This window comes from Castor canadensis, chromosome 1 (genome assembly GCF_047511655.1).
Source record: "Castor canadensis chromosome 1, mCasCan1.hap1v2, whole genome shotgun sequence".
Classification (NCBI taxonomy): Eukaryota; Metazoa; Chordata; class Mammalia; order Rodentia; family Castoridae; genus Castor; species Castor canadensis.
The window spans coordinates 142288866-142343168 of NC_133386.1; the positions used below are offsets into that span (position 1 = coordinate 142288866).

Sequence of the window (54303 nt, forward strand, 5' to 3'; positions counted from 1 at the left end):
TTAAGTCTTAGAATCTGGTATCGCCACAGAATCATTTCTACTTCTGATGTTCTCAGAATCCATACAAAGAGGCTGAGTCACAGAAAGGGTCAACAAGTAGGATCTCCTCTCCCTAGAATAGGAGAGATGATCAGTGTTCTGTTATGAAAGCCAGGAGAAAGGACTGATTCCACCTTCTCACATAGCAGGCCAGGCCTCTTCCCGGATAATGTCCCACTGGCATTATGTGATAAGCCCTCTGTTCTCCATAGAATTGTACATCTCCCGACCAATTGTCTGGTACAGTCAGCCTTCCCTTCTCTCATCAACAAAACACTCATCCATTCATCCAACATATACATTAAGTGCTTTTTATGTGACATCCCAGTGAACACAAGTAGGCAACACCCTACCTCCAATCTGCTTACATTAATGCAGACAAACTCTTGTAACTTTCCTAATATCCAGGATATGACATCTTCCTCCAGAGAGGGAAAGCCATGTTTGTCCTGTGTAGAGGTGTTCTTTGTGGTTGACAAATCAGGAATCCAGTATAGGCTCCTACGCTCAGGCATTTTTCCATTTGCTTGTCTCCTTCACAAGGAACATAGCCTCCACTAATACTCTATTTTTAAAATATTAAGTATTAAATTGTATAAAAGGAATATTTATAACAAAGATAAAGCTAATTACTCATTTCGTACTGAAAAAAAAAACTCTCCTTTCAGGAATTTCTTCAAGTTTCACAGTATCTCCTCTACTGTGAGTATAGTCATTATATTATGAGATGACTAAGTGTTGACAAGTGAGCTCCTCCATTTCTAAGTAAAGTGGGAAAGTGCCTGTTGCTCTCCCATCCTGGACAATTGTCTCCCATTGCTAACAGAAACTCCTTATGACTTTCTTTCTAAGAGAAATAATCAGAAACTGTCATTGTCTCTGTAGAATTACTGCTTTCACCAGCTCCCTCCCTCTCCCTGTTCATCTGTTACATTGAAGCCAGTGAAGAGAGCTGAGCACAGACCTCCAGGCATAGCTTTCAGAACAAGAGGTGAGCACTTTGTTCATTATCTAGTCACTTAGTTTTTCATGCAAAGAATATGTATAGCTGCCCAAGATGTGATAGACACTGTTCTGGGTTCCAGGGATCTATAAGAAGCCCAGTTTAGATGGTTAAAAAAAAAAAGTGGGTGAAAAATCCTGCCTTACATACTAGTAAATGAAGAATATCTATAAATATCAATGTAAATACTATAATATTAAAATAGCATATGTTGTACAAAGCATGTAAAAGTATAAATGTACATATGAATATATGATTTTATACATTTATGCACATAATATGTACTTATGCTTTTGTTATATTATCATACTTATTTATAAATAATATTTATAACATATAAATAATACATAATGATTATCTAAATAGTATATACATTGTAAAATATATGAATAAATTTATAAATATATATTTTATATTTATACACATTTATAGCTATATTAATATATATAAGTATACTCTAAAGAGAAATGTTCTCTTTATAATTATAAAAACTTAATATGAGATATGTACATGTATTTATACTTTAATAGTGTTACATAGAATGCATTACATGAGTTTTGAGAAGAGTTTATCTCAGCGGTTTGTGTGCATAGGTTTACCATGTCCACATTTAAGTTATGATTAAGTAGTAGATTATGCATTAGCTACACAGGTATATAAATTTGCCTTGACACTGCTTACTTGTAGTATAGTAATGTGAAAACCAGTTATATGAATAATAATTGTTAGAATAAAATGGCATCTTATAAATATAAAAAAATTTATCAAACTCTATGAAGGAATTCAAGATTAATTTATAAGAAAGAGTAGCTATACTAAGTCTTAAATGGTCAGCAAATTATTTACTATTTGCTAAGAAAATAGAAATATAAAAGAGCACAAACAAAACACTATGTATGGAAAATAAGGAATGATGGGGGTATGTTCACTGGAGCAGAAAAAAGATGGGCTTGGGAAGATGCTAAAACATCTCGGCTAGATATAGAACATTAAAGAGAACTGCATTTCATTAGGGCCACATACTGTGGAATGAGGCAGATATGAACTTAATTACTATCTCTAATATTAATTCGCTCATCATGAGGCCTCTGGAAGGTTATTTACATTTCTTACAGTTTCCACCTCCATGAAGTATGAATAAAAGGATTTATAGTTTCAACAACTATGTAAAGTTTTTTGTAGTGTCTGTATCATGTATGGCCTCAGTAAATTGGAACTATTACCATAGCTCTCTATTCTGGTGAAAGGGAAGCTCTTGAAAATAATGCAGGAGCTCATAGAGTTAGTGTTTCCCACATAACCCCATGACTGCAATAGGGGATAGACTAAGAGATAAGGGGCAGGTGTGCAAATTAAATGGCAGAAGGTTTAGTAAGGATGATGTGAAAAAAACTAAGAACAAGGACAATGACTATAACTAGAAACTAGGACAATGAATGCAAAGATGAAGATAAAGGAATAGATACAAAAATATTTAAAGGGTAGAAAGGAATTAACTCAATTAAAAATTAGATAAAGAGAAAGAGCACTGAGTAAAGCACAAGTCAGCAAAGGCTTTCACATTGCTTAGATGCTCATTCTTTCTAGGTCCTTACTAGTTAGACCTCTTACAACACTACAGATGATTTATTGATTCTCTCATGAAACACATTCTCTTGGTTTCTTTCCTATCTAAGTGGCAATCCACCCAAGTGTTTTTATACTGTACTCTCTTCTTGACTTCTAAATTTTGAATTTGTCCAGGCATCAATACTAGAAACTTCTCTTTCAGGCTTATTTCATAGGTATTCTCATCCAGTCTATCTATTGACCTTTTCAAATTTTTATCTCTTCTTAAACTTATTTCTAAACTCCACATTTCTAACTGCTTTTCCAACTTCTGCCTATTTCCTAGGCATCTATTTCAACATGTCAAGAGCACACTTTTATTTTCTCAAATTATTCACCACAGTGCACTAACCACATCACTGATCTAATTTCACAGGCACAAAAACTTTGATTTGTCTTTTATTGCTTTATTGACCAAAACATCCAAATCCAGTTGAACCTGGAATATATTCCCAGTACCCGTGAGAGTCATTCTTGTCAGATAATACAAGTTCAATATATTTACTGAGTCAATCTAGTTTACATAAAATTAATGGAAAAGTTAAATATTGATTAACTCACTGAAATAATATTTAAGGGTTGAAACGATGTTGTAGTTTTTAGAAGCCAATCTCTAGAGCTATAGTTAAAATTTATTTAAAAGCAGAGACAATTCTCTTCTTAAAGATTTCACATTTTAGAGAAAAAAAATCTGTGCAATAAGTACTATGGTGTTAAAAATATAATGACCCATAAGAACACACAGCAGGAGAATCCAATGTAAACAGTAGCAGTTCAAGAAGGCTTCTGGAAGAATATGATGTATAAGTTGAGAAGTGAGCTAGACAAAGAGTAAGTGAAAGTTATTCCAGGAAGAATTCTTTTAATTTCAGGAAGAATGAAAACACAAATGTTTGTAAATGAACAGGAATATTAGAAAAAGGAGAAGAATTAAGAGAGAGAGAAAAAACAAGAGAATTATTAGTGTCATTGACTCCATAAATATGAAGGAGAAAATCAGAATAGCTTAGGATAAAGAATATAAGCAGAGATAAAGTAAGGCAGGACCTCACATGTCATTTTAATCCTGTTGTACTCCATGTAAAATTTGGTCTAATAAATTTATTAAATCTCTTGTTATAGTACAAGAGATTAGAGAAGTGCAAACTAAGAGTGGTAGGAATAATCCCAGAAAAAGTAATAGTAGTCTGAATTAGAATATTATCAGTGAACATGATGATGGCAATTACTCAAGGTAATCAATTGATATAAATCCTAGGACTTGTTGATTGATTGGATTGGTTAGATATTGAGAGAGGTGTAACATATAGTTCAATATAAGACTTAATTTAGAACTGGGGAAGTAGCTTAGTAGTAGTAGTGCTGGTCTGGCATGACAAAAACTAAGTTCTATCCCACTACTAAAAATAATTAATCTTGACTTAAACCACTGACAGCATCAACACAAATAACAAAAAAGGTAGTTGGGGAATAGAAGAGAAGAGAACATGAGTTTTTAAAATGGTTTTGAGGTAATTAAGAAACATCAAGATATAGATGCTCAGCATGTTGTTAGATATGAATCTTAAAGTCAAAAGTGAAGAGAAGTTCTGGAGTTATAGATTTGATTTGAGAAATAATAGAATATGTTCAGAAATATGCCAAGGATAGGAACAACTATATTAAAGGGATGAACAATGATAATAACACAACAAAGAGGACTGAGAAAGAAGTCTGGTGAGAGTGACTTTCATCACAGTAACTTTCAATTAAGGTAATGAGAATGCTAGCGTTGATAATAATGGGATAGATGATAGTAAAGGTGATGCATAATGCTGCTTATGATGTGAATTACAGTGAAGCTGAAGAAAGAATAATCAGAAGTATCTATTTATTTTCAGCTCACTCCCTGAGGAATGCCAGACCAATATCTGCTCAGTTCTCAATTAATCATCCTATCCAACATTACTCATTTTAGCCCCATGTTCTACCTCACTGGATTTCCTGGTTTGGAAGCCATTGAACACTGGATTTTTATCCCCTTTTTCTGTATGTACCTGGTGGCCATCTCTGGCAATTTTCTCATTCTGATAATTATTAATATCAACCCTCATCTGCACACACCCATGTACTATTTATTATCCTTGCTTGCCCTCACTGACCTGGGGCTGTCAGTGTCCACCTTGCCTACCACAATAGGTATCTTTTGGTTCAAGTCCCATAGTATTTACTTTGGAGCCTGCCAAATCCAGATGTTCTGCATTCACTCATTTTCTTTTATGGAGTCCTCAGTGCTCCTTGTCATGTCCTTTGATAGATTTGTGGCTATCTGCTATCCCTTGAGGTATTCAGTCATCATCACTGTCCAACGAGTGATAAGGGCAGGCCTATGTGTCACCTTCCGGGGACCTGTGGCCCTTATTCCTATTGTCCTCCTCCTGAAAACCTTTCCCTACTGTGGACCTCTAGTCCTCTCTCATTCATTTTGCCTGCACCAGGAAGTGATACACCTGGCGTGCACTGACACCACCTTCAACAACTTGTATGGACTGACACTGGTGATGTTCACTGTGATGCTGGACCTGGTGCTCATTGCACTGTCCTATGGATTCATCCTACACACGGTGGCAGGACTAGCTTCACCAGAGGAACAGCTCCGAGCCTTCCAGACTTGTACTTCACATCTCTGTGCTGTGCTAGTGTTCTTTGTGCCCATGATGGGACTATCCTTGGTGCACCGCTTTGGGAAACATGCCTCACCAGCTTTCCACCTTCTTATGGCCAACATCTACCTCTTTGTTCCTCCCATGCTTAACCCAATCATATATACTATTAAGACCAAGGAGATCCGCCGTGCCATCATCAAACTCCTAGGCCTTAGAAAGGTCAGTTCTGAGCCCTGGGATGAAGGATGAAATGTGTCACTAAGCACCCATAATAAGGTTCCTAATCCACAGACCTATAGTGTTGAGTGCCTGTTTAATACCCTGCATTGCCACAAAGATTTTCTCCTGCCCTACACAAAGCATTAACGAATTTCTTTCTTGAGTTTTGACTTAAGAATACTGAGCTTCTTTTGCTTAAATTATAATACCTCCTTCTACATTTGAGATCTGGCAGTTTGGATGCCATCAAAAACTACACAGAGGGAGACTTTATTAAAGATCATGACAAATGTACACCGAAACTCAGTGAAACTAAACAAAAACTAAAATGGAACTAAGAATCACAAAGCACCCAAAATGGATCCTAGCAAATAAATGTCAGGGGCTCTAAATCCATCTCAGGAAATGCTCCTCTCTCTGTGGCTCCTTGGGACTGCTTCCATCTTCTCTACCTGCCCCAGGCCCTTTCCATCTCTATTTTGACTAAGCAGTACTTTTGAACTCTTGAGTCACATGAATGCATCGGGAATTCCTTACTCTTTCCAAGCCTGGTTTTTAAGTAGAAATCCCCTAACTTCTTTCTGCAATTGTTCCCTTCTGATCTTCATCTAGTAAAGCCCTTGACCTGATCTCGGACTCTTTTCATCTCTGATTTTTCCTTCCTGTGGATCAGTGATTCCTACAACTCAAATTTAACTTAAGCAGAAGTCAGTGTTTACCTCTAGATGCTTTTTAATTATGAGATCTTGCACAAAGACATGTAACATAACAAAGCTCAACTAAGGAAACTACCACAAACATGTTAACACAATTCCATTGCTCAAGAGGATGTCAACTTGAAATTGGCATAGCAGCTTATCATTGACTAATTGCAATCTGTATTGAGTCTCAGCTTTAAGATTGCTTTCCTTGGATAGGCCATTTTCCAAATCCAGGGCAGAGTGTGCTTTATCTGTTTGTTTCCACAGCACCTGCATTTCCCATTGTAACATTTGTAATGAAGTGTGTGTTTGTGTATGTGTATGTGTGTCCATCAGGATAGTTAGACATGAAGAATTAAATTACAAGACTTCCTGCCTGATCAGTATCCAAGAGAGAACCTGATGAATCTGTTTAATCAACTCAGCTCTTTTTTTTTTTAACCATGAATTCCATATTAAAGAGAATCCTAGCCCTTAAATAGTCATAGCCTTCCATAAAGCAGGTTTTCCTAATAAATCTTTCCTGAGGGTGAGTTCCACTGGAGGGGCATGGCCACAAGGAAAAAGGGAAGGAGGGTATATATGAAGATGTATTTTGTATTCATGTAGGAAAATAGGAGAATGAAAACAGCTGAAATTGTGCTAAGAAGGCAGGAGGGGGAAAGAGGGAGAATAATGGAAGGAATAAATTCAACTAAGACATAGTTTAAGCACATATGTAAACATTACAATATATACCCCTGTACAACTATTATATCCTAATTAAATAATTTTAAAAAGCAGGTTTTCCTGCCTGTGTTCCAGCATCATATTCTCCTCTTCTTTATCTTTTTTATTTTATTTTATTGAGGTCTGAATATTTCTTACTCTTAAATATTCTTATTTTTAACTGGACTCAGAAGTATAATCTCTCAGAGAAGACAGCTTTCATCTCTTTACAATCTGTCCCTGAAGAAAAATCTTTGGCTTCCTCATATTCTGCAGACTCTTCCTTATTTTTCTTAGCATGTTGTTCCTTTAGAGAAATAAGCTAGCATTTGTGTTTCAGGAGAAATGGAGTAACATGATGCTGAATCTTAGGTGCTTTGGTCCTAGGTTGCTTGCCTTCTTTGTTCAAGGACTTTCTGATAACATACTGGAAGATGTCATCTTCTTTAGAGGAATTTAAAAGATTTCTGATTCTTCTAGCTCATTTGGGTCCCAGATGACAAAGTACAGAAGCAGCTGTTAAACTAGGAATATCCTTCTCTCATTTTTTGCACAATAACCAAGAGTTGAGAGCATTCAAAGTAGCTTCTGAAAGTTTTGCACTGTCTCTCTTCAATTCTCCTTGGTCTGTAACAGTAATGACTCTTATTTTGTAGCAGGTAAACTTGTGCTTGTATCAAAACACCCTGCTTCATGGGAAAACTGTTTTTCACTCCCACTAACACTTTCATTCTTCACCCAGAGAGTCAGCAGCAACTTCTGTGGCCATAAAAAGTAAGAAGTTTGCTTTCATTGTCCATTTCAATGAGTTTCTGAAATCCAGTGAAAGGGAAGGAGATATTTGACTTCATCTTGATTCACCTGTCTTTCTAGGAGGTGCCATGGCAAAGAACTTTATCTTTTTTAGCCAACACATAATCTGAGAGATTTCCCTTAGGGTTATACACAGACGACTGATTTCTGTTTTCTTTCTGATTTAAGTTTTGGAAATTTTTTTCCTGATCACAGCAGGCTGTGTTATTTTGCCTCTCTTTCAAGGAGTGATTACTCACATGTGCTTTTTTCAATGCCTGTGTAAGAAATGTTGCTCTAATAAATTTCCCTGATTTAATGAAGTTGTTTAAGTTGTTTTAATCAGTTTTGTTTGTGTGTGTGTATGTGAAAATAGAGTAATTAAAACCTTAGAAACTATTTAAAAGAGGGAGAGGGAAGATTAATAAAGCATAGTAGAGGTGAATTTGATAAAAGTATAGTAGAGGTGAATTTGATAAAAGCATAGTAGAGGTGAATTTGATAAAAGTACAATATATGCACATATGGAAATATCATAATGAAACTTCTTTGTGCAATTAATTTCCACCAATCAAAATGCTTTATGAGTTGTCAAGTTCCCAGCTGGATTTCTGAGGAGGCACATTTGAAATGAAAGAAAAACAAGTAAGTAATCTGGCCTGTGTATGACCACACTTCCCTCAGTGTTGAGGGTGCTGTGGTTTGATGCCCAGGTGGTGGGCCTGGTGCCCTGTGTTCTGTAGCAGCTCTTCCTCCACTACTCCTTCATGGAGTCAGCAATGCCATTTGCCATGGCTCTGAACCACCCGGTGGCCTTTGGATTCCCACTGTGCTAGCTACCAGTGCTCAGAGGTCCTCACCTCATTTGCATTGGCTGGGGTTGTCCTGGGCATGTGGAGTGCTGCTATCACTGCTACACCCTTATTGCACCTATTGAAACACTGGGGCACTTTCCTGTGCCTACTGTCTTCACCAGGACATGACCTGCTTGGCCTGCTCTGATGTGTGTTTCAACAGACTCTCTGGGCTGGGCATCACCATGCTGGCCATGTGCTCTAATGTCCTTTTCATCCTGCTTGCCTACATTGTTATCTTTTACATTGTGCTGACCATTGCCTGTGCAGGACAGTCACTCAAGGGCCTCAAGGCCAGTGTCTCTCATATCCTAGCTGTACTCTGCTTTGCTGTGCACAGATTTGGATTTCATATCTCGCCCAGACTTCTTGTCCCAAACCGTTACCCTTCCAATCTTTGTCTCTCAAGTAGCTGAGATTACAGGCATGAGCCACCACATGCAGCCCTCATTTTCTGTATAGAATCTCTCGCTTTTCCACAGGCCAGGCTTGGACCATGATCCTCCTACCTCTGTCTCCTGAATAGCTGGTATTATAGATGTGTGTCAACACCCAACTTGGTTTTAGATAGGGTCTTGCTAACTTTTGCCTGAACTGGACTTGAACTTGAATTCTCTTATCTCTGTCTCCTCAGTGGCTGGGGATACAGGCCTGAGACACTATGCCCAGCTTCTCTTAATGCAATATATTATTAACTATCACCACCATGCCTTAACAGTAGATCTCTTGAACGTATTCCTAGCTGAAACCTTGTAACTTTGAACAATATCCCCCAGCTCCCACCCACTAACAACTCCAGTTCATGGTACTTCCATTGTATGCTAGACTTATATGAGATCAACTTTATAGATTCCACATATAAGTGAGATCATGTGGTATTTACCTTTTGCACCTGGCTTATTTCACTTAAGTGAAACAATGTCACACTAATTTACATTCTCACCAGTTGTGTGTGGGGTTATCTGTTCTCCACATCCTTGCTTACTTTTGGTATCTTTTGTTCTTTTTGTTGTTCATTAACAGCACCCATTATTGCAGGTATGGACTGATATCTTATTGTGGTTCTGATTTACATTTCTCTGGTGGTTAATAACATTGAGCTTTTTCTTCATATACTTGTTGGACATATGCTTTTTTTGTTTAGATAAATGTCTGTTCAGATCTTTTTTTCATTTTAAAATCAAATTCTTTTTTTGCTATTGAATTGTTCAAGTTCCTTATGTAATTTAGATGTTTATATGTTATTAGATGCAAACATAGTTTACAAATATGTTTTCCCATCCTGTGGCTTGTTTGTTCACTCTGTTGATTATTCCCTGGGCTGCACAGAGCTTTTTACTTTAATATAATCCAATTTGTGCATTTTTCTGCTTATTGCCTATGCTTTTTGTGTCATATCCAAAACTCATTTCCCAAACTAATGCTGTGGAGTTTTCCCTATGTTTTCTTCTACTGGTTTTATAGTTTTGAGTCTTAAAATTAAGTTTTCAATTCATTTGAGTTTTTTTTTTGTATGAAGTGGTGAGATAAGGGTCTACTTTTATTCTTCAGCATGTTGACATCCAGTTTTTCTGCCACCATTTACATTGTAAAATACTCCTATTGCTCCATCAAGGATAATTTTATTAGAGATCCAAGAATAACTTTCCATCCTAACTTTTCAGTTTTCCTTCCCCATATCATAGACTGGGTCAGAAATAAGTCCTAAGCTTCTGTCATATTTTTCTATTTTAAAAACTTTCCAATTGTACAAACATACTTACTTTTTGTTATCCATTTTACTCTTTCTTATCTTTTCTGACTCTAATTTACCCTTAAAATTAATTACTGTGAATAGATACTATCCAAGAAGCACAGTTAGGAAAAGAAAAACCTGTAGGATAATAGAAGGTGAGAAAAGTAATAACAAAAGACAGATATATCTAAGAATCCTTATATGATTATGAGAAAAGCAAACAGAGGAGGAGGAAAGAGTAGGGGAGATGGATGAGTCAAAACAGATAATATCCACAGAAGGAGCTGGGGGTGAGGAATGGTCACATGAAAGATGGTAGATAAATTTTGGGATGGTAGACCGGAAAGTTTCCCTGGAAGAAAATTTGCCATCTGATTCAGATATAAATATGTTGGACCCAAGGAGGTAGCTAAAGTTTTCATTTGGTGACATCAATTTTCTCTGTGATAGGCTATGAAATTTTGATCAAAAGTTATGGAGCTATGATAAATAAGGGTCTTGAGAGCCAAAATTTTTCTCAGTGACTATTTTTTCAGGTTTATCAGTGCTCAAAAATAATGAAATTTTAATTTATTTAAAGCAAAAATTCTTTTATTCCATACTTTGCCTAAATTATTTCTTCATCTTAACAAACACTTACACTTCCACCTTTCTTTGTATAATTACTTCTTATTCCTTGGTTTCATTCAGAGTCCAAAGAGGAAGAAATGAAAAGGATTTAAGCAAAGGAGATTAAATAGAATACATTATTCACAAAAATTTTTGAAATGTTCATAAAGGAAGAATGGGATACTATGAGAAGACCAACTAGAAATAAAGGATGTTATGTAAAAATAAAAAGGATATTCTCACCCTGGTTGACCCCGGAGCTGAACCTGCTGTTGAAATTCTCAGGTATTGCCATTGCCAGGAACCTGAAGCTACAGCCGACTCTGGTGCTGAGGCACTTAGGAATCCTGATTTTACTACCACAAACATATGTGACATACAAATCAACAACAGTCTCCACTGATGCAAAGCAAGAAACTTCTCTGCTTCTTACTTCCAATCTACCCAAAGTGCTTCCCACTGAGACAGCTATCAGGGAAGTAAAAGAAATGTAATTCCTATCCTCCTACACTCAGCAGTTCCAAGGACTATAGGACTAAATGGTCTTAAATAAAGGTCAGACACATCATCTTTTAGATCTTAAAATTTAATTGAAATGACTTCCTCATCTTTTTAGCACCTAGATGATTTTATTCCTTCTGCTATAGCTGTTTGGATGCTGCATTATTCTCCTACCAAAATTCCTAGCAAAATAAATCATAATTGGTTTCTCCATGTCTGTAGCTCTCTAAAACTATTGGCTCTGTAAGGCCAGGAACCACCATGTTCTTTTCCATTATTATTTTCTTGTGCTTAAGGCAGGATCTGGCCCACAGAGTGGATCAAAACTCAGTCCCACATGTAGTTCAGCAGATCTATAGAAAATGAGCAAAGACCCTGAACCATACATGAAAAGTGATCATTAGGACAACATGATCAATCTAACTTTTCACTGTTCCCATGGAGATGAGTAAGATGCACTGTGAAATATAATCCTTGCTATGATGATCAATAGGTCTTGTTCTTGAGGAGTTCTCTAGTGGAAATATGAAAATAGTGACAAGGATTTCCCTTTAGTCTCCCAGGAGAAAAAGTAACCATGAATATTGTTGAAAATATATATCTCTTTGGAGTAAACCAATATTTTATTCATTCATTCATTTCTTCATCAATCATTGACTGACTATCATTTTTCCAGGTATTATGCTAGATGGTCAGCAATAAAACACGGACTGCCTTGTATTTGTATGTCCATTTTCCAGACAGCAAAATTGAAAAAAAAAATGTGAACGGATAAAATGTATAAGTGAATAAAAACATGAAAATGAATAAAAGTAGAAAAAAGGTGTAATGGAGAAATACAATCCACAGAGATTTTTATACACAAAGTCTATGAGATCAGTTATTGTAGTTAAGATTTAGGATTCTTAGTCCTGCTAAGAATGAGGATGGAAAATACACCAGAAAAAGTATTGCCTTGTGTCTCAAGGCCTTGAGAGAGTAGACAGACTGCGGGGAAGATGGATAAATGCCAGCTTTAGCATAAGCAGCTATAAAACAATTCAACACCTTGTGAGCCATTGCAATTTGAGATTTCATTTACTAGTAATGGAACATAAGGTAGTAAATAGAAGAGCATCGTGGCAGCTCTGTGGAGAATTATCTGAACACAGAAAAAGGAGAAGTGAAGAGGCCACTTATGAAGTGATCAAGAAGTTCAAATGGCAGTTAGTAGCAGTGATGGTAAAAGTGAGGGATATGTTATAAAAATAAAAACAAAAAATGTATTGGTGGATTAAATAAGAATATGAGAGGAGAGAGAAAAGAGAAATCAATAACAATGTACAAACGATTGAGTGAGCAGATGGTGATAAAGTTTACTAACATGAGAAAGACATGGAACTAAGGAATTAGATTAAGAATATTGTTATAAGCATGTTAGTTTGGAAAGTATATAAATCTTAAGGGTAAGAGTTGAAATTTAAGTTCGTGAATCATCATCCCTTAGGTGTTATTTATACCCACAAAAATGGAAATATCATTCAGAGAAAATAAATAAATACAAAAGCAAGATGGACTTGCCCAGAATGTTAATGTCAGCATTATAGTTCAGCTAGAAGAATAGAATCTAGCCAAGAAGAACAGAAGGAAAATTAATAATACAAAATGAAGACTATAAGTATATAGCATAGTAAGGTGGTGAACACTTGTAATCCCAGCACTCCAGAGGCTGAAACAGGAAGGTTGGGAATTCAAGGACAGCCTGGGCTACACAACAAGACTGTCTCAAAAGAAGGAGGAGGAAAGAAGAGGAGAAGGTAAAGACACCAAACCAATGAGTGACAGCTATTTTAGAAAAAGAACTAGTTAATTCGCTGAAGCTACTAAGAAATGGCAATGACAAAACAAAAATAGGTGAAAGTCTTTTAGATTTATCAAATGGAGATCAAGATTTGACAGTGGGACTTTCCTTCATTTCAATTACTTCTAGTTGGCTTGAATTTCTAAAAGAAAACCAATTTAAAAAATTGAATGAGTGGAAAAATAGCTGGTGATGTGTATGTCAGTTTTTGCTGAATTATGTGGTAGTGACAAATGCAAATGTCAGTATCTTTAAACAATACCCTTTTTCTTTCTCAGACTTACTGGTTCACTGGGTCTGTTACACAGCTTCTGCTTTCTGGCATATGAGCTACGAAAGTATTCACAATTTATCTTTGCTGATGAAAACAGATAATAAGAAATGCATAGTAGCTCTGTAAGCTTCTGCTCAGAAATGAAACTTTTCACTTTTCCTTATCAATGGTTAGCAAAAATCAGTCAACGTCAAGCCTGATATTGCTAGAATAGGTATAATTAGGAATAGTATTATTTTGTACCTACTACTAAGAGTAGACTAATAGAAGCAATAATATGGTTTATCAACCTTCCTTTTGTCCATAAAATACTTGGTCCCCTGTCTTTTGCTTTAAAAAATTAAAAGAAGATATTTCAAATGTTCCTTTAAGTTATAATATCAGGCTCCAAATGGTCAATTATATCAGAGTCCAACAGAGTCTAAAATGTTATGAAAGCTTCTTTAGCAGGTTTGAATGCAGAGAACTTTGTACTTAAACAAGTTATTTGTCTGCTATACTTATAATATAAAACAGTTGAATAAAATAGTTTAACTATACATTCCCATTTAGAAAGGGGAAAAAAGAGACTTCTGATGGCATTTCTGAGACTTTTGAATCTGAAACTGTGAAAGAGAATTAAGTGTAAGTGTAAGTGGAGAATATTCCAAAATCAGCCCTTCATTCTGTTTTCTGGGAACAGCTGCAATTTTTTTAATAAAGGCGTACCATTCTTCAGTGTGAACTTAGAAATTATCACAAAGTAAGCATACCCATATATCTAACACCCAGATCAAGGAATAGAATACTATCAGTCTCTCAAATGCCCATTATGTCCTCTGAGACAATTTTCCCCATATTTTCTCAAAGACAAATATTATCTTCAATTTTGATTACTTTTACTTATTTTTAAATTCCCATAAATGAAGCTACATAATCTTACCTTTCCAGATAGCCTACAACGTCCCTTGAAGAGAATTCATACCCCCAACACCTATGTCTCCCATGTCCTAGCTATGTACCTTTGCTGAGGCCATCCATTGTGCACATATTCATATGTCACATCTCACCCTTGGTGCACATCCTCATAGGCACTGTCTGGGCTCTTCCCTCCTCTGATGAACACTGCTATCTATGACACCAAGATCTAGGATATCCTTGGGCTCAATAATTTCTATAATAACTGTACCTTCTTTTTTTAGTCATGTCTACAACATATTCTCTATCAGTCATCTCTCAAATTTCCTTTTGTGAATGTGGCCCACAGTCTCCTGGGGCTCTCCAAAATGGCATTGGATTGGATTAAAACTAGAAGCATGCCCTATCAAAGACTACTTTCTTTTGGACACTGAAATTTTATACTTAGGATATCGGGAAGTCCATAAAATCGACAATCCTGAATATCATCGCAGGTGCCCTGATGATTTTCAAGAATATCAATCCTTTGCCTTATTCTAAGAGATTGTATTGCTTAGAAATAAATACCTTAGAAATAAAGGTTGAGTTGTTTCTTTGGGTGTGATGTACCTTTTCCCCATTCTCTTCTAACCCATAACCACAATACCCTGGGATCTCCTGAACCTACTCCCCATTAAAATTCATCTGCAACGTGCTTGCTCTTTAATATTTCAACTTTGATAATTCTATCCATTTATGATTTCAGTGATGTTTGTAAATATTAACACTTTCAAGATATTTTAGCATATATGTAAATAGTTGTTGGAAGATTTCTGCATTTTACTTTCAAAGAAGTAAATGTCTAAGTTATGTAAAGAATGATATATATTCACTTATTTAATATCTATTAAAAAGTTTCATAAATAGTCTACTTAAAATGAAAATGTCTAGAACAATTAATTACATTTTGGCAAGCAGTTTTTTGATAGGTGAATAACTCTGCACCTTTCCCATTTTGGGGACGCAGGGACTAAAGACAGTGCAAAATAAAACAACAGAAGAGAAACTAAAAATGTCACAGTAAAGAATCCAAAGGTCTGATATGTGTTGCATATATGTAATGGTTTTTTAAACTAGTTGTCATAATTTAGGTATTTCAGGTCAAGTTGTCTGTTATAAAAAGTAATGTAGCAGATATTTGACCTGCTCCAAATCCCATGCAGTGTATAGTAAGGAGATGGGATGCATCTGTTTCCTGACCCAAGAAGCTAGCATCCTGATACAGAGGACTCACACACAAGCAAAGAATCCATTACCACCCCCTAGCCCTTATAGAAGCAGCTTGTTGTCCAACTCTGGGAGGCAGACATTTTCTGCCCTCTCCTGTTCAGTATACGGAACAACAGCCTTGAGAAAGTCTGCCCTGACTCCTGTCTACTTCCTCTGAAGTGTTCTCTCTCTCAACTAAGGAGGAAGGAGGAGCATGGCTCTGTTTACTTGGCTTAAATACTCAGTGAGTCTTCAAATAGCACAGTTTACAGATGATACTCTTTGTCAACTCCTTCGTGGTTCATATTTTTCTCTTCAGATCTTAATTTTTTTGTCCTATTTTGTAGATTTATCTTTTGCCTGAATTAAATATAAACTTCCCTTGAGTTCTCTCTATCTCTTTAACTTATAAATTAAATACAAAGGAAAGTTGAGCCTCTGTTTATTTATCTAGGCAACATATGCTCTCCAAATGTATCTATACATTTCTCTCTACTAGCTAGTCACTTATGACACAGGTCTTATTCATTATTTGAAAAAGAACCTAGTCTACAGCCATACCACCCTGAATGTGCCCGATTTCCTCTGAGAAAGAATCTAGTAGATTTCCAAAGACCCAGCAGTAGCGCTATGCCTAAACACCAAGAGTATTGTTTTTCTGAATCTTATGAGTATGTGTAGTTTCTTGGAGTTTTTAATCATTTAATATCTAGCAATTCTTTAAAAATATGACAAATGATATTTGAATGGCACAGGATATGACTCTATAAATGAATGACAAAGTGAATAAGGATCCTCCTTCCTCAAGAGCACATTGGAGAACATAGCCAGGATAAACATAAAACCCTAGATTAGAATCGCAAAGAGGAATTGAGATTATGTCAAGCATGTAGGTGGTGATATTATTGAGGTATGACCTTAAGTGGATAACCTAATAAGAAGAAACTCAAGCCCTGAGTACAAGATACAGATCCAAAGAGTTCCTTAGGTAGTACTTCAGCAGTTTCAGGTATTTTCTGTTTGTGCCCATAGGACATAGGAATGTCCCTGTCCAATAAGTTTTGTGATGTTAGAATGAGTATTAGAACATTTAGGAAGAGTTTATAAATATATTATATATATATATATATATAAAATGAATATAGAGAAATGCAAAACAAGTACATATGCACATATAAAGACACAAATGCACACATATTCAGTTGTTACATGTACATGTGGGAAGATGTACATACTCATACATTCATACAAACCTGCAAATAAAATTCTACATGAACAAAAGTGGTTATGTATATACATGCAATTTTATACATGTAAACATGTGCTCATTTATGTAAAGTTACACTTGCATATGAACATAAAGTTGTGTTCATAACACATGCACAAGCATGCACACACACACACACACACTGTCTTAAAATTTCTCATAATTTGTTTCTCAGACAGTACCCCCTGAGATCCTCTGCTATTTGGTCCAATTATTATTGCAGGTCCACCGTTTGCCTGTGCCTCCCAGGGGACTGATCAGAAAAATTGGATGGAAAGAGAAGTGATGCTGGAGTCATAGATATGAAGGCCAGCCAGCTCCTTCCTCCAGTGAATGAGACAGAAACCAGACTGAGATCAATCACATGGAAGGGTATGTTGGATCACAGACTCAGGATGGGTTACCCTGGAAGTACCACTTATGGGATAATAGGATGGGAAATCTGTTCAGGTGAGCTTATCCTGTGAATTTCTAGCACACATAGTACTTCCCCTTTCTTCATGTCATGGAAATTCCTTCTCTCTGGGACACAGACCATTTGTGTGGTAGAGTATCACACACCAATGGAGGAATACTCAAAGTGTCTCTTCTCCAACCCTCCTCTCTCAAATTATGAAAAATATCCTTCCATTTTGTTCCCAAATCCAGTTATGTTTCTGCTGTATACTTGAGTACATTTTTAAGTCTGTCCTCTCTCTCTAGGTCTATTTATCCTCCTCTTTTTGCCACCCCTACAAGCAGCCCTGTCTCCTTCATCCTGTCCAACCAACACTATGACCCCACTGGACCTGCTAACTCTCAACCCCACTTCTTCTAAGGATGTATGCTTTTCAGTCCTTCTGCACTTCTCTCTCTCTGCCTGATCCAGCCTCACCTCTAGTCCCACTTCTCATTGGAAATCACCTCTTTCTCTACTGACTTTCACTCAGACTTTGCATTCTCTCCTAACTTTAACTTCAGTTTTGTCACAAACTGACTCTGTGACTTTGCAAATCACTTGAAATGCCAATTTGGGGGGGGATTACAAGATGGCAGCTAGAAGGAGGAAGCAGAAAGCATGCCTCCTAAAGTAAAATCTTGGAGAGATGCTGGAGATACACCGTACAGGAAAAATCACCAAGAAGAGGCAAAACTTTGACTCCTCCACACCTCCAGCTTGTGCAGAGCATCTCCACTTCACATTAAACGGAGAAGCCAGGAGGGCTCCCGCGCCGCCACCAGACAGCAGTGTCCAGATGGCTTAGGAAGATGCAGACCACGGTGAGCTAAGCAGCATGCAGTACTCCCACAGACAACCTTGGGCCAGATCAGCATAGCCCTCTGGACAGACAGATCCCCACCAGGGAAAAAAGGAAAAAAACTGAATGATAAGCAATAACAACAAAAAAAGACATGTAGCAAAGAGGGTGGGGCACCCTGAGCACCAAAGAGGGGTGAAGGGAAATCCCTCACAAACAAGCCAGCTGGAGAAAGCAGGAGCAGCAGAACACACCCAGCAACCAGGAGTGGGAAAGCTTGTAAAAGTGAAGGTGGGAGGAAAACTCCACAGGAGAGGGGGGAAGACCCACTTCCCACATGAGCTATAAATAAACACGCCTGCCTGAGAAAGCTGGTGCAGTGTCACCTCCCCCTGTGGAGAACTCTAAATAAACAAAGCCTGAGGGGCCAGGTGAGTGTTAAGCTCACTACTGAGATCTGCATAAATAAAGCGTCCAGCAACAGCAGGCTGACAGCAGCGGGCAGGCAAGAGACAGCCTCCAATAGCCATTCACAGAACTGTCTCCAGACACTTTTTTTCTCTAGTCCTTTGACGAGACAACAACTGAACTACACCTGCATGCTGAAAAACCTACTGAAACTGTATTGCATTTGAACCTGGGACATTTTGTGGGGTTTTTTGTTTTGTGTTGTTTTATTTTGTTTTGTTTTGTTTCCCCTTTGATGAGACAATGACAGAACTACTTCTGAGATACCATCTCCAGGATTGGAGGCTGTGGGACTAACACCAAAAGTATTAGGACTGAAACTTTATTGCATTTGAACTTGGAGATTTTCTTTTTCTTTTTCTTTTTTAAAATTTTTTTTCAATCCTCTCTATGTCTCTCTAATGCCTGTTCTGCTTACTTTTGATTAGTACACTATCTCTCCCTGCTTAGATCTTTGAAACTTTTTTGTTTGTTTGTTTTGTTTTGTTTTAGTTGTTTGTTTATTTGTTTTTCCCTTTTTCTTTAACTTCTTTGCTTTCAATCTCCTCTCACCCTTCCATTCTAAATATCACCAGTGCTATTATTACAAGCTAGAAAATACTTAACTGCACACAGTACAGGAACAATAACAACACCAACAGCAATGATGGGAAGACAGAAAAAATAGGGAAACCACTTTCCCCCACAGCAAAAAATTAGTACAGGACCCAGAGGGAAATGAAGAAAACAGATACTCAGATCTAGACTCCAACAAAATGAAGATAAACTATGCCAAAGAACCCAATAAAGCCCACAAGAACAATCTAAAAGAAGAAATACTACAGGTACTCAATGAAAATTTTACAGAGATGATACTGGATATGGTCAACCAAAATGTACAGGAGACACTCAAGAAATTCCAAGACAACCAAAATAGAGAATTTGAAAAAGCAAAAGAAGAAATAAAAGAAACCATAGAAGCACTGTATAAGCACCAAAGTGAAATAAAGAACATGATTAATAAAGAGATAACTGAACTCAGGTCAAATATAGACAACATTAAAGAGGAAAGGACTCAGGATATGGAAAACCTCAGAAAAAAGAACGAAACAGAACTGCAAAACAAAATAGAAGGCCAATCCAGCAGAACAGAACAAACAGAAGACAGAATCTCAGACTCGAAGATGAAATGGTAAGTAAAGGAAAAACCAAAGAACTATTAGTTAAACAGCTCAAGACCTGTGAAAAGAAAATGCAAGAACTCACCGACTCCACTGAAAGACCAAACCTGAGAATCATGGTCGTTGGAGAAGGAGAAGAGGTGCAAGCAAAGGGAATGCGTTATATATTCAACAAAATAATAACAGAAAATTTCCCAAAACTAGAGAAATCTATTCCCATACAGATGCAAGAGGACTCAAGAACACCAAACAGACCAGACTGAAATAGAACTACTGCATGGCATATTATCATTAAAACAATAAGCAGAAACTAAAGAAAGAATATTGAAGGTGGTAAAAGAGGAAAAACAAATGAAATACAAAGGTAAACCTCTCAAAATCACAGCAGACTTCTCAACAGAAACATCAAAAGCAAGAAGAGCTTGGCATGAGATCTTCAGGGCACTGAATGAAAATAACTTCAACCCCAGGATACTCTACCCAGCAAAATTATCACTCAAAATAGATGGATCAACAAAAGTCTTCCATGATAACCAGAAACTAAAACAATATGTGACTAAAGAGCCACCACTACAAAAGATTCTTCAAGGGAAGAAAGTGAAACCCAAAATAACCATGAAAGGGCAGGCAGCACAAAGAAAGTGAAACCCAAAATAACCATGAAAGGGCAGGCAGCACCAAACTACAGGAAAAGAAAAAACAAGAAAGTAGAGAGTAACCTCAACTTAGGTATACACAATCAAACTTTGTTAATGGACTTAATTCCCCCATCAAAAGGCACCGTTTGATGAAATGGATTAAAAAGAAAGATCCAACAATTTGTTGGACTGACAGAAATAAGCATAGGCTTAGGATGAAAGTCTGGAAGAAGATTTACCAAGCAAATGGCCCCCAAAAACAGGCAGGAGTAGCAATATTTATCTCTGACAAAGAAGACTTCAAACCTACAGTGATCAAACGGATAAAGAAGGACATTCCATGCTAATAAAAGGGGAAATAGACCAAAAGGAAATAACAATTGTCAACCTATATGCACCCAATGTCAATGCACACAATTTTATCAAACATAACCTGAAGGACCTAAAAGCATTTATTAACTCCAACACAATGGTTGTGGGAGACTTTAACATCCCATTATCATCAATAGATAGGTCATCCAAACAAAAAATCAATTAAGAAATCCTAGATCTAAAATATACAATAGATCAAATGACCTACTTGATGTCTACACAACATTTCATCCACCTTCTACACAATATACATTCTTCTCAGCAGCCCATGGAACCTTCTCCAAAATAGATCATATCCTAGGGCACAAGGCAAGCCTCAGCAAATATAAGAAAATAGAAATTATACCATGCATTCTGTCTGATCACAATGCAATAAAACTAGAACTCAACAACAAAAGTAAAGACAAAAAACATGCAAATAGCTGGAAACTGAATAACTCATTACTTAATGAACAATGGGTCATTGATGAAATAAAAGAGGAAATTAAACGGTTCCTGGAACTCAGTGAAAATGAAAACACAACCTACCAGAACCTATGGGACACAGCAAAGGCAGTCTTGAGATGAAAGTTTATAGCCATGAGTGCATATGCTAAAAAGACTAAAAGATCCTAAATCATTGACCTAATGATACATCTCAAATTCCTAGAAAAACAGGAACAAGCAAATCCCAAAACAAGTAGGAGAGAAATAATAAAAATAAGCTGAAATCAATTAAATAGAAACCAAAGAAACCATACAAAGAATTAATGAAACAAAAAGTTGGTTCTTTGAAAAACTAAACAAGATTGACAGATCCCTGGCAAACCTGACCAAAGTGAGGAGAGAAAAAACCCAAATTAGTAGAATCAGGAATGCAAAAGATGAGATAACAACAAACACCATAGAACTGCAGGAAATCATCAGAGACGACATCGAGTACCTATATTCAAATAAATTTGAAATTCTTAAAGAAATAGACAGATTTCTAGATACATGTGATCATCCAATACTGAACCAAGAAGATATTAATCTCCTGAATAGACCTATAACACAAAATGAAATTCAAGCAGCAATCAAGAGCCTCGCTAAAAAGAAAAATCCAGGATGTGATGGATTCTCTGCTGAATTCTATCAAACCTTTAAAGAAGAACTGATACCAGCCTTCCTTAAACTGTTCCATGAAATAGAAAGGGAAGGAAAACTGCCTACAGCATTTTATGAAGCCAGTATTACACTTATCACAAAACCAGGCAAAGACATCTCCAAAAAGGAGAACTATAGGCCAATCTCCTTAATAAACATTGATGCAAAAAATCATCAATAAAATAATGGCAAACCAAATTCAACAACACATCAAAAAGATCATTTACCACGACCAAGCAGACTTCATCCCAGGAATGCAGGGGTGGTTCAACATATGAAAATCAATAAACATAATAAACCACATTAATAGAAGCAAAGACAAAAAGCACTTGATCATCTCAATAGATGCAGAAAAAGCTTTTGATAAGATCCAACACCATTTCATGATAAACGCTCTAAGAAAACTAGCAATAGAAGGAAAGTACCTCAACATTATAAAAGATATATATGACAAACCTATAGCTAGCATTATACTTAAGGGAGAAAAACTGAAACCATTCCCTCTAAAATCAGGAACTAGACAAGGATGCCCACTACCTCCACTCCTATTCAACATAGTACTGGAATTCCTAGCCAGAGCAATTAGGCAAGAAGAAGGAATAAAAGGAATACAAATAGGTAAAGAAACTGTCAAAATATCCCTATTTACAGATGACAAGATCTTATACCTTAAAGACCCAAAAAACTCTACTCAGAAGCTCCTAGACACCATCAATAGCTATTGCAAGGTGGAAAGATATAAAATCAACATAGAAAAATCATTAGCATTTCTATACACTAATAATGAACAAACTGAAAAAGAATATATGAAAACAATTCCATTTACAATAGCCTCAAAAAAAATCAAATTCCTAGGTGTAAACCTAACAAAAGATGTGAATGACCTCTATAAGGAAAACTATACACTTCTGAAGAAAGAGATTGAGGAAGACTATAGAAAGTGGAGAGATCTCCCATGCTCATGGATTGGTAGAATCAACATAGTAAAAATGTCGATACTCCCAAAAGTAATCTACATGTTTAATGCAATTCCCATCAAAATTCCAATGACATTCATTAAAGAGATTGAAAAATCTATTGTTAATTTTATATGGAAACACAAGAGGCCACTAATAGCCAAGAAAATACTCAGTCAAAAGAACAATGCTGGAGGTATCACAATACCCGACTTCAAACTATATTATAAAGCAATAACAATAAAAACAGCATGGTACTGGCACAAAAACTGACTTGAAGACCAGTGGAACAGAATAGAGGACCCAGATATAAAGCCACACAACTATAACAAACTTGTCTTTGACACAAGCGCTAAAAATATACGATGGAGAAATAGCAGCCTCTTCAACAAAAACTGCTGGGAAAACTGGTTAGCAGTCTGCAAAAAACTGAAACTAGATCCATGTATATCACCCTATACCAATATTAACTCAAAATCAATCAAGAATCTTAATATCAGGCCCCAAACTCTAAAGTTGATACAGGAAAGAGTAGGAAATACTCTGGAATTAATAGGTATAGGTTAGAACTTTCTCAATGGAACCCCAGCAGCACAGCAACTAAGAGATAGCATAGATAAATGGGACTTCATAAAACTAAAAAGCTTCTGCTCAACAAAAGAAATGGTCTCTAAACTGAAGAGACCACCCACAGAGTGGGAGAAAATATTTGTCAGCTACACATCAGACAAAGGAATGATCACCAGAATATATAGGGAACTAAAAAAACTAAATTCTCCCAAAATTAATGAACCAATAAAGAAATGGGCAAGTGAACTAAACACAACTTTCTCAAAAGAAGAAATTCAAGTGGCCAAAAAACACATGGAAAAAATGCTCACCATCTCTAGCAATAAAGGAAATGCAAATTAAAACCACACTAAGATTCCACTTCACCCCTGTTAGAATAGCCATAATCAGCAATACCATTAACAACAGGTGTTGGCGAGGATGCGGGGGAAAAAAGGAACCCTCTTACACTGCTGGTGGGAATGTAAACTAGTACAACCACTCTGGAAAAAAAATTGGAGGCTACTTAAAAAGCTAAACATTGATCTACCATATGATCCAGCAATACCACTCTTGGGGATATACCCAAAAGACTGTGACATAGGTTACTCCAGAGGCACCTGCACACCCATGTTTATTGCGGCACTATTCACAATAGCCAAGATATGGAAACAACCAAAATGCCCCACCACTGATGAATGGATTAAGAAAATGTGGTATTTATACACAATGGAGTTTTATGCAGCCATGAAGAATACCAAAATGTTATCATTTGCTGCTAAATGGATGGAATTGGAGAACATCATTCTGAGTGAGGTTAGCCTGGCCCAAAAGACCAAAAATTGTATGTTCTCCCTCATATTCGGACATTAGATCACGGGCAAACACAACAAGGGGATTGGACTCTGATCACCTGATAAAGCGAGAGCACACAAGGGAGGTATGAGGATAGGTAAGACACCTAAAAAACTAGATAGCTTTTGATGCCCTCAATGCAGAGAAACTAAAGCAGATACTTTAAAGCATTTGAGGCCAATAAGAAAAGGAGACCAGGAACTAGAGAAAAGGTTAGATCAAAAAGAATTAACCTAGAAGGTAACACACGTGCACAGGAAATCAATGTGAGTCAATGCCCTGTATAGCTATCCTTATCTCAACCAGCAAAAACCCTTGTTCCTTCCTATTATTGCTTATACTCTCTCTTCAACAAAATTAGAAATAAGGGCAAAATAGTTTCTGCCGGGTAGCGAGGAAATAGAGGGGAGAGGGAGGAGGCGGGGGGGGTGTGGTTAGGGAGGGTTATGGGAAGGGGGGAGAAATGACCCAGACATTTATGCACATATGAATAATTTTTAAAAATGTCAATTTGTCACTCTTCTAAGTTGTAAAATGAGTGTGATTAGTCATCTTGAGTATTAATAAAATAACATAGGCAATGATAACATATGCAAAGCACCCTTCCAGGGTACCTGATATATAACAATCATTTTATTTCCTTTCTCACACTGTATCTATTCCTCCTTGCCCTCTTCCCTATCAAACACTAGGCTTTTATCTCTCTGTGTAATATTTCCCACTTAAAACTCACACTTCACTCATTAGCATGGGTCTGACTTCCTATAAACCCTCCTCGTGTATAATGAAGTAATAAAAGGACATTAAATTATTTTTCTGTCCTTAAATGGTCTTCATTCAGTAAAAAAAGGCAATAGTTTTTCATCACACTTTCCAGCTTAGAATAGCATCACTGCATATTAGTGTACACCTTGCTTCCTATTGCCTTGATTCTCTTTTCTCTTCCCATGTATTAAGCCCTAGTGATAAGTTGAAAATTCAGACTCTAGGTCTTCTCTGGAAAAGCTTGCAAACCACTATATGAAATTCAGGTAGATGACTAAATTGCAATTAGAGAATGAAGTGCTAGATTAGGGGATGTTGCTGTGGGAGGTTGCTATAGAAAGTGACTGGCCTCATGTACAAGCAAGGACATACATAATAGAAGAGTTAACATCTCAGGTAGATTTTACAAAATAAAGAAAGGGATTGGATTTGCCTTAAAATATGATTTTTAGTTGAATTGTATGTAAGAGTCCTAGACAAAGGAATGGAAACAATAAATAGGAAAGAAGGGTGGGAGGGAGGGAGGGAGGGAGGAAGGAAGGAAGGAAGGAAGGAAGGAAAGTGGGGGAGGAAGGAAAGAAAGAAAGAAAGAGGAAGGAAGGAGAGAGAGAGGAAGGAAAGAGAGAGAGGAAGGAAGGAAGTAGAGAGAGGGAAAAGGAAGGAAGTGGCAAAGGAAGGAGGGAAGGAAGAAAGAAAGAAAGAAAGAAAGCAAAACAAAGGACAATAGTCAGGAAAAGCAAGGGGTGTATAGAGGACTCAAGGAAAGAAGCTAAATCTCTTCAGTAGAATTCCATAGGTATTGAGAAGTATATAACTCAGAGGATACATGTATGAGAGAAAAAGAATTTTCCTTTCTTCTTGAAAAGTAACATGGGGAGCAAAAACTACTATTCTCTTTAATAATTGATGCATTGTGTTCAGAGGCCAAACCATTTTGAACTTTCCCTCCTCCAAACCATTTTGAAATAGCAGGGAACAGATATTTTAGTACCAGTTTTATTCACTTTTTAATTGATGTCTCTAAAGTGAACACATCAGCAAACACACAGCAAGTATGACCATCCTAAAGTTTAGGCTAGATTCCAGATCACTTACCCTACCCATAATCTGTATTAATTTTCTTTCAACCATTATCTGCTTTCTTTTACATGGCAGGTGCTATTCACACTTTAACAGGTCTGCACAGTTACTTACTTCTCGTGCAAATACTTTTGATGCTGGGTTTTTGTTCGTTTATTTGTTTTGTTTTGTGTTTGCAATACTGGGGCTTGAACTCAGGACCTTCACCTTGAGCTATTCTGTCAGCCCTTTTTGTGATGGGTGTTTTTGAGATCAGGTTGTATGAACTATTTGCCCAGGCTGGCTTCAAACTGAGATCCTCCTGTTCTCTGCCTCCTGAGTAGCTAGGATTACAGGCGTGAGCCACCAGCACCTGGCAGTTATTGTTTTATGCTCAGAGGAGCTTATGGAATGAGCTAAAACTTCTAATAAGTGTGAAAAACAGAATCTCCTTTGTTTCAGAGAACAAGGTTAAGGTATTTAGAAACATTCCAGATTCTTATAAGGTTTCATTCTAGTAAGTCTGGGATAAAGAAACAAAGTTGGTTTCTTCAGTACAGATAATTTTGACAATTTTGAGAAGCCAAGTAATTACTTAATTTCAAAAACCTAAATATTTTCTAAGATGGTGAAAAAGCCTTAAATTAAAATTGCTTGTATAAAAATTAAATATCACACTTGTATCTATGGCATTAATACTATTCTTTCTCCAACAATAGTAGGATTTATCGAAAGTACACTATATGCTAACTGCTCCATGTTCATTAGCCTATTTAAACCTTAGGCAAGACCACAAGATAGACACTACAATTATCTCTGCTTTGCAGAAGGACATAGTGAGTCAGATAGAAAGTTACTGAGCTGTGATTCCTCTGGATATGACCCAGTAACCTGCAGTCCTCTTTCTTGAGTATACTGCTGTTAAATACAAAAAGGTAAGGAAAAAGGGGAAGCCATATATAAGCTATAGAAGTAAAATAACTACTGTACTCTGAACAATCAAAAGAAATTACTGAAAATGTGTCAAATAGTATAAGTAGAAAGACAATTACTTAGGTTCCTAACTTTGGAAAAGCAAAGTTGAAATGTAGCACATGCTCTTTAATATTAACAAGAAGAGAGGCAATAGCAAAGTGGTTCTATGTCAAGGAATACGTATGTCATCTGCTTATGTTTATCTCTCAGTGAAGTCATGGCTATACATTGAAAATACAGTGTTTTCTATAATGGCTAAAACTACCTTCTTATAGCTGATGATTATTGCAATTTATTACATGGAACATAATATTGTTAGTTTGTAAATTAACTATATATGTATTTGCCTTAGATTATATTATTCATATTATGATCCCCAATTTACAGACTTAATTGGTCAAGTCCAAAGACTTAGCCCACTAGAAAGTAGAAGCTAAGTCAGGTGCAGGTGGCTCACACCTGTAATGCTAGCTATTCAGGAGGCAGAGATCAGGAGGATTACAGTTCAAATCCAGTCTGGGCAAATAGTGGAGTGCTTCAAACAGTAGCATACCTGCCTAGCAAATGGGAGGCCCCCTAAGTTCAAACTCCAGTACTGCCAAAAAAAAAAAGTGGAAGCTAGAAACTTAAAACAATGTCTGCAGGTTCCACTCTAACTCACAGTTGAGTAGCTCCAGCTTTATCCCCAATTCACTTTCTTCTATGGGGCCCAGCACATGATAGGCAAGCACTCTACAACTGAGCTACCTCCCCAACCCTTTCTTCCCTATTTTTGACAGGTAAGCCGTATTTCCCTTGGATAATGTAGAGACCCATGTTGTCTTCCCAGGCAGAGCTTAAGAAGGCATCAACATGTCTGTCATCATGTATTGAAGTTTTGTCATCATTTCTGCAGTTTCAGAGACATGGTCTGAAAGGTCCATACCCTTGCCCATCTTGCTTCTACACGTGGTAGACACCTATTAACCATTCTCCAATATGTAGGTTGGCAGTGGGAGAGGAATTTTCCAATGAATAGAATACTTCTTTGTATTAAGAAGAATTCTAGTGATGATATGCTTCTTTCCATTAACCTCTATAGGACAGACTTTATCTATACCTTCTTCCCTCCCCATATGTAAAAACCACAATGAACCTCCAGGGATGAACATAGAGAAGAGTGAACATAGAGAATTGAGCCTATTTTAGAGGTGCTTCATATAGACAAAGCCAGATAATGCTGTAACCCCAATGAATCGCAGTTTCTGATGCTGGTTGGAGTGACAGGAATGGGCATTTAGAGTCTATCTATGCCAACATTAAAATAATGCTTTCTTTTACCCTCTGTCCTAATCATTCACCAAAAATCCAATATGCTCTAACAGAAATTTTGTGTCAAGTAAGTTGCAGCTTGTTTTATGTCAATGACCTTCCAATTATGTCTTTATAAACTATTCAATAGCATCTCTTGCTAGAGAAAGGGGAAACATTAAACTCTTACTAGTTATATACTGTAAGATCACTATGAAAATTAGTTTGAACCATGAATGATATAATTTTATACCATATTATCTTCTTTTACAGAAACAACAATTTTAAGTCATGGTGTTACATTTTATATTATATTGAATACCAGATTGAACTGGCCATAAAATGAGAGGAGGGAAATGAATTGGTAGATGCAATAGGAAGAACAATTTGCAGGTCCCTTTATCTACAATATGTTGACTTTTATGTGTCTCACCCCAGATCATATCCTTGGCCCTGCCTAGACCAAAGTCCCCATACTTCAGACAAGGTAAAATGTTCAACAGCAGTCAACTCACCACAAAATATTTTCTGCTAACTGGTCTCCCTGGACTGGAGGCTCTATACTCCTGGCTCATCTTCCCATTCTGCTCTGCATAGTACAGCCATCATAGGCAATAGTCTGGCTCTGGCTGTGATCAAGAAAATCACCTCTCTGCACCAACCAACATATCTGTTCCTAGCTATGCTGGCCTTTGCAGAGCTTGGTGTCACTGCCTCTACACTGTCCACTGTTGCTGGACATTATTCTTTTTGGCATCAATGAGATCAACTTTGAAGCCTGCCTTTTGCAGATGTTCTCCATCCATTCATTTTCCATTATGGAGTCAGGAGTTCTACTGGCCATGTCTATGGGCCACTTTGTGGCTGTTTACAACCCACTGCATTACACGGCTATGTTGACCTTGCATCGTATTGCTGGTACCAGTGCTACACTTGGACTAATGAGTGTGACAATCATATTTCCACTGTCCTTTCTCCTGAAGCATCTACCTTTCTGTGGGCATAACACCCTCTTCCACTCCTATTGTCTGCACTCAGATCTAATTCAACTGCCCTGTAGGGATACTCATCCCAATAGCATTGTGGGGTTCTGTATTGTGTCCTCCACTTTTGGTCTGGGACTCACTGCTCACTGTTGTCTCTTATATATTAATCCTCTATACTGTGTTTAACATCTTCTGGAGAGGCATGGCAGAAGACTCTCAACATCTATGTATCACATATCTGTGCAGTCCTTGTGTACTATGTGCCCATGATCAGTGTGGCTCTGGTGCACTATTTCATGAAGCATGCTGCACCTGCTATCCACCTACTTCTAGCCAATGTCCATTTCCTGATGTTGCCTGTGCTCAATCCCATCATCTACAGTGTTAAGACCAAGCAGATTTGCCAAGGGTTAGTCCAACTCTTTTCCTCAAAGACAAAATTAAGAGGTAGGCGAATGAGATAGTGTCCCTCAAGCCAGTTAGTCCATCACTAATGGTGTGAGAGGGAGGAAGTCCTAATCACCTTGTCAAAGTCAGAAAGCATGAAAATATTGCATGTTTGATGAATGTGTGGGAAACAAGTGTTTTCATACAGTATGGGCTATAATCTAACTAATATAGTATAGTATTCATGCACATGCTTCATGATCCAGAAATTTTAATTCCTAGCACTGCCCTACTCTGATGATTGCTTATGGTCACAGAAACTTGAATAAGATTTTCCCTTTAGCAGTGTTCAAGACAGAACTTTGTGAAACCCACTGGCCGCTAATAGGCAAATAGTTAAATAGTTAATAAGAGTAAAACAGTATTATGGAATATTCTTCAGCAGTCAAAAATGGCTCAACTTGATTGGTGTTCAAGGCTTATGTAAGAAATGGCAAACTATTAAATTATATATGTGCATTAATACTTTGCAAAACCACTTAAGCACATACAAATCAGTTTATTTGTGAAAAAACACATTAAACCCATAATAACAATTGTTCTTTTGGAGGATTCTGTGAATGGTGAAGTGAGGAACAAAAGCAGCTCTCATTTTACCTATATTGTTTAAATTTTTCAGAAAATAATGTGCTTTCTTCTGTTATTAAAATACATTTTCCTACATATATATGTACCATATGAAATATATATACATGCCTCTCCACATATATATATGTAGCTATTATTACATAAAACTTGTTCAAATTTTGGGACAATCAGAAGTAAATCGGGTGCTAAGAACAAAGTCCTATAGCTCAGAACATATATTGAGAAGAAACTACCATATGAACCAATGATATCATTCTGGGCATATATCAGAAAGAATGTAAGCCAGTATACAATAAAAACACTTGGACATCCATGATTATTGCAGCACTGTTCAGAATAACTAAGATATAGAAACAACCCAGATGCCCTACAACTGAAGAAAGGATTAAGAAAAATGTCTAATTTTATTATTATTATTATTATTATATATAAAATATTATATTCCATTGTATTTATGTATATATGTGTATATTCATATAAAATGAAATATTATTCCACCATAAAGAAGAATAAAAGTATGCTGTTTGCAGGTAAATGGATGGAACTGGAGATCATCATGTTAAATGAAGTAAGCCAAGTTCAGAAAGACAAAGGTTGCATGTCTTCTCTCATATGTGGAAGACAGATCCAAATGACAGACTTATACACAAATATAAATGTGATCATATACAAACATATATGTAAAGAGAATGATAGAGAGTGAGTAATATTGAAATACATTGCATCTGTGTAGGAAGAAGGTATAATGAAATGCAATGAAAGCAGTTGAATATTAGGGCATAGAGGGGAAAGGGTAAAGAGGAGTAATAAAGGGGATTAATCTGATTAAAGTATATTTTCAGGCAAAATATTACATCTATGGCAAAACCATTTTGAACAATGAATATACACTTAAATAATGATGGACAGGAATGTAAACATGTCCAGGTAGGGGTGGGTACTAGTGGGAGGGGGAGGGAGGATGCTGAAGTTAAAAGAGGATGAATATGGTCAATGTACTTCATCTGTTTATATGAACCTGTCAAAATCATTTTAAGTAAGGGAGAGGGAAAGAGAGAGAATGATGGGGGGATGAACCTAAGCAAAGTACATTGTAAGTATACACATGGAAATGTCACAATGAAAACTCACTGTATGAATAATATATGTCAATAATGAGTAATAAAGAGTATTTGTAGGGCCTGGATTTACAAATGTACCTATCCCCACCTTCTGCCCACATAGCAACCTCCAGTGGCTACCAAGCATAGGTTGGCCTCCTCCCTGACTGTAACAGCATGTTTTGCTTCTGATTGCTTCTCTCATTTCACACATCATAACTGTTATTGAGTAATTATCTGTGAACTGCTTTTTTCAAGTCTGTCTAGAAATATACATTTCAAGTCCAATAAGACATAGGCTTCATCTCTTTTGTTCACTACATACATCCACTGACTTCTGTCATGCCTGGAATATACTCGGTAAATATTTGGTGGGTGAATAAATGAATTACTGAGTGAATAAACACATATGTATATGTATGTCTCTGAGCCTTATGTTATTTCATCCCTGTTGTAATGTAAACTCCACTTGTTGTTTTTTTATTTATTCATTTATTCATATGTGCATACATTGTTTGGACCATTTCTTCCCCCTGCTCCCTACCCCTCAAGTAAACTCCATTTGTTGATACTGTGTGTTTCCCTTACTCTTCTTCCCCCCCTTCTGTATTAACTATAATTTTTCATTCTTTTTCTCATTCTAGGGATATTTTGAAAACCTAAAGGTATTCTCTTGGAAAATAATAAACCTTTCAAATTTATAATAAAATACTAATGGTCTTTATGCAAATCTCATCCTCTCTACCACTACATGTGCTTGGTTAAGAGAGACTTTTGAAAGAACACATTCATGTTTTAATCTTAATCATATATGGAAAATCTATGATAATATTTTAGGTGTGGAATATGAGTTAGAAGAGCATATTTAAATTATAAAGAATGTGTAAGACTGCAGTCAATGTTATAAAGGTATCAATATATTTTACCCATTCTTACAACCCTGCAGATATATAGTTCAAGTTGTACATTATCTAATAAGCCAAGAAAATACATTTGAATCCACAAACAGATGATTTCAAATTAACCAGGATTTAATGGATTGATAATCTGTCTTAAATTGTGGTAAAGAATAGTTCAAACTGAAGATTTAAATATTAGTACCGTTTTTCTAATGGAATTTTTTCTTTTATTACAATTTAAAGGAGCCTATCCATGGTAATATCACCACATAGCTCAAGATTCCACTCCTTTCCTTCATGAGCCTATCCATTCTGTCTTGTCATCATCCTCTGTTCCATGTTTGTCCACCTATTAGTATATCTCCTGATTGGGGGGAATCTGATGGCTGTTAACACTAGGGATTTTTTCTTTCTTTATCAAGTTACCACGTTGTGATGTGCATATGTTCTTTCCTGCACAGAATAGGGAGTTTCTGAGAGGGATAAAAGTAAAAATAGTCTTTTCCTTTCACAACCTACAACCACTCTCAAGTCTGAAGATCTAGTTCTGATTAGTGGCTCATAACTCAATGATAACTGTGCTTCTTTTTGTCTCAAGTATACATTCATACATCTGTCTTGCAAAATTGTACTTCAACAAATTTGTGGAGATCTCACCTGAGCCATTCACATGGATCTGTGTGTCCAAGAGTTGGAAGAGAGCACTTCTGCATCTATAGACCTTTCTGTCTGATTGACACCATGATTTTCTTTACTTCTGTGGAGTTACCATGTTCTGTATAAGCTCAAATGCCTCATCTTGGGTATTTGCCATTCAGTGAATTCAAGCTTATTTTTGCAAACTACTTGCTATTCTAGATAACTTCCTATTTAGCATACTGAGATTAGCATTGATATATGCCTCTTCTAGGTGTTTTCTAGGTAGTCTTTGTCTTCCTGGTTGTTACTCTGGTAGACACTTCTATGTCACTTCTTGGCATCCTATGACCCATTTTCTGCACAAATATCTCAGAATTTCCAGGTATTACTGAGTGAGCACTGCCTTGTGCACTCAGGCATTTAATGTTTATGTTCCCATTTACCTTTTATGTAATATATCCATATATACTTCTCCATCAGCATCTGTTATATAATGTTTGTTATCACCTCCACCTACAGGCTGACCACATGGTTCACTGTGGTCCTTACCGACCAACTTTTCACATGATGCTAGACATTGTATCCACATAAAATGTCAGAAGTCTTCAGAATATTTGTTGTGATCTTGTGCTTAGTGTCAATGATCTCTTCTGTTCTAGTTGTAATACTTTGGACAGTCAATACAATGCCTATACTTCTGCAGCTGCTATTATCAACACCGTCTTCTCTTTGCTCATCTGAAATCAGTCTGAATCTGAAGCACTAAAACTTAAGGAAGATAAATTCCCATTTTGCACATTGTCTTACCAAAAAAAAAAAACTAAAACAATAATCAAAATGGTTAGGTAATATCAAACTACAGAAAAACTTTCTTATGGTACCCTGGATTATTCTGAGCTTTAGTAAAGCCAACTTAGGGTATTCAGGCTATGCCATGTTTTCATGTTGTCTTTGCTAAGCTATAATACATATTGGATGAAGAAGTGAGAGAAAAAGAGTTTCCTTCACAAGAAAATAAAAATGAAGATCTTAAAACATATGATAGAATAGAATAAAATAGAAACCTGATCTGAGTTTTTCCCAGGCAGAGAGAACATCTCCTTATACAATTAAACCTCTCAGAAGCAAATTAGATGTTCATGGCATAGTCCCATGAGGATTTATGGCACACATTAATACATATAATGGGATTTTTTTGGGTCAAAATATGTGTGTAGCTACTGTCCTGAAGCAAATGCCTTTCTTCTTCAAATAACCTACTATACCCCACAAACTAGATTAATTCAAATGTATTGTTATGATTAAAAATATGGATTATTTTTGCTTCGTTAAGATGTATCTGAGTTATTTCTATTTAAAATGGTGTTTTTAAGTATAATCCATCTATACAATAGTGTCAAGTCACTTGATCATTCTAATCTGAAAAATAATAGTATGTAATTTACTTTAAAATTTCTCTATTACGGAAATTGTTTCTGTACTCAATATTTCTTAAAATATTTTAATATTCAAAATTGGAGATTGATATTTAGGAAAATTAGTTTCCAATTATGAAAGAGAATTTATATGTAATATTAAACTTTTGAAAGTTAAAATTTTGAAATTAAAATTTTAAATTATGAAGATGAACAAACTGTCATACTAACAGTGAGTTACATATGGAGAACATTTGGATTAATATGTGCACCTAATCACAAATAACTTTATAATGCTATGCAAAATAAGACAAAGGTCATCTAATGGTGATTAAACTCTTAGTCTTTTATGATGAAATATCATAAACTAGCTCATAAACAACAAAGGTTCATTTCTCATGGTTTGGAGGCTAGGAAATCAAAGATTAAGGTACTGGACAACTTGATGTCTAGGGAAGGCCTGTTTTCTTTTTCATAGGTGGTGTCTGTTGCCTGTGTCCCCACATGACAGAACAAATAAGGCAGTTCAGTGTTGCTCTATACGCTTATATAGGCACTAATCCCATTTCAAGAGAGCTTTGCCCTCCTGGCCTAATCACTTCTCAAAGACCATACCTCCCAATATCATCACCTTGTTGACATGGCTTCAACATATGAATTTGGATAGGAACAAGGTACAAATATTCATGCCATAGCTATCTTATTAAAATTGCTTTTAATTTAGTTATCAGAAAATGACTGAGTTTCATCACTGAACCATAACTGGTTTAAGAAGTAGTCAAGGGTGAGGATGTGGAATTGAACTTCCAATCATGCAAATATCCAAATATCCAACAAGTTAAATTGAATACTATATACCTGCTCTTTTTCATATATGTATATATATGTATATATATATATATATATACATGTACAAAATTTAGACCCTGTGGCATTTTTTTTGTTAGTAGGTAAAATATCATTAGGTATTAGAAGTATCTCTTTCATCTAGCTCTTTCTAGCCTCCATATGCTGGGAAGCCCCAGCCCTTACAGATTTCTGATCAAACTGTCTCCAATCCTCATCCCAGCCCAGTCTTGAACTTTTTCTCTGAATAACTCAACTCCTTGGACTCTGACAATAAACATCTTTGATGGTCTCTGGATGCTACAATCCTGTGCCCTGACCTTTACTTGATAAGCACATGGTCATAAGTGTAATAGTTGATGATCACCATAGATTAATGCATCTCTTCTCTAGGATATAATTTACCCATAATAGTTAGATTGGCCAATCTAAGTAATTTACATCCATTAGTTTTCTAATTACAATAGGTAAATAATATATCCCTGCTTATTTCCCTTATTACAATAGGTAAATAATATATCCCTGCTTATTTCCCTTAGTGACATGTGGATATTAAGAAAGGATGATAGAGTTACTTTGGTAATTACTCCTCAGGGAAACTGACTCTATCCTCATTACTCCAGTCTCAGAGCTTTACCTAGCTTAATAAAAGGTAAGCGGTATTCTAGCCTCAGGAAAAAGAAGGTAATGATGACAAGGTGATAGAGACTTGCTGAAGTAAGCGTCCCTGTTTCAACCTGATAATTGTGGTAAGTTTCAAGCCCGTTATATCCCAGCCCTGACTTCTGAAGCAGGTTCCAGAAGGAGTCCCACCTCCACCCCATAGTTTAAACACTCTTGATTTTTGCCTAGTGAGTGGTTACCCCTTAGCTTCTGAACCTGTGTGGTAGAATGAGAGGAAGCATGTCCTAAATAAACTCAATGACATGTAACCAAAACAAAATTAAAGAATTCCACAGGCTCTAGAAATAATTTTGCTGTTGTATTATTTTGGATTCCTAATGAAATACATAGATTTTGTTATATGCTCATCTGTTGACTGGGAATTCCTTGTCTTCTTGCTTCCCTCACAAAGATGGCTGCATATTAGTGAGGCAGCCATAAGGGAAGAACAGTATTAATAGAAAGTTGAGGAAAAGCTGACTGTGACTGGCCTTTCAGAGAAAGCCTGAGATTGGAGGGAAGGGAGGAGGGGATAATAACATTTACTGGTTGCTAAAAGCTTATCATGACCAAGCCATTTTCTGAAGTAGATATCAACATCTTTATATTTACCAAAAAAGAAAGAAATGTACTCAAAATAAGGTAGGTAAAGTTATGCTTCACATAGAATTTGCTTCCAATTCTGTCCAGTTCCAGGGATGTAGGATTTTTTCTACAATTCTTTCTGTACTATTGTACTAGACTAATGACTAAATGATCCCTTTTGTCACTTCCCAATCTGAAATGCTCTTGTGGAACAAATCCTAAACTCAGGAGAATAATTGTGCTTAAGATTTCTTTCAGAAGACCTGACCCTATCTGCCTGAGAAGACTTGAGGTAGGGGATGAGATAGAAGCAAAAATGCAAGAGGAATAGAAAAGCAAAGTCAAAGGAGGTGGAGTGGTAGAGAAAAAGATATACTCTTGCTTCTTCCAGCATCTGCCAAATTGTTCCTTCCACTATCAAGTTGTGAACATGGTATCTCCCCTGACAGGTAAGTATCCACTGTAAAGCTGTTTGATGTGTGCCAGTCTAGATATGGGTGAAATGGGATCAAAGATTCAGTGAGATAACACATGAGAAATAACTGCTTAATCCAGAGGTAGACTAATAATTGGTCCACTTAAGAAATTAAAGGATTATGTTGAGCATTTGGAGATAAAGAAGGAATATAGAAAGGAGCATAACAGATTAAGAAGAGAAATGTCCTCCAATTCCCCTAATCATGGGATGTTCTGACAAAAGTGATCATTTCTTGAGGTCAGTCATTTGTCCATGAATTTCCCTACACTAAGTCTTAGCACTGCCCACCCCATAGACCTTTTCCTGAGCTGATATCTTGTGAGTTAAACTCATCAGAGAATATGTGGCCAAGAATCCTGTACGTAGGAATAAAATTAGTTTTTTCAATGTTTTCTCCCACATTTTCATGCAATGAAAAATTATTAAATAAATCAATGACTTTTAATATCCAAGTAGATCAGCATTTTCATTTCTCCATGTTTTATTTCAGTCTTTAAACAAATTGTTGTCTCAGATACCTACTGTGACAGTGATTTTTTTCCTATACTATACTTTACTCAACTTCTCCATTAATTGAACCTAGAATATTTGTGCTAATTCCTCAGGTCTCAACTGAAATGTTGCTTTCCAAAGACAGTTTTCTTAAATTTTTAAAAATAAATTAGGTTTCCTGGGCACAGGTGGCTCACGCCTGTAATCCTAGCTACTCAGGAGGCAAAGATCAGGAGGATTACAGTTCGAAGCAAGCCTGGACAAATAGTTGGCTAGATCCTATCTCGAAAAAAAAAAATCACAAAAAAGAGCTGGTAGAGTGGGTCAAGGTGTAGGCCCTGAGTTCAAGCCTCAGTACCACAACAAATAAATAAATAAATTTGGGTTTCCCCTCTAGGTCCCTTTTACAGTATCTTGAAGTTTTCCTTCATAGAAATTAATATAGTTGGAAAGAAGACTTCAGGGTATTTAATGATTTTGTCTGAAGAGTATTGGGGAAAAATATGTTCTCTGTGGTCTGTGGTTGAAAGGTAGAGAGATTTCCTGAGTAGGACCAGGACTATGCTGCCTGAGTTCTGCACAGTGCTCGGCAGAGAAGAGAGCTGATTGGCTTTAGGTCTGCAAAGCAGAGAAGAACTTAACAACCAGCATGGAATAATGGAATCTCTGTTGTTGGGGAAGTTCGGTGATGACTGATAGACAATTCATATTAGGGAAGTTGCAAGTATATTTTCAGCAAGTGTGAGAACTATGCTTGTGCATGTATAAATAGGAAAGAAGCAGTATGTGTGTGTGTGTACATGCATGCATGCACACATGTATTTGAGTGAATGAGTTGAATACTACCTCAGAGGTCCTTCCTGTCCTCACAGTCCAGGACTCTATTGCTATTACTCTGCTTGTCCAGACAATGTCAACTCAATCTAGGTAGGGTTTTTTCCTCTGCTGTCCTGCTTCCCTGACCAGGAGAACATGCCAACATTGTTTCCAGCTTTGTTAGTGCAATGAATTAAGTTTTGTGTCTGAGACAGAAAGTCCCAAATAATAAGGTAAGCAGTTTTTGAAAACTGATTCAAGAGATAGTGGATATTATTATGAAAACAAGTTCAAGAACCTTAACGTTCTACCTGCAAATCCACCAACATACTTTCCTGCTTCCTCCTAATTCATCCAATCCTTTGCACACAATCTTACTAGTAGTAAAGTTCAGAAAGTTTAACCCCAGAGTGGGTTCAAGATCCATAGTTTTCTAATTAATTCTCTTGCTGCTTGTTTCAGTCTTTATTCATTGCTACTTCCTCAACCTTGCCTTAGTCTTCAACTATTCATATAAGTATTCATCAGGTATTTTTAAGTTCTTTAAGTGCCTTGTATCCAGATTTCTGTTCATCTGTTCCCAACATTAATCCATGTATTATGCTGGGATTGCCACCATATGTTTGTCTCTCTGGTAGCTTTCTAGGGCCAGGCATCTCAACACTAACACATTTGTCCTTGAGCTGATCCAATGTATACTATAATTTAGATGTGTATTTTCTATTATCCTGGAACTTCTCTATGATGGAAACTGTAACCTCTTTATAATGAAATTTCCTGTTTGTGGTTATATTTCATCTTTCAAAAATGAAATTGTTGGCACATGAATCTGAGTTTGTTTTCTTCTTCCCTTCCTCAGTGTCCAGTGATCTTTCTCCATGATAATGTTTGTTTCTAACTTTGAGGTAGCACTGATCCCCTGGAATGAGATTTCAACATGAAGAATTCCAGTAGCGCTTTGGAGTTCTTACCTAAAACATTCATTTTGGTTGGCATCCCAGGGCTGGAGACAGAGCACATCTGGATATCCATCCCCTTCTGCCTGATGTACATCACCATCTTCCTTGGTAATGGCACCATTCTTCATGTCATCAGAAAAGATGCTGCCTTGCATGAACCCATGTATCTCTTTCTTGCCATGTTGGCATTTGCTGAGGTTGGTGTCTCTGTATCCACCCTTCCTACAGTGTTGGGCATGTTCCTTTTTGGTATGTCTGAGATTAGTTTTGAAGCATGCCTTCTCCAGATGTTCTCCATCCATTCTTTCTCCATTATGGAGTCAGCTGTATTGCTGGCCATGTCTGTGGACCGCTTTGTGGCCATCTACAGCCCATTGCGCTATGCAACTATTTTGACACTGCCTCGCATCTTTTGCACAGGAGCTATCATTGGACTGAAAAGTATTGTGCTCATGGCTCCATTGCCCATGCTGTTATGGAGACTGCCCTTCTGTGGCCACAATACCCTCTCTCATTCTTATTGTCTCCACCCCAACCTTATTCATCTACCTTGTGGGGATATTTCTATCAACAATAGCTATGGGCTCTTCATTGTTACCACCACATTTGGTCTGGATTCATTGTTCATTGTGGTTTCCTATGGGCTTATACTCCACACTGTACTGGGTATTGCCACAGGAGAAAGGCGAAAGAAGGCACTCAACACATGTGGCTCACATGTTTGTGCCGTGCTTGCTTATTATGTACCTATGATTGGCTTATCTATGGTGCATCGTTTTGGACACTGTGTTTCTCCTCTGCTACAAACCATGATGGCCAATGCTTACCTCTTCTTCCCACCTGTTGTCAACCCCATTGTTTATAGCATTAAGACCAAGGAGATCCGTCATGGCATTGTCCGAATGCTATCAGAAGAGAGACCTAGAGTTTAATTAAAGGTCAATGTAAAAAGAGAGATTTTGTTTGTTTTCTATAATCACAGGTAGTTCTAGATTACATGTTATATAATTTATGCACTTTAAAACATGGTGTCTAACAGGAGGTTCACATAATCTAGTAGTGATCTGGAATAGACATACAAATAGACATGGAATATTCATGATCAAACAATACACAGAAGTGTTGGCATTTAAACTATATTGTACAACATGTATACCTGCCTATATTACCTTGCAGACTGGAGCAGGAATGCAAGAAATATTATTTATGAAAACATGGCATTCTGCATAAGGAAAATGCAGAAGGTGAGTTGAAAAGAGTCCTGAGAAAGTTATTGAGAAAAAACTATTGAGCCTCTGTCCTAGAAACAGAAGAAATGAATTGTTGTATTCTCTTGAGTTATAGGTCCTGGAATTACATAGCAGGTGAACTAGTCCTTGGATTCTTGCTACCTCAAAGGAAGTTTTCCACACAGGCTCTGATGTGGCTTTTACCCAACTTTACCAAGGCCCCAAATTTGGGGTACCTAAAATTAAAAATCATGTGCATTGAACAAACGTTTGAAATTTTCTGACCCAGATACAGAAATCAAGCATCCTCAAACATTAATAACTTCTTTCTGATTGGATATTCTTTTTAAGACATTTAAAATAATATAAAGAGTTTATATTTTTAGGGGAGGAAATTCAGATTTTTGAGGAGCAAATGGATACTACTTTAGTCATTTTTCACGATAAACCTGAGGTAACATTAATGTTATTTTTCTCCTTCAGATGAAAAACTAGAGCTTAGAAATAGTAAGCACCTTACTCAAGCCCATATAAGTCCAAGAGCTAGTATTAGATCCTAGCTGAACCAGACTCCAGAGCATGAACTCTTAATCCCTGGCATATGTCAACTGAGCAGGAAATGAAGCTCCTTGATTCTGTTAGCAGGCAGTCAAGTAGAGCTTACTGAGTACATTCAATGGGTCAGGCATAAGTCAAGACCCTAGAGATAAAGCAGCAGCGGCAAAAGAGACAAGAGCCCCTCCTTCACAAAGCTTAGAAAGAACTCTCCCCTATATTCTTTCTTTGTCTCTTGTATACTTTATACTTCCTGGGAAATTTTTCAGAATCATTTTTAAACAGACCTTATATAAGTAAGCACAAATAAATAAAATATTTTAATATGAATTTCAAACATTTTAAATATTTACTTACATTTTTCATTGTAAGGATGGCAATGACTGGCAAAGACTTCTTGCAAAAGTTACTTCCAATACTCTATCTTCAAGTTTCCATTTATGCTATTTTTATAGATTTTAATCCAGGAATCTATAGTGCCTATAAACACGACCTAGAAGGCCAAGAAATTAGAGTGGTTATTCCCTGGGATGGGAACAAGGCATATCTTTTTTTTTTTGTACTGGGACTTGAACTGAGGGCCTTCACCTTGAGCCACTCTGCCAGCCCTTTTTGTGATGGATATTTTCAAGATAGAGTTTTGCAAACTATTTGCCTGGGCTACCTTCGAACTGCTTTCCTCCTGATCTCTGCCTCCTGAGTCACTAGGATTATAGGCGTGAGCCACCCATGCCTGGCCGACAAGGCATATCTTTAGAGAACTGGAGAAACCTTCCACAGCTGGTGAGGTACAGGAGAGATGACATGGTCCAGGTGTCAAATGGTTTAGCATAAAAAGGGAATCTTAGCTACTTCCATTTCCTCTCTAAGATTGCTTCTTAATACTGTTACTTCTATATCTAAGACTGCTGAAAACATCAACATTCTAAATGTAGAGATACTTTGATTGATTTGTGTCCACATTTTAATAAAATGTCATTAACAAGATTACAAATTCATGTAATTGAAATTTTTTTTAAAAACTGAAAGGATATATATTCAAATAGTCCCTTTAAGTCCATATTTTAATGATTTTGGTTTCTTTCCAAACATAAAAAACATTTGAGTTTATTACATTTTCTTTTAAGAAAATACTTATGTGTAAGCAAGCAATTATACACTTTTATACTTTTTTCCATTGAAAATTGCACAGTCCCTTACTTAATTTAATATATATCTTTAAGATCTCACATAACCAGGTTATGAAGAGCACTGACATTTATTTTTACATCTATATATTTCATTTTGTGAATTCTGATACATTGTTTGTTACCAAAATGTATTTATCAGTTTCCAGTTGATGAATATCCATTTGTTTCCACCTTGTAATTTTACAAATAGTATTGTAGCAAAGAGTCTTGTAAATATGTGTTCTGTATATGTGTACATGTATAACATATGTAAATGTTATAACTCAATTTCTAGTGATGGAATTGCTGAGTAAAGAATTTTGTGCACTTATAATTTTGATAGATACAATATTGTAATTGTCTTCCATAGAAGTCATCTTTTTTTTGTCCAACCAATGCCTTTCAGTATTTTTAAATTTTGTTAAAATGGTAAAAAGCTACACCTCAATTTGATTATAACACTTACTGGGATTTTCTGCATTTAAACTAAGTGAACATTAATTTTTTGTGTATATAGTTTGTCATGTTTTCAGAAACTACAGTGTGATCTGGAATGAAAAATGGCAGTCATTTGACTGAAATTATAAAGACAGTTTGAATAACTTAGGATCAGCCTTAGTTAGGAGCCAGAACTCACAGATTTACTTACATAGACCTATCCTCAGCTTTTGATTATGATTCTTAGCAGCTGTGTAACCTCAAGCAAGCAGCTGTCCTTTTAGAGAATCATCTTTCCTTCTATCTCTCTTTTTGATAAATTACAGTTGTACATATTCATGGGATACAAAATGGCATTTTATTATCTTTTGATCTGATCAGGGTATATTTACATCACTATTTCTTTGGAATTTGCTTATCTTCTATGTCTGCTTTCCATGTGGTAAAGATGAGTAAATTTTTCTGCCAAGGGCTACATACTAAATATCTTAGGCTTTATGGCCCATAAAGCTTTTCTTTCACAGATAAACACTTAGTAAAACATTTTAGTATGTAAATGTTCAAATATACATGAAAAGAAAAAATAGTGCAATGAACTCCCTTGTATGCTTCATTTTACTTCAATTTCAAAAATTGCAAATATCAATTTTGAAAATTTTACATTTATACCGATAAATGTACAGTTTAATGTGTTACTTTATCATATTAGTTTTCAACTTGAAATTATGTCACTTGTAATCAAATTAATAATACCTTCTCAGGTCTTCCCCTCTCAATTCCCAGGTTATTTAATTTATTCATTTTTAGGATTTATATGTCTGCTCTGCAATCCCAATGTCCCTTCTGAAGCAGTAGAAATGGTTTAGAAGTAGAGCATTCCTGTACATGGAATGGGTCCAAATAGCTAAAGAGGGCAGACAACAGGCGAAATCACAAAGACAAGCCGTATTTGAAGCAATCACTCTGGGCACTTAGTAATAGAAAACAAAAGAGAATTTCACAATTTACAACTAAACATCTGCTGATTGCCACTGGCTGAAGAGTGGTATTGTCCATGTTTTCATATAAACTCCTAGGCCATTTGCCATAGATGACACACATCACAACCCCTTCTTACCTGAGCAGGATCAAGGCTTCCTGGAGAAGTAAAGCATACCACATGCAATAGCTCTTCCCTACAGGCCACTGTAAGAAGAAGCCCCACTTCCCTCTGACTTGTGAATCTAGCAGGACATCTAGGATACTTCACCACATTTTCAAGCCATATCAGCTCTGAGTTTCATCATATTGGTGACATGTCAATGCTCCAACCATGAACAATCCCTCTCAAAACAAGATAAGTCACAGTAATAAGCAGGTGGTGACTAAGATCACGAAGACAACGTTTGCTAGGATAATGAGCTAGGCCCTTTCCACATCCCCGTCACAAAGTCCTCAGATTCCCGTATCTGCATTCACTTAGTCACTGGTACATACAGAACCCTCAGAGAATGTTATTATGTCATTTAAAATTATATTTGTTACTTCAATTAGTTTTCTTATCTAAAACTAAGTGTCTGCAGGTTCACTGGAATCAAGAAAATTTATATTTTTATAATAACAATTTTATAATGATCTCAAAATAGTGTACTCTTTGGTGCTTTTTTCATTAGAGTACAAAGAATGAATTCACTTAAGCAGGTTTAACACTTCAAATTTTAATTTAAATGAGTTAGATTTTCTTCAGTAAACTGAAAGTAAATTTCATGTTTCACACAAAGACATTTTTCCTAATGAATGTATACAAACCTTCCCTAATTAGGACAAAACTTGAAATTTATCTTTGACTCATGTCCCCTAGGATAACCTATCTTTGTAAGGAAGTTCAGAACTAATTTTCAAGAGAACTTGTTTCTCATCCAGAACCAAATCACATTGCTTAAGAACATGATGGCACTACAATTTTTTGTTTCTTGTTATAGTGCAGATGCCTATCCTGAACAACCCAAGGGCTCCAGGTTATCTACCTTGGGGCCCCAGGTCTCAAAGCACATTCCTGATATTCCTATAAGGCCCACTCAGAGGTCTCCCCACTTACTGTCTGCATTCCATCCTGGGATCTTCAGGAACATACAATCATGTCTAACCAAAGAGCACAGAATAGAAGCCAAAGAGCATTAAAGGAATACAGAGAATACTCAGGTCAGACTTGTCTGCTCCATGGATGGTTAGCAATAAGAAAAGAGAGAAAATACCTAGCAAGTGAGAAGAGAGGATAGTCTATAATTGGGAGAATTAAGCCAGCACATTTTAGATGCATAAGAAGAGGTGAGACTAAAATGAGATGTGACAGGTAGGAAACACAAAGCAGTTCATGCAGACATTTGTCTCCCACTGTGTGTGGGAGAAGCTCTGGTACCTTTATTCCCTGCTTCATCACACCATTGGTCATCAGGGCAAAATGCTTTCCATGCATACTTTTAAGAATCTTGCTCTGAAAATTAGCTTTTACTGGGTGGTATCCCTGTTATTCCTATTTTTATTTGTAATCCTTTTGTCTTTCAAAAGGTTCACCAAATGTCTCAGAAAGAGGTGGCTTTAAAGAAAACATGAAAACACACATACAAGGAATGGAGAGAAGACAGCATGAACTTGTCAGGAGCTTGCAAATTACATTGCCACCAAGTGAGGGCTTGTGAGGTTACAGCCAATGTGAAGGTAAAGAAACGATTTCCTCATTATTTTCCATTACTCAGTACAAACCTCATCACACAAGGAAAAGTCACAGAAATTAAAAAGCAGGGCTAGAAAAACCTGAAGATCTAAGTAAACTACTCCACATGGATACAAGGTCCTCACCACCATGCCTTGAGGAGAGTCCCTATGAATTTAACCTATCTGGAGAATTACTTGAGAGAATATAAATACCTTGCAGCAGAGTAAGAGTGTTACCAAGTTTTTACTTACACTAAGCATTGACTATCCCTCCTTCCCTCTTCCCTGTCCTCCCTTCCTTCTTATTAACTTTTGTTTTTCTTAGCACACATACACTCATTTTAACTCTGTCCTGAGGTCTAAAAGATCAAGTATAAGCTTTCAAATACTCTTTGATGATTTCGCAATGATGCATCTCCCTTGTTTCACCTCCAGTACCCCCAAAGGTATGATGAATAGTCACATAGATATACACACTTACAAAGACACACACTCACATTCTCACCTTCAGAAAATTTGTTGTCTTCTTTTGTTTAATTGTTGTGCTGGGTGGGAATACATTGTGACATTTACAAAAGTTCTTACAGTATATCAAATGTATCATACTTGAATTCACCCTCTCCACCATTCTCCTTTATGCCCCCTCCCCCTATTCCTGGGACAATTTCAAAGGGTGTCATTTTTCCATTTACATATATATGTGCATAATATTTGCACTGTATTCATCCCTCCCACACCTTTTTGCCATCTCCTCCCCCATCCCACTGGTACCATGCCCCCCACCCCAGACAAGACCTGTTCCATCCCCCTCTTCTCCCATTTTGAAAAAGAAAAAAAATGACATTTTTGTTTGTTTAAGATCACTACACAGGGATTTTTCTTGTGACATTTCCATATATCTATGTATTGATTCTATCCTGTTTTTTGTTTGTTTGTTTTGCCTGTCCACACCCCTTCTTCCAACAACAAGAAAAAAGTGATGATGTCTCTCTCTGGCTTAAAGCGTTGTGAAACCTCCACTGTCCTTTTCTTGACCCCTCAGTTTCCACCACCTTTCTGCTTCAGTTCCTGCACATCTGCAATCAGACTCATCCTCGAAGAACTACAGAGGAGGATGTACTTTCCTGCATATGTCACAAAATAAAAATGCCTCCTATCTTATCCCTACAATAAACAGCTAGCAGAGTGGGAGGTACGGCTCAAGCTGCCGAGTATTTACGTACCAAGCATGAAGCTCTGAGATCAGACCTCCCAGTACTGCCAAAAAATTAAAAAACAGCTAACAGACCACTTCTTTCATTGCAACTTCCTAGCTTTCCAAAGACAAAAATTACATTCTGTCAGCACCATAAGTCCCTCATTATTGAATACCATAGATAGTAATTATTAAGTTAAGTGAATTAAAGTAAAAAAAATTCAAAGACAAAGCATGATATTCTGTAAGTTTTCTGCAAATGTTATTGATGTTGCAGTCACTACTGTTTGCTCCTACTCTATGCCATCCATAGTGACATGCAGATTACATGAATTATCTCAGTTGTGTTCAGCTACAGCACTATCAGAGATTTTACTTGTGAAGACATATTGAAAGATTTTAAGATAGATTGTATGGTATAAATTTAAGGTATGTATCAAGATGACATAGAACACATACAGACAGTAGAAAGGTCATTATAGTTATTTGGTTTGTGAAGTATTTGGAAATCTTACATTAGTCTTGATGGCTTGGTTCTTTTTTTTTGTTTGAAGACTGAGATCCAGTGTTTCTAAAAGTAGGGTCAGGTTCTTAAGAGTACTTACAGATCTAAAATGTCAGCTAGGGTAGGGAATCAGAAATCCTAAGCTCTGTGACCCCAAAAACGTCCTTGAGATGTTGGAGCTACACTTGGGTAATTCTGATTGCACCTAGCCAAAATAATAACTGCCATCACGTTAGGTGCAGATAAAATTCAAAGATTGACCCTTAAATCAGTCTTTAATTGCTTGCCAGGAAGGCATGTCCAGTCCTGGGAAAAAAAGAATCCTGGCTGCTTCTCTTTTTTTTTTTTTTTCCAAAAATCAGAAGACAAAACATCAATCAGAATCAAACTCTGTGACATCCTGAACCCCTAGCCCATGGAAAGCCTCCCTACGTCACACTGCACTGAAACAAAATGGAGCCATTTCTCCCCACTGTCTGGCTCCAAAACTGCTTGCATTAAACTGAAGAACAAACAGGTGAGCATCATACACTACGTGCAATTCTCTTACACACTCCAGGGAAAACAATCCAGCTCAGCCCCTGGGCAGACTGAACACCACACCAGCAAAACTGAAGCAAACTGTATGTAATCTAACACTGACAGTGGAGGTGGGGGTAAAATGCTGAATCTGCCCCAGACAAGCGGGGGATGGGGCAGTGAGCCAAACTCTCAGTGAACTAACACAGGTGTAAAGCAACAAAGGGTGAGAGTGGGGGCAGTGCCACAAGCCAACCTCCCAAAGGAGTGGTTAACATTCAGCAGAGATTGGGAGAGGAATAAAGACTGAGAGAGGGGAGTGGGATGACAAACCATCCTAACAGAGGATCTGCCAACACTCAGAAGAGATTGGAAAAGCACGAAGGCTGGGGGAGGAAGCGACAAGTCAATCTCCCAAAGCAGAGCAAAGTGGTGGTGGATCCCAGAGCTGATCTCTGGGACAGAGGGCAGCATTCAAAACTGAATTGCCCCATGCATCTGCCACCTGGTAGAAACAACAACTCTGACCACCTTGCATGAGCTGGCAGTCTTACCCTACCTCACAATTCCAACTAATCTTGTGGACAAAAGGAACAAATACTACTCACAAGCCTAGTGAAACCACATCAGAGCTCCTGATTGTATGCCAATACCAGGAATGCACACCTAAGGAATAACCCCAGAACTTCTATCAAAACACTGAACTTTTTGTGGTTCCTGAACCTGATATATTTTTTTCCTTTTTTATTCCTGTATTATTAACTTTACCATCACTGTTCTATTATTCCTAATAACCCTCTTCACTTTCCCTCCTTCTCCTGTGTTACAATCCATTTTTCTCCCTTCCAACAACTTTCTGCCCCTTCTCTTCCACTCTTCCCCCATCTTCAGCTCTCCCTCCTATCCTCACCCAACCTGTAACCACACTACCCCTCCCTCCTACACACTCAACATCCACTGACTATTCTACTGTACCAACTGTACACAACCCCAGCCCCATGCAATCCCTGACACAAACAACCTCCACAACAACAAGAGAAATACATACAAACACACATGAGGGCCACAAAACCCAGCAGACCCCATACTTCTTCCCCCACCCATGCACCCTTTACCCACCCATCCTTTTTAGTGCCACCTTTACCAATTCCCCCAAGTCTGTAACTAGCCTAATAACCATTACCCCACCCCCAACTCTGATGGTTTACAGATATTATCATCAAGTAGTTTTGTATATAATATGCAAACAACTGATCTGCCATTGAACCTATGAATTTGTTATTGCTAAATTACACCTCCAGGCCAGGGACAGAAAGAGCACATCAACCTAGCTAACAACCAAGTCTGTCACAACACAAAAATTAAATCAGGGAAAAAAATCAGGCAATCAAATTCACCAACTAGCCTATCAAAAACATAGTTGCACAGCACCAAGTGGAGCAATGGGAAGAAGAAGAAGGGATGGAAACCACTCTCCTCAAAAAATAATTCAATACAAGATTCTGTGGGAAATGAAGAAAATGTATACCCAGTCCCTAACCTCAAGAAAACAAAGATAAATGTCACTAAAGAGCCCAGTGACACCCACATAAAAACCCTCAAAGAAAATATCTTGGAAGATATCACTAAGAAATTAATGGAGAAGATCATAGACATGGTTAACCAGAATGTGCAAGATACACTCAAGAAATTTCAAGTCACCAAAAATAAAGAACATGAGAAGACACAGAAACAAAGGAACTCAGAGAGGACCTCAAAAAACACCAAAGTGAAACAAAGGACACTATAAAAAGAGAGATACATGAGTTAAAGTGGACCACACAAATTATAAAAGAAGAGTTGAACAAAGATATGAAAAACCTCTAAAAAAGAATCAAACAGAAATCCTGGAAATAAAAAACCCTTTAGTCAACAAAAAACACAGTGGAATGCCACTCCGCAGACTAGAACAACTGCAAGACAGACTCTCAGAGCTTGAAGATAAATAGAAATTATAGAAAAAAAATTTTAAAACTCTAATCAAACAACTCAAGAGCTGTGAAAGGAATATACAAGAACTCAGTGACTCCATCAAAAGACCAAACCTGAAAATCATGGGCATTGAAGAAGGAGAAGAAGTGCAATTCAAAGGGATACGTAGCATATTCAATACAATAATAACAGAAAACATCCCAAATCTCAAGAAATTTTTGCACATTAAGGTACAGCAAGCCTCCAGGACACCAAACAGACTTGACCAAAATAGAACCTCACAATGGTATATTATAAGTAAAACAAAAAGCACAGGGAACAGAAAGAACATTTAAGATTGTAAAAGAGAAAGAACAAGTAACATAAACCCTTCAAAATAACAGCAGATTTCTCAACAGAAACCTTAAAAACAAGAAAGGCATGGTATGAGGTATCTCAGGCACTGAATGAAAATAACTTCAACTCTAGGATATTCTAACCAGCAAAACTATCATTCAAAATTGACAGTACAATAAAAATCTTCCATGATAAACAGAAACTAAAACAGTATATGACCACCAATCCACCACTACAGAAGATTCTACAAGGAATTCTGCACACAGAATACAAAGGCAAACAAAACCACGAGAGGATGGGAAGCATCAAACCACACAAAAGAAAAGACAGGTAATCAGAGACAGAGAGTAGCTTTGATTCAACTGCACACAATCAAATCTTCAAACAAAAACAACTAAATGGCAGGCATCACCACATACTTATCAATATGAACACTGAAAGTCAATGGACTCCATTCCCCCAACAAAAGACACCTTTTGGCAAACTGGATTAAACAGGAAGATCCAATAATCTGTTGTTTACAAGAAACCCATCTTATTATCAGAAATAAATTCTGGCTTAGGGTGAAAGGCTGGAAGAAGATTTACAAAGCCAATGGACCCTGAAAACAGGCAATAGTAGCAATACTTATATCAGACAAAGTAGACTTCAAACTTACATTGGTCAAACACAATAAAGAAGGACACTTCATACTAACAAATGGTGCAATATATCAAAAGTAAATAACAATTATCAACCTATATGCACCCAATGTCAGTGCACCCAATTTCATCAAACATATACTAAAGGACTTAAAAGCACATATAGACTCCAACACAGTGGTAGTGGGAGACTTTAATACCCCACCAATAGGTAGGTCATCCAAATGAAAAATCAACAAAGAAATCGTAATACTAAATGACACCAAAAATCAAATGGACCAAATTGATGTCTACAGAATATTTCATCCAACAATTATACAATATATATTCTTCTCAGCAGCCCACAGTACTTTCTCCAAAGTAGATAACGTCTTAAGACACAAAGCAAGCCTCAGCAAATATAAGAAAATAGAAATAACCCCCTGAATCTTATCTGATCACAATGCATTAAAACTAGAACTCAACAAAAATAAATAAATAAGGGCAGAAAATACACATATAATTGGAGTCTGAATAACCATTAGTGGGTCAGAGGAGAAATAAGAAAGGAAATCAAAAGGCTCCTGGAAGGTAATAAAAATGAGAACACAACCTACCAGAATCTATGGCACACAGGCAAGGCAGTCCTAAGAGGGAAATTTATAGCCATGAGTGCACATACTTAAAAGGAAAGAAATATCTCAAATAAACAACCTATTTCTATACCTCAAGCTCCTAGAAAAACAAGAACACAAAAAACTCAAAACAAACAGGAGAGAAATAATACAATTAAGGGTTGAAATTAATGAAATAAAGACCAGAAAAAGCATACAAAGAATCAACAAAACAAAAAGGTGATTCTTTGAAAAAATAAACAAGATTGACAAGCCCCTGGCAAATCTGACTAAAATGAGGAGAGAAAAGACCCAAATTAGTAAAATCAGAAATGAAAATAGGGAGATAACAAACACCAAGGAAATCCAGGGAATCATCAGAGACTACTCTGAAAACCTATGTTCCAATAAATTGGAAAATCTTGAAGAAATGGACAAATTTCTAGATACTTATGACCATCCAAAACGGAACCAAGAGGATGTTAACCACCTAAACAAATCTATAACACATAATGAAATTTAAACAGCAATGAAGAGTCTCCCAAAAAACAAAAGTCTAAAACCTGACAAATTCTCAGCTGAATTCTACTAGACCATCAAAGAACTAATACCAACCCTCCTTAAACTCTTCCATGAAATAGGAAGGGAAGGAACACTGCCAAACTCATTCTATGAAGCCAGTTTTACACTCCTCCCAAAACTGAACAAGGACACATCCAAAAAGGAGAAATACAGGCCAATCTCTTTAGTGAACATCAATGCAAAAATGGTCAATAAAATAATGGCAAACTGAATCTGACAACATATCAGAAAGATCATTCATCATGACCAAGTTGACTTCATAAAAGGGATGCAGGGATGGTTCAATATACACAAAGCAATAAATGTAATATGGCATATTAAAAGAAGCAAAGACAAAAACTGCTTGATCATCTCAGTAGATTCAGAAAAAAACCTTTGACATGATTCAACACCACTTCATGATAAAAGCTCTAAGAAAACTAGGACTAGAAAGAATGTATCTCAATATTATAAATGCTATATATGACAAACCTATAACCAACATCATACTTAGTGGGGAAAAACTGAAACCATTTCCCCTAAAATCAGGAATGACACAAGGATGCCCACTCTCCCCATTCCTATTTAACATAGTCCTAGAATTCCTAAGCAGAGAAGTAAGGCAAAAGAAATATGAATAGGTAAAGAAATAGTGACGATATCACTATTAGATGACATGATGCACTATATCTCAAAGACCCAAAAAACTCCACCCAAAAACTTCTAGACACCATAAACAGGTTCAGCAATGTAGCAGGATACAAAACCAATTTACAAAAATCAGTCGTCTTTCTCTACACCAACAATGAACAAATTGAGAAAGAACATAAGAAAATAATTCCATTTACAATAGTTTCAAAACAAAAATCAAATACCTAGGAGTAAACTTAACAAATGTTGTAAATGACATTTTACAAGAACTATAAACCACCTGAAAAAAGAGATCAAGGAAGACTACAGAAGATGGAGCGCTCTCCCACGCTCATAGATTGGCAGAATCTGTATAGTAAAAATGGCTATACTACGAAAAGCAATCTACATGTTCAATGCAATTTCCATGACAATTCCAATGACATTCATCACAGAGATTGAAAAACATACCCTAAAGTTCCTTTGGAAGCACAAAAGACCACAAACAGCCAAGGCAATACTGAACAAAAAGAGCAATACTGGAGGTATCACAATACCTGACCTCAAATCATACTACAGAGCCATAGCAATAAAAACAGCATGGTAGTGGCATAAAAGTAGACATGAAGACCAGTGGAACAGAATAGAGGACCTGGATATGAATCCACACAGCTATGCCCAACTTATTTTTGTCAAAGATGTCAAAAACATATGATGAAGAAAAGACAGCCTCTTCAACAAATGTTGCTGGGAAAAGTGGTTATCTACCTGCAGAAAACTGAAACTAGATCCATGCCTGTTACCCTGTACTAGTATCAACTCAAAGTGGATAAAGGACCTTAATATCAGACCCAAAACCTTGCAGTTAGTACACAAAAGAGCAGAGAATACCCTGGAAACAGTAGGAATAGGCAATGACTTCCTCCGTAGAACTCCAGCAGCCCAGCAACTAAGAGAAAGGATTGATGAATGGGACTACATGAAATTAAAAACCTTCTGCACAATAAAAGAAATGTTCTCTAAATTGAAGAAAGAAAGTGGGAGAAAATATTTGCTACCTACATATCAGATAAAGGACTGATAATCAGAATATAAAAGGAGGTCAAAAAACTAAACTGCCCCCAAATTATGACCTAATATTGAAATGGGCAACTGAACTAAGCACAACTTTTTCAAAGGAAGACATTCAAATGGCCAAAAAACACATGAAAAAATGCTCACCATCCCTGGCCATAAAGGAAATGCAAATCAAAACCACACCAAGATTCCACCTCACCCCTGTTAGAATGGCTAACATCAAGAACACCAACAACAAGAAATGCTGGAGAGGATGCTGGTGGGAATGTAAACTAGTACAACCACTTTGGAAAACAATATGGAGGCTCCTTAAAAAATCAAATATAGCTCTGCCATATGATCCAGCAATACCACTCCTAGGGATATAGCCAAAGGAATGAAACCCAAGTTATTACAAAGTCGCCTGCACACCCATGTTTATTGCAACACTATTCACAATAGCCAAGCTACTACTAAGGAGTGGATCAAGAAAATGTGGTATTTATATGCAATGGAATTTTACTCAGCCACAAAGAATGAAATTTTGTCATTTGCAAGTAAATGGATGGAACTAGAGACCATTATTTTAAACAAAGTTAGTCAGGCTCAGAAGGTCAAAAATTGCGTGTTCTCCCTCATATGTGGACTATAGACCCAAAATAAATACAGCAATATTTTTTATCGGACATGGGTCACACACTAAGGGGAGAACATGCATGGGAGGAATAGAGAAAGGGAAGGAAACCTAAAAGTTGAATGTGGTTGATGTGCACACTGTAGAGGAGTCAATAAAGTAATGTTAAACTGGCAGAGGCCACTATGGGAAGGGGACCAGGAAGTAGTGAAGAAGTCTGGCAGAGACTAGCAAATGTGGGTTTCAATGCACAAGCGCATGGTAACAACACTAG

General features: G+C 36.8%; 2 protein-coding genes and 2 pseudogenes across 2 annotated transcripts; 3 read left to right on the forward strand and 1 right to left on the reverse strand.

Moving 5' to 3' along the window:
- The first annotated feature begins 4545 nt into the window (after window positions 1-4545).
- On the forward strand, window positions 4546-5544 carry LOC109675017 (olfactory receptor 51M1). The gene has a single exon (XM_020151858.2). It carries the CDS (start codon window positions 4546-4548, stop codon window positions 5542-5544), a length of 999 nt encoding a protein of 332 aa, XP_020007447.1.
- A 1556-nt stretch (window positions 5545-7100) lies between these two features.
- LOC109675019 (small ribosomal subunit protein eS6-like) lies at window positions 7101-7774 on the reverse strand (annotated as a pseudogene).
- A 21108-nt stretch (window positions 7775-28882) lies between these two features.
- Window positions 28883-29840, forward strand: LOC109675020 (olfactory receptor 51H1-like; annotated as a pseudogene).
- A 9441-nt stretch (window positions 29841-39281) lies between these two features.
- Window positions 39282-40235, forward strand: LOC109675033 (olfactory receptor 51J1-like). Its single transcript, XM_020151868.2, has one exon. It carries the CDS (start codon window positions 39282-39284, stop codon window positions 40233-40235), a length of 954 nt encoding a protein of 317 aa, XP_020007457.2.
- Window positions 40236-54303: the final 14068 nt, after the last annotated feature.

Excerpts from the sequence above, each read along its gene's own strand:
- LOC109675017 (XM_020151858.2), top strand. The coding sequence starts at position 4,546 with ATGCCAGACCAATATCTGCTCAGTTCTCAATTAATCATCCTATCCAAC.
- LOC109675033 (XM_020151868.2), top strand. The coding sequence starts at position 39,282 with ATGAAGAATTCCAGTAGCGCTTTGGAGTTCTTACCTAAAACATTCATT.